Source organism: Budorcas taxicolor, chromosome 7 (genome assembly GCF_023091745.1).
Source record: "Budorcas taxicolor isolate Tak-1 chromosome 7, Takin1.1, whole genome shotgun sequence".
Taxonomy (NCBI): domain Eukaryota; kingdom Metazoa; phylum Chordata; class Mammalia; order Artiodactyla; family Bovidae; genus Budorcas; species Budorcas taxicolor.
The window spans coordinates 67872498-67944586 of record NC_068916.1 but is presented as its reverse complement, the minus strand read 5'-3'; the positions used below and the strand labels follow the sequence as shown (position 1 = coordinate 67944586).

The following is a 72089-nucleotide window of genomic DNA, read 5'->3' as shown; positions in this document are numbered from 1 at the left end:
TGCTCATGTATGTGTGGGAAACCCCCTACATGCGTGGACAGCAGTGTCCATGCATGCCCACACCATCACTCCACGTGTCTGCACACACACTAATGGACAGGAGGAAAGTGCTCAGCACATTTGGTCATACACCTCAGATTGAGGGAGGTCATTCAGGAGAAAGAAAGGGAAGATTATGAGGCAGAAAGAGAAATGAAACCTAGAGGTTCTGCCCTGTCAGCATTAACTGGAGTGTAAGAAATGAATTTGGACAGACAGACACACTCCTGACATCTGCCAATAGCTAAAATGTTCAAAGGGCTTCTAATTCTCTAGCTGGTGATTGAACTTGGGTGGGTTTACCTGAGTAAGAGTTCTCAGTCTTTCCATCCAGGAGTCCCAGGAGGCTTGGCACCCTGTGATGAATTTCCATGGCTGATCTCTAAAGCCGAAGTCCATGTATTCCTGCACCCACTCAGCTTCTCTTCTTGGAGGGTCTCTTCCTTTATTTGTGATACAGGGTTTATCCCGAGACTGGTTTGGATGTTTTAGGGTGGGGATATTTATGTTCACACCAGAAATGAGAATCAAAGACACAGAGATATGCGCTCGGATAACATGGGAAAAAGAAATGGCCTTTGCAGGTGTTGCTAGCACTGTCAGAACAAGGGGAATTTGTTCTGCTAAGAGCTCTTATTATAATTCTTATTTTTCTCTTTATTTTAGGAGTTTTTGTTTGCTTCTTGGTTCATTTTATTTTGCTGGGGGTCAGGCATCAAGGTGAAGTTTACCTTTTCTGCACATCATTTCCAGGCTTTGGAGGATGCAAATGTATACACTCAGTGTGGACCAGAATAGACCTTCACATGCTGATGCTATAGGGTGAGATGCTCTGAACTGAGCTGCAGTCATATCTTGGTTATTATCTTTTGACACTGACACCTATGGCCCTTCCAGATAAGAAAGGAGGAACATGGATAGGACCAGTTTTAATAATCCATGACTCTAGGACTACACAGTATCTAATGTCCTTTGCAGTGTTAACAGTTCATAATTCCTGCACATGAATCTTTCAGATGTGCTGCATGAGAAAACACCTGTATTCCAAAAAACAAGCCCTTGTCCTGTCCTGCTGCTCTTTGTTCCATTCTGTCCTCTATAACTCCATGCATCCTCAGGTCTCCATGTAAGTCAGGCTTTTCCGGTCCACCTATAGCTGCCAAACTGGTCCAAGTGTGTCTACTGTGTGTCGACTGTCCTCTCTGGAGATCCCCCATGAGAGAACTTGTCACCCGGAGGTAATTATTCATTGAACTGCCTCTCTCCCCAGATACCCTGTGGTAGTTAATGGAATGAAAGCAGTTCCTGTCACTTTCTCATTTTTTCCCCTGGTCTATATATTCTCCTGTGGGCTGGAGGTGTGGGGAAAGGTTTGGTGATGGTTGGACACTGACTGAGCGGGCTTCTCCAACCCTCCTTGAAGAAGGCTGTGCCTGGTGGCTAATCTGTTTGCTTTTCTTTTGTGCCTTTTCTGAAGGTAGTGACTGCTCGGGCTTATCAAAGACCAGAGCTAAATGTGCTCTTAAAAGCTGCAAAATCAAACCCTTCACTAGGTAGGTGATGAAATTGAGACCCAGACTGGGGAAAGGCCTTGGTTAAGTTCACCAGCTAGATAAGGAACCCAGCTGGCCCCAGAACCCAGCCTGTAGCCACCATTCTGGGTAATTCCTGAAAAGAGAAATTGATTTAACACCATTGATTCCTGCACTCCAGGATAATTTTGCAGCTGAAAAGAACACTTTCCTATTTCTAAATTCTGATATGCTTGGTTATTTGTACTAATAGCTTATTTGTTTCATGTGGCATTTAATACTCTAACTCATGTGAACCTGAGAACTATTTCTGAGGCGAACATGATCTCTCCGCTTTGCCACATAATGAGGTCAGGATTATTGTGGCTTTCCTCAAGAGACCACAAAAGCAGTAACTGGCAGAATGAGGTTTTCATTGTAAGCATAACGGTTTTTTTTCTGCCACACTTGCTTCCTTTTTTAACGTTAATTTTTAATCAAATGAGTAATACAGAAACACCCTTGGTAAAACAATTAAAATGTTATAAAGCTAAAATCCTCTTTGACTACTACCCTCAAGCCTAGTCTCTTTCCTCTGATCAGCAGATACTGACACAGTGAGTTGAGTGTGTGTCCCGTCAGCCACTTTTCTATACATTTACTTTTATATGTCAGTGCCCGCAAATCCTGCAAACTAGTTTATTTTTTTTTTAATGGTTTTGTATTTTAGGTGATATTTTGAAGTCTCCCTTTCTATGTGATATTTTGAAGTCTCCTGTTTTCAATAAGGTTTGGAGTTTTCACACCAATGGATACAAATCTGTCTAATTCTCTTATCCTTGTACATGCGGTTCCTTGGAAGGACTGTGCCATAGGTAAGCACTCCCCATATACACATATTCATTCCATTCTCACACAAATGACACTGCTATTAACATTTGCAAATAGGTTTCCTTGTGCACGTGTGCCTTTCTAGAAAAGATAACAAATCATAAAATTGCTCTGGCTTAGCTAGGTCATGTGCATGTCAATTAACCAAAACTTCCAAATTGCCCCAGAGTATGGCTATACTAATTCATACCCCATTTCACTCCAGGAGGCCAAGTCATTTCCTAGACCTCTGTCAGGCCAATACTTGCTATATCAATGTTCTAAATTTTTTTCCAGTCTAATAGGTGAAATTTACTGGCTGCTCATTTTTCCTTATCTATGAATGGGACTTAAATAGTTCAGTTCAGTTCAGTCGCTCAGTCGTGTCCGACTCTGCGACCCCATGAATCGCAGCACACCAGGCCTCCCTGTCCATCACCAACTCCCAGAGTTCACTCAGACTCACGTCCATCGAGTCAGTGATGCCATCCAGCCATCTCATCCTCCGTTGTCCCCTTCTCCTCCTACCCCCAATCCCTCCCAGCATCAGAGTCTTTTCTAATGAGTCAACTCTTGGCATGAGGTGGCCAAAGTACTGAAGTTTCAGCTTTAGCATCATTCCCTCCAAAGAAATCCCAGGGCTGATCTCCTTCAGAATGGACTGGTTGGACCTCCTTGCAGTCCAAGGGACTCTCAAGAGTCTTCTCCAACACCACAGTTCAAAAGCATCAATTCTTCGGCACTCAGCCTTCTTCACAGTCCAACTCTCACATCCATACATGACCACTGGAAAAACCACAGCCTTGACTAGATGGACTTTAGTCGGCAAAGTAATGTCTCTGCTTTTGAATATGCTATCTAGGTTGGTCATAATTTTTCTTCCAAGGAGTAAGCGTCTTTTAATTTCATGGCTGCAATCACCGTCTGCAGTGATTTTGGAGCCCCAAATAATTAAGTCTGACACTGTTTCCACTGTTTCCCCATCTATTTCCCATGAAGTGATGGGACCGAATGCCATGATCTTCGTTTTCTGAATGTTGAGCTTTAAGCCAACTTTTTCACTCTCCTCTTTTACTTTCATCAAGAGGCTTTTGAGTTCCTCTTCACTTTCTGCCATAAGGGTGGTGTCATCTGCATATCTGAGGTTATTGATATTTCTCCCAGCAATCTTGATTCCAGCTTGTGCCTCATCCAGCCCAGCGTTTCTCATGATGTACTCTGCATATAAGTTAAATAAGCAGGTACTCCTTTTCCTATTTGGAACCAGTCTGTTGTTCCATGTCCAGTTCTAACTGTTGCTTTCTGACCTGCATATAAGTTTCTCAAGAGGCAGGTCAGGTGGTCTGGTATTCCCACAATTTTCCACAGTGAAATACAAATCAAAACCAAGAGATATCACTTCACACCTACTAGAATGGCTTTTTTTTTTTTTTTTAAGGAAAGTAGCAAGTGTTGGTGGGGATGTAGAACAACTGGAACCCTTGCACATTGGTGGTGGGAATATAAAATGGTGCACCCACTGAGGAAAATTGCATGGTAGTTCCCAAAAAGCTAAACATAGGATATCCTATGACCCGACAATTTCATCTTTGGTGTAAAACTCTAAAATTCTTAAGCAGGGACTCTAACAGATACTGTACACCAGTGTTCATTTCAGCATTATCCACAAAACCCAAAGAGTGGGAAAAAACCCAAGTGTTATTCAACAAATGAATGGATAAATAAAACATGCTGTGTACATAAAAAGGAATGTTATTCATTCAAAGAAAGGAATGGAGTTCTGATACATGCTACAACATGCATGAAACTTAAAACATTACACTACATGAAATAAGCCATATGTAAAAGGACAAATATCATATGATTTTGCTTATATGAAATATCTAGAATAGGCAAATTCAGAGACACAGAAAGTAGAATGGTGGTTGCCAGGGGCTGAGGTAAGGGGGAATGGGGAGTTATTGCCTAACAGTTACCAAGTTTATGTCTGGGATGATGAAAAGAGTTTGGAAATAGATAATGTACATATTGTTGTACACCACTGTGAATGTAATTATACCATTGAATTATACATTAACATGGTTAAAATGGCAAATTTCATGTTATATATCTATTATGGCATTTTTTAAAAAGTTAGAATCCAGGTAGAAACCAGAGCATTTTTCACAGAGGCTTCATCATTTGGTGGAGGTGGAAAGCCCCCACTATAAATAAACTGAGATATACAAGATGGATTTAAAATTCAAATGGAAAATAGCCCAGTTAATATTAATATCAACATTCAATGCATTGTCTACATTGCACATTCCTGATGTTCTAAAATCATGATTCAGTTTCAAAATGGTGCCCTTACCATGGTCCAAGATTCTCCATCATACTGGAAATCCAAAGAGGTGACTGGTACCAAAGACATAAATGAGAGGCAGGAAAGGACAGCAGATGATAACCATCAGCAGATGCACAGAAGCCACAGAGTACCAGCATCACCTTAGAGTAATTTATGATGAAAAACAGAATGAAGCCAAAAGCCAAATCTCAGTGTTCAAGAAAATTGGCTGTGAACCAGGAGTGATAGCTGAGAGGAAGAACCACAGACAAAGTGGGCAACGTCCTGGGGTTGACCATGGTAGACCACAGAAGAGCAAAGTCAGGGCCAAGCGCCGGCCCAAAGATAAACAAAGGTAAAGCAGGGTCAGAGTTCAGAAGAGGCCGGTGATGCAGAGGGGTCAGGAGTTGGGATGGGTAATAGGAGAGCTGTGGAACATGGGCATCTCAGCCACCCTAGATTGTCTGTTGCCGCCTGCTTCAGAATTCCACCTGCTGCTGCAGGTCCATCCTGCAGCTGTGTCCGACTCTGTGCGACCCCATAGACGGCAGCCCACCAGCTCCCCTGTCCCTGGGATTCTTCAGGCAAGAACACTGGAGTGGGTTGCCATTTCCTTCTCCAATGCATGAAAGTGAAAAGTGAAAGTGAAGTCACTGCAGAACTCCACCTAGGGAGGTTATAAAAAACACAAGTAACAGGACCCAATTCCATATTCATACACTCTCATCTCCTGGAGGTTGGAACCAGGTATATGCATTTTTAATATGTTCCCAGATGGTTCTGAGGATCCTTAGAGTATGAGAAATGTAGAAAAGGGGACATTCCCACAGCTTCTCAGATAGACCACCAGTCCCTAGGTTCAACATTAGCCCACAGGATCAATCTTCATTGGGGGCATGCAGGTGCTGCCAGCAAGTTTTGATAAACACAGACTCTGAGCTTGTAGGGCTGACAAGAGAGCTATGACAGCAGCGCCTACTAGCGCCTACTAGTCATGGAGCACCCACCCTGTGCCATGCTTTCCTGGCATTGCTACATTTAATGCTTACTTATGAGGAGAGTCCATGATCAGTCCCAATTTATAGATGATGAAGCTGAGACTAACAGAAGCAAAGCAGTGTATCCTGGGCCTCCTGGCCAGGCTGGAGCAGCTTCAGGTTCTGGGCCAGTTTGACTCCAAGACTCTTTGCATATACCGAGGTGTTACAAAATGTTTCAGACATTGTTTTTAAAAGCTGGGGGAAGAAAAAGGTGGGAGGTCAAAGAGGAGGTTGCAGTATTAGTAGATGGTGAGTCTTTTGTTAATGGAAAAAAATGTTTTTCACAACAAGCCCAAGGCATTAATGGGGAAGCAAGACACTGCTGTCTTTTCTTGATCTTCCAGCCAGAGGTATTATCAGGTTACATAATCTCTCTCTCTTTTTTTTTTTAATCTCAGTGAAGAAGGGTCTGAGATTAAGTTTGGGAAGAGATTGAAAACCAAAGTTCAGAGGAATAGATTAAAATGATGCCGAGGCATCCTGAATCACGAGGGAAAAAAATGACAGGACTTTGTTGATGGTACTGCTAAAGGCAGATAAGACACTGAAGGCATCTCAGAGGGAAAGGAGGCCTGGGTTGGGAAAGAGAACAGAGCAGAAGGAAGAGATAACCCAGTGGAGAGCAGAGATAAGAGACAGGGTGCGGCAAGGCCAGGGAGGAAGACCAGACTGGATTTTCTAGTCTGGAGTCTGTCCAGGACTCTGCCTTTCTCTTTCTTGTTTGTCTCTCAGAATATATCTTAAAAGGGAGGAAGGAGGCCATATTTGTAGTATATTTGTACTATACCTTAAAGGTTCAATTCTGATACCCGGTCTCTGTCCCTGAAAACATAGCCACATTTGCTGGTAAATCTAAACTCTCATCTCTTCAAGACCATGAGACCCAGGACCTGAGACCCTCTGGCATCATGTCCTTTACATGACCCCCTACTCCCATTTCCAGCAAATTTGGAAAACTTAGCATTGGCCACAGAACTGGAAAAGATGAGTTTTCATACCACTCCTAAAGAAGGGCAATGCCAAAGGATGTTCAAACTATCACACATTTGCACTAATTTCACATGCTAGCAAGATAATATTCAAAATCCTCCAAGCTTGGCTGCAACAGTACATGAACGGAGAAATTCCAGATGTTCAAGCTGGATTTAGAAAAGGCAGAGAAACCAGAGATCAAATTGCCAACATCCATTGGATCACAGAAAAGCAAGAGAATTCCAGAAAAACATCTACTTCTCCTTCATTGGTTACATCAAAGCTTTTGACTGTGTAGATCACAATAAACTGGAAAATTCTTAAAGTGATGGGAATACTAGACCACCTTACCTGCCTCCTGAGAAACCTGTATGCAGGTCAAGAAGCAACAGTTAGAACCAGACATGGGGCAACAGACTGGTTCAAAACTGGGAAAGGAGTATGTCAAGGCTGTATATTGATACCCTGCTTATTTAACTTATATGCAGAGTACAGGCTTCAAAATGCCAGGCTAGATGAAGCATAAGGTAGAATCGAGATTGCTGGGAGAAATATTAACAACCTCAGATATGCAGATGGCAGCACCCTTATGGCAGAAAGCAAAGAGGAACTAAAGAGCCTCTTGATGAAGATGAAAGAGGAGAGTGAAAAAGCTAGTATAAATCTCAACCTTCAAAAAATGAAGATCATGGCATCTGGTCCTATCACTTCATGGCAAAGAGATGGGGAAACAATGGAAACAGTGGCAGACTTTACTTTCTTGGGCTCCAAAATCACTGCAGATGGTGAATGCAGCCATGAAATTAAAAGACACTTGCTCCTTGGAAGAAAAGTTATGACCAACCTAGACAGCATATTAAAAAGCAGAGATATTACTTTGCCAACAAAAGTCTGTCTAATCAAAGCTATAGTTTTTCCAGTAGTCATGTATGGATGTGAGAGTTGGACTATAAAGAAAGCTGAGCACTGAAGAATCAATGCTTTTGCTGTGGTGTTGGAGAAGACTCTTGAGAGTCCCTTGGACTGCAAAGAGATCCAACCAGTCCATCCTAAAGGAAATCAATCCTGAATATTCATTGGAAGAACTGATGCTGAATTTGAAGCTCCAACACTTTGGCCACCTGATGCGAAGAACCAACTCTTTGGAAAAGACTCTGATGCTGGGAATGATTGAAGGTAGGAGGAGAAGGGAAGAACATAGCTGTTGGACAAGATGACACCACCCTTATGGCAGAAAGCAAAGAGGAACTAAAGAGCCTCTTGATGAAGATGAAAGAGGAGAGTGAAAAAGCTAGTTTAAATCTCAACATTCAAAAAATGAAAGTCATGGCATCCGGTCCCATCATTTCATGGCAAATAGATGGGGAAACAATGGAAACGGTGACAGACTTTATTTTCTTGGGATCCGAAATCACTGCAGATAGTGACTGCAGCCATGAAATTGTGAGGACCAGATGGTTGGATGACATCACCGACTGAATGGACATGAGTTTGAGCAAGCTCCGGGAGATGGTGACAGACAAGGAAGCCTGGTGTGCTGCAGCCCAATGGTGCCTCAAAGAGCTGGACACTACTGAGCAACTGAATAGCAACAACAACAACAACAACAACAACCACAACCCATTTCCAGATTGGTTTCAGACAGAAGTATGCAGAAAGAAACCCTGATTTCACTGAGGTTATTAGGGGGAGACCTATGACTCCCAGCTGACTATCCTTCCCACCTCACACACTAGCACAATCCCTTGGAGGTCACCCCAGCACTTTGTGTGCCTGGAGGGGCCAGAGCACAGCCCAGAACCTTCGGCTTTGGAGCTGTTCCACAGCTTGAGTCCCAGCTCGGCTGCAGATGAGTTACTGTCTGTATCTGAGCTCCCATTTCATTTCTCAAACAGGGATAGGACTGGAAGCTCCCTCACAGAGAGATTGATATGGTGAAACAAATTAATGCACGTACAGTGCTTAGGGCAGTGCCTGGCACACAGAAGTGCTCAAATCGTGTTTGTCTGATTGCTGGCCCTGTTAGTAGGTCCAAGTGCAAAGCTGGGTGCACATGGCAGGAACCCCAAGAAGATGATATTAACCCCCTGGATTGAGGATGCTTGATTCTAGTTCTATTGCATTCAACATAGAGGGAACCAGGGGTGCCACTGGAACTCTCTGTGCTTTCCTTTATCTCCTTTATAAAATGGAGTTATGCCCTTCCTCCAGAGAAGGCAATGGCACCCCACTCCAATACTCTTGCCTAGAAAATCTCATAGATAGAGGAGCTTGGTAGGCTGCAGTCCATGGGGTCACGAAGAGTCATACACGACTGAACGACTTCAGTTTCACTTTTCACTTTCATGCATTGGAGAAGGAAATGGCAACCCACTCCAGTGTTCTTGCCTGGAGAATCCCAGGGATGGGGGAGCCTGGTGGGCTGCCATCTATGGGGTCGCACAGAGTCAGACATGACTGATGCGACTTAGCAGCAGCAGCAGCAGCAGCATGCCCTTCCTCTGACACAGACTGCTATGTGTTTAAAAATGCTTAGGAAACATGAGACAGCATAGAAATACAGAAGTGGTCATTTCCATTACTCTATCACTGCACTATCGCCAAGCTGACCACTGACTACTGAGCTTATCAAACTTCCTGTAGCTAAGAATTATTAGTTGCTATAATTTGCCTTCACCTTCTAAGGAATGTTTCCTTCTTCCTGCATTGACCTGGATACTGGCATCAAAGGCAGAGCTGCAAGGAAGTGTGCAGGCAGAATTACAAACTTTCATTCCTTTTTCTCTCATCATTCTTTTTGCTTCTCAGGTACATTAGAAGTGATTCAAGTCTCTATATTATGCATTTAGCCTAATAAAGACAGAAACGGCTTTATAGACTATAAGCTGTCTGGAAATGAGGACTAGGTCTGTCTAGTTCATTCTTAGACCCCAGTACACAATAGGGCCCTTGGCACGTAGGAGACATCCAGCATACTTTTGTCAGATGAATGAATGTGGTTGAAATCCAGACTGTTTACCCAACAGCTATTCCCAGTTTCTTCCATACAGACTGATCGTAAGTTTTGGCTGAATGGCAATGTGCACAGCCTGTAATGATTCTTGTAAAATAGTTCCAGACAGCTCAGTCCCCCATGCTAAAGGGTGGGTCTGTGACCCAACGAAATGAATGGGCAGTGAAATATATGGGGAAGTCTTCTGGTTGATTCTAGGAAATATTTCTCTTTTGGATAAAAGGTAAGTATCATATTAGGGAAAAAGTCCCATTTTCCATATTCTTTTTCCTTCCTGCTTGGGGTGCTTTTGTGGATGGGTATACTAGAGCTGTGGCAGCCATCTTGGGACCAAGGAAAGTCAGAGAGACTCTAACACCTCATTGTCAACTAAAGAATGTCACTCCCCATCTGGCTCAAAGAGGATTGAGTAACTGCTCTTCCAGCTTCTGTCCTTTAGCATATCCAAAGGAAGTTCAGGGTGGAGATCAGGAATGAGGCGGTCTGTGTCTGGGGAAAAGGGCAGAACAGGCCTTCAGATGGATACTTTCAGGAGAAAAATTTTTTGAACCAGGATTCTTGCATTTTCACATACTTAGAAAAGCACTAAAACCATTAGCTAAGGTATCTGTTCCATGTGACTAGCAGTGACCTTCTGCAGAGAGGTGTGCTTGGCTGACAAACTCCTTCACCAAATTCACATATACATGGGGACTCCCATTATGTTTAGGTGCCAGAGGGCACAGGGTTGCCCTTTGACCAAGCTCCTTGTTCTGCGCAAAGGTTTCCACCGAACCCTTCCTCCACGTTTGTCTTATCTTAGTGCCATCTCCTCATTGTCCCTCTCATATCTCTGAACAGATTAATGGCACCACCTTGTCCCCCCAGACGTTCCTTCTCTGTTGATCTTTGCAGTTTTCTCATTACCACTTTCCACAGACCAAATATTATATCTTGGTTTTCAATTACTTTGATGGGTCTCATCCACAGCAGTTGGGACATTGAAGTCATTACCTCGTCTTCTCAGATCTTCCTGAGCAATCTTTTTGATCATTTCCTGGAGCAAAATCACGTGGGGGTACTAGACCCATGTAAACTTGTAACTTCGCCAGGAGTTATCCTGATTAATTAGCAACACTGCTTTCTGGTGCAAAGCTGCCCTGCCTGTAGACTGTGCTGTGCTGTGCCTAGTCACTCAGTTGTGTCCAGCTCTTTGCAGTCCCATGGACTGTAGTCTGCCAGGCTCATCTGTCCATGGGGATTCTCCAGGCAAGAAGACTGGAGTGGGTTGCCATGCCTTCCTCCAGGCCCCTATAGACTAGTGCTTTGCAAACATGGCTATATAGCAGAATTACCTGAGGTGTTTTCAAAACTCCTGAAGCCCAGGTCTCCTCCATGTCAATTTAACCAAGAGAGCAGAGGGAAATCCAGCTTCAGGAATTTTTTAAGTTCCCCACAAGATTCCAGTATACGGTCACGTTCGAATATCAGTGCTTTAGACAAGTACTTCTTGATCTTTAATGTGCATGTGAAACAAGTGCACAAATCTGCACTTGTTTAAATGCAGATTCTGAGGGTCTGGGATGCCACTGATATTCTGCATTCCTGGCGAGCTCCAAGGTGATGACAACAGTGGTCTGAGGCCCACATTTTGCAGAGAAAGGGTCTTGAATCTAGATTTAGTAGTCTATTCTAATGCTGGATCTGAAATTAAATTCCCCTTAGGTCCAATTGCAAAGTCACAGGAAAAAATAAAATATATTGCCTGCAATAAAGCCAAGAGCAGGGGCACTGAATTGAAAAAGTCAGAAGAGTGTTGTTGATCTCCAATTTAGCTATGGACTTGGGTTGACAAATTAGCCCACTTTATGGGGGACTGAGGGAGGTTTTCAAATGCCAGGATTTTGAGTTTTAAAACTGGAACAAGTTGGTCACCATAGTTAGAGGCAGCATCCCAAAGAGCAACAGCCAAGTTTTGCACTTCAGCATCTGATTCCTCTTTCTGGGAGCAGGAGGGAGTCCAATAGGGTCAAGTGTTTGCTAGGAAACAGCTTAAGGAAAAGAAATGAGAGTTGCAGGCCCAATAAGAACTTAAGGAATGTGACTTCAAAAGAGTAAAAATGACGCAGATCCAGATGGAATTAGAAAATTTCAAGGACAATATCACATGGCCATAAAGATAAGTCTAGGCTACATGGGTTAGGTTTCTGCTCCAGCATTCCTTTCCTGTGTTTTCTGGGTGACTTATTCCCAGTCTCTGGGCCTCAACTTCAGGAGCTAAGAAATGGGTGTTGAGTCGAAGGATGTGAAGGGTCTTTCCTGCTCCCATACCCCCTCGCTCCTTATGCAACGTGGATAATACTGCCACTGCAGAAGTACATCTTTACAGTGCAATTGGAAAATGAACCTTCTGAATTGGGAGCAACCATCTCCAGGGCTCCCCAGGCACCTCCACAACAGCATTAGCATTTATCATATTCAGGAACACTTCCCTTTTCTGGCCTCTGATGTTCAGAGAGCGAGAACTCATAATGCTTTTTTTCCTTAAGACTGTAACATGTATACAAATCTAAATGAAACTCTATCTCAGATACAACCTTTTGGTTACAAGTGGCTTCCTCTTTCTGCTCTTGCCTCCACAACAGGGGACCCACTTCTCAACATTTTTTCTTTAAATAGACAGAGTCTCCCCAGCCACCCATTGCAGGATTCCTGTTAACCTTTCATTAAGCTTGCTAATAGCTGGCTTCAGCTCTTTATAACTTAGTTCAATACATTCCCATTTCAATGGGTCCCACCTGGCTTCATTAAGGTTCCTGCCAGCTTCTCCACTAGCAGCTTCCTCCACAAATGCAAATAGACTCTGAGTAAATAATATGGGAGCAGGGGAAGACTGAGCTATAAAGGGATTGGCATTGGAAAACCAGGGCTTCCCCTGTGGCTCAGTGGTAAAGAATCTGCCTGCCAATGCAGGGCCTGGGCTCTGTCCCTGGGTCTGGAAGATCTCCTGGAGAAGAATAATGGCATCCCAGTCGAATATTCTTGCCTGGGAAAACCCATGGACAATGGTGCCCGGCAGGCTACAGTCCATGGGGCCACAAGAGTCAGACAGGCTTTAGCAACTAAACCACCACCACAGGGAAGTGATTCTCTCTTCTGGGCCCCCAACACAGTGGATACTAGGGAGTTGTTTATGCTGCTGCTGCTGCTGCTGCTAAGTCGCTTCAGTCGTGTCCAACTCTGTGTGACCCCATAGATGGCAGCCCACTAGGCTCCTCTGTTCCTAGAATTCTCCAGGCAAGAATACTGGAGTGGGTTGCCATTTCCTTCTCCAATGCGTGAAAGTGAAAAGTGAAAGTGAAATCGTTCAGTCGTGCCTGACTCTTAACGACCCCATGGACTGCAGCCTACCAGGCTCCTCCGTGGGAGTTGTTTGTAGATGCTACCAATTCATCCTGATGCACAGAGAGGGAAAGAGGAACCAGTACCCCAACCACCTGCTCTGATCACGGAGTCTCAGGGTAAGAATTCTGGATGTATTCATTCTTTATCCTGTGACTCCCACCCTCCACCCCCTAGATCTTTGAATCTCACACTGGCTGCCTTGTTCCAGTTCATGGCCATCCAGTTCAAGGATGTTATTTACTAAGTGTGGTGTGAGTACCTGTAAGTGGACACACAACATTCCATGTCAGTTTAGGCCACTTCATTCCCATGTCTTCATTCCTCCCTATCAGCTGCCTGGCCTCTGATTTCCCCACTGCAGCCTGGGGCAGAGCCTAAAGGTGTTTCCTCTGAGTTCCCTTGAATGGAAAATAGGAGACAGGAATCTCATATCTGTTTGGAAGACTCCTCTGCCACAGCATGGAGGACAAACTGGGGAGGGAAAGGAGCTAAGTTGGTGAGTGTAGTTAGAAGCTACCCTAAGAATCCAGCAGAAAAGTAATGTTAGCTTGACTGAGGGCTGATGACTCCACTGGGACCTTGGGCACCAGTTGCTGGAAACTCTGCCCCTACCCCTGACTCCACCTCCACGGCCACGCCAATCATCATGGGGCCCTGGTTACAGAAGAGTCTTTTCTTAAAATCTGCACCCTCCTCTTAAGGATTATATGCAGCCAGAGTTCTCAAACTCTAAGACTCATCTTACTCACTTGTTAAAATACAGATCACTGGGCTCCAACCTGGGGTTTCTGAGTCAGTAGGTATGGATGGGTTTCTCAGGTGACTCAGTGGTAAAGAACCTGCCTGCAAATGCAGAAGAGACATAAGAGACACGGGTTCAATCCCTGGGTCGGGAAGATCCCCTAAAGGAGGGTATGGCAACCCACTCCAGTATTCTTGTCTGGAGAATCCCGTGGATAGAGGGGCCTAGCTGGCTACAGTCTTAGGGTCACAAAGAGTTGGACACGACTAAAGTGACTTAGCAAGCAAGCAAGGTGTGAGGTGGGGACAAGAATGTGTGCCTAACAAGTTCCATGTGATGTTCAGGCTGCTGGTCTGAAGTGCCTTGTTTGAGAACCACAGAGCGACAGCAGTGGTTCTCAGCCCTGGTTGCATGTTAGAAACACTTGGAGCGTTAAAAATAACAAATAAAATAAAATAAAATAAAATGCCCTGGCTACACTCAGACCAATTACAAAAGAATCTCCTAAAGGGTGAGACACAGGAATTGACATTTAAAAAAAATTCTCCAGGTAATTACAGTGTTCAGCTAAGGCTGAGAGCTACTAGGCTGGAGGCTACTAGGAGGTTATTACCAGTTGTAAAACACTATGACTATGCATTTAAGTGCTTATAAATCTGACCAAGGTGTTTCAGAAACATACTTGGTAAAGACTGAAGATGGCCTCTTGCAAAGATACTCATTGAGCTGAGATGTTCCGTTTAGGGGGTGTGATATTTGCTGTCATCTCTTCTAGTCAGACCCAAGTCGGTGGTGGTATTGGTGGTGGTTTGGGAAGGTGGGTAGGAAGCATGAGCTAAGTTAGGGTGGGGTGTTTCACTAAACCACAAAATATTGAAACCTGACCGTTTGTACAAGGTCATCTAGTCTCACCCCATTTTCCAGATGGGGACACTGAAGCCCTGTACCTGATTCTAGATCCATAGCCCCCCACCCACCCATCCCCAGTTTCTAAATCTGAATTGAGCCTGCTGATCATTTCCAGTAGTTTGAGTTCACATAGAGCGGAAAGCCAAGCCAAATAAAGAAGCAACCCGTGTGCTGCCAGTTATTTCCTTCATTTAGTCCAACCCTGCCACTCATCTTGGCACCAGGTGAGTGAGGCAGAAGCTTGCTGCCCTGGGCAGGTGGTTCTCCACCTGCTTGGGTAAGAGGGGGTGCTTTTCTTAACTGCTTATTTGTGTGAACTAACAATGGTGGAACCTAGAGGCTGTTGTGGATAGGTCATAAAACTGGTATTTTTTTCCCTCTCTAAAAGTAATGTCAAGAGAGTTAAAATATAAAGCATGGCTACCTGGAAAGACTGTGCACCTGTTTCATGAGTGTGTCTACTGCCCTCAACGTACCAGGAAGTATTTCCAGCAAATTTGTTTCAGCCCCAGCTGACTTTCCACATTTCTTCCCAGCCAGAGGCCTCTCACTGAGGTGCACATTCTTTCCATTCAGTCAATGACTGCTTGTTTTAAGCTCTCTCCATGGTTTCTCATGCTACCGGCTCTGAAAGTGTTCATTTCCCATGGACTGTACTTAGAGAAACTGATCTGGACTGCCTCAGTCATAACCACTGCCGGCTCTCTATGAACATCCACATCATTCTCCTTAGCGTACTCTGATGAACTCTTAGCTATTTCCAAAATTAAATTTCTCAGCAAGAATCAAGATGTGACAAAATATGAATAGAAAAATATTAGAAAATCGGGACCTTTTAGAGGTCAGTCAAAATGATGGTGTGATTCCGTGTTGTTTCATTCATTATTGAGGACAGTCAATAACCCAGGGATGCTCACACCATACCCAGAGTGAGGCACTGAATTCTTAATGCTGGACATAAACAGAGATATAAAAGCAATATAAAGCAAAGTTAACAAGGGTAGGGAAGGGACTATAAATCATGTCCAATAAACAAGGCAGTTTGGAGAAACCTGAGGTTCTCCTCTAGGTCCCGGAAGCACTGCTACCAGGTAGTAGAGAGTTTAGACCTGTTCTGTGTAATCACAGAGTTCAAACAGGACCAACAGGCAGATGCTATCTGGACACAGACCTTGTTTTAAATAGTTCTAAGTCTCAGAAGTGCCCCGAGATTGAATAGACTTCCTTAGGTGTGATAGTGAGTCCACCGTCACTAAAGGCATTCGAGTATACTGTGGAAGATAACTCAGCAGTGATGCTACACAGATTAAAAGTAACTTTAGTCTCTAAAGTAACTTTCACTTGTGAAAATAAAGCATGCCTGGATTACGGACACCAATGTGATAGGTAGGTGTTTGTCTTTTAAACAAAAACTTCTAAGATATATTTTGATGATCCACATGTCATACCCTCATCATCAGCCCTAAGAAAAAGAGGTACATTACAGTGAGAAAAGACCATCTGTATCCTCACTTCCACTGAGGACATTTTTTACCTTCTCCAACATTGTCTAGCCTGTCAAGAGAGAAAAGAGCCTGCTGATGAGAACACCAAGACCAGCAACCGATGGATGCTGCTCAATTACAAAATGATTAACGAAGGGCTGTTTGAGTTAAAATGGCTCAGAGTCCATCCAGTCCAAGCCTCTTATTTCACAGATGGCAAAACTGAGGCCACAGGAGATAAAGGGCATTTGCCAATCTAGTGTAATAAGGGTATTAGCAAAACATAAAACCATGATCTTAATGTGTCTCTTTACCAGGAGGATCTCCAAGTATGACTTTGAAAAGTTACCTTGCTAACCCTCAATTTCCCTATTTATTAATATTTACTTGCTAATAGATACTGTGTTATTGGTCAGTTATTAAAAAAGCAAGGTCTTTATCACAGTTTATACCAAATCCTTTAATTTCTTTTCTAAAAAGCTATGTAGAACAGGTATGCAAAATCCCTTTCCAGAGAGTTTTCAAATTATTTTTTTTAAAATTCAAAACAAAAAATCTGCTCCCATTGCCTAATTTGGTAGAGGAATTAAAACCCAGAAATGATACCGTACATGTTTTTTCATTTTCCATACCGTTAATGCTCCTTCAATGAACTTCAGTTTAACAATGACCTTTTGAAGTGAGTCACCCAGAGTTGAGCAAATAACGGGTCGAATGGCCTATCACCGTCCTTCTTTTGTGTGTCATATTTCTGTCAATAGAACCTGCCACTATATTTGCATTTTGGGCAAATACCACAGTGTTAAAACCAAGACAGGTTAATGTAAGCTGAATCCCCACATCTTTTTTGTTTTTTTAATCTCTAAGGCCACCTCTCCAACTCTGTATTTAATCAGAATGCAAGCCCAAGGCATTAAACCACTGAGTAGTGCTTAATCATTTGTACCAGCTTGTACAGTCATCACAGCAATCAGTCATGCAAGATGAATTACCTCATGTGTTTCTGGAAGCAATTGGTTTTCATGAATTTCCCTGAAAAGTCAAGGCCCTGTTGGAAGCAGAGTAGCTGTGCTTATGTGAATGAAATCCTGGGGGATGCACAGAGCAGCCTTATGAAGAGCAGAAGTGGCCAAAGATGGGAACTTAGGAACTGGATTTGGCAGAGAAAGCCACTCCTTTCCAAGATCAGATGATTGCTTCTTTTGGCCCATAGTTGCTGCCCACCAATCACAAAGTTGTCTCAATATTACAGACAGTGGTGTTAAGCTGCTGTGCGTAGCTGCAGGGTCTTAGTTCCCTGACCAGGGATTGAACCTGTGTCACCTGCAACGGGAGTGCAAGTCTTAACCACTGTACCATCAGGGAATATTCTTGATCGATTTGAATTTAAGCACTGACTTGGGTTTCAGAAAACTTCCTTTCCACATGTACAAAGAATTTCCCAACTGTAACACACATTTGTATTGAGGGTTAATGGCAAATTTCCACTATGCTCCAAATTTCCCTCTACAGCATTCACTAGGGACAAGTGTGGAGACACACAAGTTTCACTATTGTTCAAACAGGCTGAGATGGTTACTAGTAGTCAGAACTGCTCACTTACTACCAGTTTCTGTTAGTGACTACAGAACAATTTTTTCCCCATTTTTGAAGCACCATTTCACATGTTCAGAGATGTGGAGTGATTTGCCTAAGATCATACAGCAGTGCAGAGAGCGCTGGGACTCATCCACAGGTTTCAGGAATATTATTAAACTGTGTCCGTGTATCCTGGGCTTCCCCAGTGGTGTAGTAGTAACAAATCAGCCTGTTAATGCCAGAGTCAAAAGAGCCTGGGATTCAATTCCCAGGTCAAAAAGATCCGCTGGAGTAGGCAATGGCAACCCACTACAGTATTCTTGTTAGGAAAATCCCATGGACAGTGAGGCCTGGCTGGTTACTCTTCATGGGGCCAAGATGGAGTTTTCAGTTTTATACACATATACATATATATATACACATATATACATACATATAAATATACTATATATATATATATATATGTATATATATATATATATATATAGTGTGTATGTATCCCCACATTTTTCTGTGGAAAAAGTCTGGAACTTCTGTTAGATTCTCTAAGACTTCTGCAAAGCCCCAAATAGGGAACCATAATTCAAACACAAACAACAGGAACAACCACAGTTAAAATTCTCATAGGTTTCCTACCCCCAGGTAAAGGCAGTCTGTTAGGGGAATACGAACAAACTCTTGTCCCTCTAAGTAGCTGGGAATTCATATCATTCTGTCGAGCCTGAGGATTAATTTCATTTCTCACTTGGCCACAGGAATGTGTGGAATGGTCCCAAATTGCTCCTTATAGTCCTAGCTTCTCTCTGGGGTCCAAACCCTGAAGACAGCACGAGGAGACCCGTCTCACTAAGTCATTTCCTAGATAAAATCCAGTGACATGAGATTAAATCCTTAGGATTATGCCTTAGCCTCACTTTACTGCCTCAATAACATCCCAAATCCTTTTTGTCTAGTCCTTTCCCCTCCCCGTCTTCTGTAGGTGGGGGTTAAAAGACCTCAGCTGGCAAGTGGAAGACTCACGGTTATGCACCAGCTCCACCATTGTATGCTTTTTTCTTTTTTTTTTTAATTTAGAATCTCAGGTTCTTGTTCTAGCCTTTTCCAAATCTATTTCCTCAAAATCAACAATGGAGATGATAGTACATGTTTCACAGGGCTGTGACTTAGGAAATGCATGAGGACAGCGCCTGGCCCGTAATTCCTGGTGGTGAATCAGAGCCCTCAGGCAGGACTCCCATCCCCTCTCCTAACTGCATCTCTGTTGATCTTCCTACTCACAGACCTTCATTCTCAGGCCAGGCCGGCTGGGGAGCAAGAGGCCACATCTACCAGCTTCCAGCTGAGTTGGTTCCTTCCAAGTTCAGTTCAGTCGCTCAGTCGTGTCCCACTCTTTGCAACCCCATGGACTGCAGCACACCAGGCCTACCTGTTCATCGCCAACACTCTTGGAGCTTACTCAGACTCATGCCCATTGAGTCAGTGATGCCACCCAACCATCTCATGCTCTGTCATTCCCTTCTCCTCCCGCTTTCAGTCTTTCCCAGCATCAGGCTCATTTCCAATGAGTCAGCTCTTCACATCAGGTGGCCAAAGTATTGGAGTTTCAGCTTCAGCCTCAGTCCTTCCAGTGAATATTCAGCACTGATTTCCTTTAGGATGGACTGGTTGGATCTCCTTGCTGTTCAAGGGACTCTACACCACAGTTCAAAAGCATCAATTCTTTGGTGCTCAGCTTTCTTTATAGTCCAACTCTCATATCCATACATGACTACTGGAAAAACCACAGCTTTGGCTAGAGCTTCCTTCCAAGTACAGAGAGATTTTTTTGGTTTTATGGCTTTTTGTTTGTTTGTTTTTACTGTTGATCACACCAGGGGAAGAATCAGTTGCAAACTTACTTTCATTTAGGGAAGTGAAAAAACTTTTTTAAAAAACAGCATGGTAGTCATTCTTGACTCACTATTAGAATAAACTTGAGGTTCTAAAAGGTTTTCACTGACTCCTTTTTGCAAGGCTCTACAGAGCTCTCAGTTACAGGTTTTGTTTCTCTGGGTGGACAGCTTTAATCTTCTGATAGCCCTCAGTTTTTTTGGTAATATTCACATCACTTAATCTAGATGGCCTATACTCTATAATTTGGGCTTCCCAGCTAGTGCTAGTGGTAAGAACCTGCCTGCAGGAGATGGTAAGAGAAGCAGGTTCAATCCCTGGGTCAGGAACATCCCCTGGAGTAGGAAATGCCAACCCCACTCCAGTATTGTTGCGTGGAGAATCCCATGGATGGAGAAGTCCATAGGGTCTCACAGATTTGGACAGGACCGAAGCAAGTTAGCACACAGGCAGATACCACTCTATAATTTAGGCTCAGAAATCAAGTTTTGCTTGAAAAAGAGCTCTGGTCAAGTGTGCTGTGCAAGGGCTCCCTGATTTGTGTTATTTATTTTATAAGACATCTCCAAGTATGGATCTCCTGCTGCAGGGCCCTCCTCTGCTTTGAAGGTGTTTGGTCTGCAGACATCATCTGAAGAAACCCTACCTAGGCTGGCAAATCCTCACTTCCACTCTGTGGCTGCCTAAATGGAGCTCAGAGATGTGGAGTGACTTTCCCAAGATCACACAGCAAAGCAGAGGAGAGCTGAGACTCATACTCATGTTTCAGAGGCTTTGAGTCTACGGACTCCTGGGGGTGGTGTTGTTGGTGGGAAACTGATGCTAAATTGAGGCTCAGAAAAGGCCACCGAGTTGAGAGAGGGCTTGCAGTGAGTTAGGGAGATTGCTGATCAGAGGCCAGTTCTCTTATTCCACATAGTTAACCTTTGTCCCAGGACTACCAGCCTCTCTCTCAGTAGAGCTCCCTGAGGGCAGATTTTCCTATTTGCTCCTCAAATATCAGGCTTCAGTTTTTCTCAGACCCAAGGTGGCTCATATGCTCATCAACAGCAAGAAGTCCAGGCGGTAAATCATTCCAAATCCCACACATTCAAATACGTGTGAGGACTCGGCTGTCCACCGAGGAAAACTGGAAAACAGTGAAACCTGCTCTGGTAATCATCAAATTTTCCTTTCTTGGTGATTGTTACAGTAGTTTTTCCTTGGTCCCAGGGTTGGATGTTGGGGGAGTGGAAATGGGAGACTTTTAGGAGCATTTGTTCTCTTACTGTGTCTCTCTGTTTTACAAAACCAGCCCAAGCTTCATGGTCCAGAGCAAGCTGGTTTTTTCCAGCAAATCGAAGGATTCTCAGAGGGAAAAGTGGTTGGAGATGAGATTTTTATATCTTTATCTTGGCATTTCATTTGGATACATGGAAATAGGTTGCATGATACTTGGTAAAGGCTTTCAAATCTATGATTCATTAAACATGGCTTAACTGGTTGCTTCTCTCTGCAGGGCCCAGACATACCTGTGAGGAAGTCTTGATGTCTGTCCTTAAAGGGGTTGGAGAGACAGGCTTGTGTACAGCAAACAACCATCCTGTGGGATTTACTTTGGGGTAGAGTTATGAAAAGGTGCCCTGGGGACCCAAAAAAGGGAGAGAAGGATTCTAAGTGGGAAAGGAGGGCCAGGATGTTTCTCTCAGAGATCCTTGAATTGATTCTTCAGGGATGAGAACATTTCATTGAGCAGAGAGAACAAATAGGGAGAACAGCCTGAGCAGAAATAAAGGGATGGATAAGAATAAAAAATCTTTGGTGATTGATTAAGAGCCTGGTTTAATCTAATGGTGACTAGGGAGCGAGGAGTGGCCTCGGTTCTTAAAGGACTTCATTGATAGACTGAAGAATTTAGATTTCATTCCAGGGTCTTAAGGAACCATTCATGTGTTTGGATTAGGGAATGGTATTTTCAGCTCTGTTTTAGGAAAAATTGCTCCTGTAAAGTCTATGGAAGCTATGTTGGAGGGGAGAGGATGGTAAACAATCTGCCTGCAATGCGGGAAACCCAGGTTGGAACCCTGGGTCAGAAAGATTCCCTGGAGAAGGGAATGGCTACCCACTCGAGTATTCTTGCTGGCAGAATTCTGTGGACAGAGGAGCCTGGTGGGCTTCAGCCTATGGAGTCCCAAGGAGTTGGACAAGACTAAGTGACTAACACTTTCACTTTCCACAAGCCTCTATGCAGAGAGGCTCCCCAGGAGGTTCCTGCTGTAATTCAGACAGGAGAGGAGTGTCTCGACTAAAACGATAGCAGCAGTAGCAGCAGAGAGGGGACAGAGTCAGAGCCATTTAGGACTTGGAATTGTGAGGACTTGGTGGCTGGAATAAGAAGGAAGGATGACTGAGTCTCTGTACTTGGGAGATTAGCTGATGAGATGGGTTCACTGGTAAAGGAACCCCAGGAGGAAGAGTGAAAATCATTTGGGTGATCTTGAATTTGAAGTGCTCCTGGATGATGTTTAGCAGGCAGTTGGAAATGTGGGGCTGAGTGGACTTGGGGATGCCTAAGTGGGGATTGATGTCTGATGATTGGCACCTCCCTCTGATCAAATAATGATTACTATGATGATACAGTGTAAGTGTTGGATAGGGACTTGCCACTATACCAAAGTTTTCATAGTTATTATATCATAGGGGAGAGTTCTGGGCTATCTATGTAATTGTGGGAGTCACTGATAATAAAAAAAACAATTACTGAATGCTTTTTATAGGAAAGGGCTGGGCTTGATGCTTTTGAGGGCATTATCTTATTGTGAGGCCTCATCCTAATGTTTGAGGAAGATTCTATTATTGCATTCATAATAAAGAAGAAACAGGTTTGCAGAAATTAAGACATCTGCCAGAGTTAGAAAGATGACATTTCAAAGTGAACTCTCTTGATTATACTGAGACCTGAAATAAGTTTTCCATACTGCCATTCCAGTCCTGGACGCACCATATGGGGTAAAAACTCTCTCTCCTTCACGTAGGAGGAGTTTGTGATGGAAGACTCAAAGAATAAAGAAGAAGGTGGTCTTCTCCCCTCCTCTCTCTTCCTTTGATTATAAAAATGTTACCCACTAAGTACTTGGTGCAGCACAACACTCATCTGTCAGCTTATGAGTCTCACAAGCGTCCTATTCTTATAAATCTTTTATTTATCCCTTTTCAGCCTCTGGCTGAATTCTTTCTGTGCTGTTTAGAGAACTGGAGCTCCTCAGAGCTCCTGGATCGCCACCTAGTGGTTTCAACTGGCAACCACAACTGACGGTAGATAAGAAGGTCGATGATGGGTCCTAGTAGGGCCAAGGGACAGCCGAGTCCAAAAGTTCTGGGAAGGGCACTCTACCCATGGCTGCCAGTATTAAGCAGGCCGATCACCCCTGAATGATTTGCGACTCTGATTGGGTACCTAGGTACAGACTATAGAACCGATGATTGGATGTGTAAAGACAGGGAACCAGGGGAACAGTGGCAATCAACATGTGTTTCCACAGAAAGGTAGTACGGATATTCGGAGATTTAAAAGGAATCTTATGGTTGGCACATGTGAAAAGGGGTGTGATATGTTAAGAGGAAGAAATTTTACCTTTTGGGCTGCTTCTGACAGCATTTGGCAATCTAGACTCATCTTCCTAATTCTGAGAGTTTTCTTCTACCTTCTGTGTGTATCCCTGTTAAAACTCAAGTCTGTAAACTTACATTTTTAAATTAATGCAGACACATTTTTAGCATCATCAACCTTAAATATAATACTTTATTGTACCTGGGTTTTCTAAAAGTTAGTAAGTTAACTTTATATTTGTTGTAAAATTTGTCAGCAAGAAAATTAACCCCTTATTGTCAGACTTTTGCCAGTCTGATATCCTTGAAGCATGACTGTTGTCTGCTCCTAAATGAGAAGAATTAAGATAGATTTTTAAAAAGCTGTAAATTAAACAGTCAGCAATGTGGGACATCCAAGATGACCACTTGGCTTTTCCCGGCTCCCTGGCAAACCCCATTCTTCATTTAATGGGTTAAAGCCTTTTTTGGCTACAAGACTGGTGTCCTCACAGTGAAAACAGAATGATTAAAAATGTGTTTTTCACTTGCGGTATACTTTTGACTATTTTTAGTAACCAAGGTATCTACCTCATTGGAAAAATTATGCAGGCCTATGTGATCAATCTGGCAGTCTTATTTTATGAACAGATTAATCTTAATTTGGCTATATTTGATAAAAATGAGAGTAATTTTAGAGAAAAAGATTGTTTTAATCGGTATAAAATTTTAGTTTTGCTACTTGAGGTATGTATCCACTGTCTAAAACTTACTTTTCAAATAGTTCTTTGTTACTATGTTATATTATTATAAAGCTTAAATGAGTTACTAAGAAGGTATTCTAAGCTTGTTTCTGAAGCTGGCCACTGATTTTAAGCTTGTTTCTGAAGCTGGTTTTTGGATTGAGACTAGATGCCCATAATCTGTTACCAGGGGATTATACATACTATCATTTAGAGGACTATGTCCAACCTAGATGAAAGGCCTCTTATCAGTTTTCTTAAGTATATGATGTACAAGGAAACTGATGGGAATCATCTTCCAAGACTTAAGGCCCTGCCTGCCTGTTAAGTCGCTTCAGTCGTGTCCGACTCTGTGCAATCCTGGGGACCGTAGCCCACCAGGCTCCTCTGTCCATGGGGATTCTCCAGGCAAGAATACTGGCATGGGTTGCCATGCCTTCCTTCAGAGGATCTTCCCAACCCAGGGATTGAAACCAGGTCTCCCACCTTGCAGGCAGATTCTTTACCAGCTGAGCCACCAGGGAAGCCCAAGACTCAAGATACTTCCTCTTAATTACTTGAAGTGCCCAGCAGAGGATTTCCTGAGCCCTGATGTCAGTCTTTCCCTCCCTCCAACCTTTATAAGTGCTGATCCTTTATTTTCAATTTTCAGCAAGACCAGTGTCTACTCACTGTCAACACCACTGGGACACCTTCTCTACTATTTCTTCGGCAGTAACACCTGCTTGGGAGACTACTTTGGAAGGAACAACATCTAAACTTGTAAGTACAAATCTTGATTAAATTACACAGGGGATTTTGACATGGGAAGGAAACTTGGATAGCTAACTACTGCTCGAGTGCACCTCGCTGCTGCAACAGGAGCTATCTCACAGGTGGGAGCCCTTGCTCTAGCAGAGGCTATTATCCCAGGGGAAAACACACCCAAGCCTGAGGAATGACCTCCACTATTAGGAGCTCCTAGGTACCCCAAGTCACCCAAGGGACCCAATCCCAGTCTAGCTGGCTGAGAGCATACCAGAGTATGTTACCAATCAACTGCTCCTATGGTTCTTCTTCTGAGAGAACTTTCTCATAAAAATCAAGAAACAAACGTGTTTTCTTTGATGTCTGATCTAAGTCTGGCAGAGGATAAATTGAGAGGTTTTTCTCAGGACTGTGAAATTTTCACAAAGAAGCTTACTTGGAGGGAATCTCACCTGGGGGGATTTACAGATTTTATGCCACCGTTACCCTCCTAAGAAAGAACAGCACACAGTACTGGCAGCCAGAGCCCACGCTGACCAAGTGGCTCAAGAAGTCCAAGTCCAAGAAGGCCATGCAGTACATCAGGGGGAAAACAATGCTTTCCCTGAAGCAGATCCAGATTGGAGTCACCAGATGAACTGTAAGGATAGAAATAAGTAGGATAGGATTAATTATTTATTAGCGGGTATGAAAAAGCTTATAGTGAAACTCATCAATTATGAAAAAAGTGAAAGAAGTCCAATAGGGACCAGAGGGAAATCTTGCAGTTTTTCAAGGAAGATTAGTGGAAGCTTTTAAATAGCATCCAAATGTGGATCCCTCCTCTCCTGAGGGACAGGTCCTTTCGGCTATACATTTCATAACCCAGTCTGCCCCAGACTTCAGAAGCAAAATTCAAAAAGCAACTGCTGGAAGGAGGAGGTCCTCAGACCTTTTGAGCGATTTGCTCCAGTTGTCTTATTTGGTTTTCAATAATAGGGATATGGCCGAAAAAGCTGAATACGTCCAGAGATATACATAAAAGGCCCAAATGATGGCAGTGGTCCTGTCCACTCATAGACCATGAAAGGGAGGCCAGACTTCCTGAGTCATTTGACTGTGCAAGGCCCACGGGTATACAAAATCAGTGTGCCAGGTGTGAACAGAAGGGACACTCAAAGGAAGATTGTGATCAATGAGCTTTTAGAAAACATCCAGGACGTTGAAAGGGAGAATGCCCCAGATGCCAGTGAGTGACAGGGGACCCTTGGGTATTGACAGTTTCATAATCAGAAGACTGAGGTGGCCTGAAGCCAAAGGTGACTTTGCCTAGAGAGGCCATCTACATAACTAATGCCAAACTTCAGGTGGTCATTGATGTGGAAGGCCACTTAGTAGAATTTCTTAGAGATACTGGTGCAACCTTCTCTGTCTTAACCCAGAGGGTTAGAAATCTTAACAAACATAAGAAATATGTAATGGAAGTGTCAGGAGAGAGACAGAGGTACACTTTCCCGAGACCCCTTTGGTACAACATCAATGGCCAGTTGTTCTTATATTCCTTTCCGTTTGTGCCTGATTGTCCTCTCTTTAATGGAAGGTGGTAGGGTGGTTTAATTGCTAAGTTGTGTTTTACTCTCGCAACCCCATGACCCTTGCCAGATTCCTCTGTCCATGGGGTTTCCTAGGCAAGAATACTGGAGTGGGATGCCATTTCCTTCTCCAGGGGATCTTCCCAACCCAGGGATCAAACTCAGGCCTGCATTACAGGCGGATTCCTTAATGAGTGAGCCACCAGGCAAGTCCTATCTCTGTAATGGAAGGGACTTAACTAAATTAGGTGCTACTCTGTTTCCTGAGGGACAAGGAAGCAACCCTATCACCAACTGATATTCTTAGAAAATAAAAAACAGATTAACAGAGACAGAAGACTTGATAAGCCCTGAAGTATAAAATATTAAGATACTGGGCCTACTCAAAAACAAACAGATTAAGGACTGAAATGACCCTTTTCCAGATTTAGAAATTGTTTTGGAAAAATGTTTTGGATCACCAAATCATGGTTATAATCTCTTTTAATGTTTAATTTCTTTTCATTTTTGTCTTTTGTAAATCCATCCTGCAAAGCTTAACATCTAAGACAGCTAAAAGGATGATACTAACTGGTTTATAATTCTTACAGCAGAAAAGAGACAGCCAGCCAGGTGGTTTACTCCTTCCCCAGGCAGGCCTGCATCCTGTCTTAGATGGAAGCAGTTAATGATTCATGATTACCCCTTATCCACTTTTAAGCATAAAACGGTAAACACCTGGAGTAGGAAATGATAGGGACAAAGTAAAGGGACATGATAGTGATTTAATAGTTAATCCCATGAGGTAATTATATGTAAAGAAAAAAGTAAGAGAGACCCTGGTAAGTTAATGATCACCCAAGAAAAAAATGGAAAAATCCTGAAACAGTGTGGGTTTGCTTGTCTCATACAGCAAAGGGCTTGCTTGTCTCATACAGCAGAGCAAGTCACTTAGCATCAAAGCCAGATCTGCTTGCCAAACAACAAATCCAAGCTAACTTGCTTAGCCATAAAACCATTTTACAGAAGCATGAGACACGCCCTCAAACTGTAAAAAAATAGTGGCAAATAGGGGCTAAACCTGCCCAGTGACATGAACAAGGTAATGGCCCCTAGGACATGCTCTCTGCACACACACACACACAAATAATTTATGGAAAGGTGATGTTTCGAAGTGAATGACCCCCACTGTCCTGAGACCTGAAATAATTTCTCCATAGTTCCATGACAGTCCCAGATGCACCGTATAGGGCCCAAAACTCCCCTACCCAACTTGTAAGAGGAATTAGTGATGGAAGACTCAAAGAAAGGCAAAGAAGGTGGTTTTCTCCCCTACTCTATCCTCCTTTGATGATAAAAATGTAACTCACTGAATACCTGGGGTAGCACGACACTCATCTGCTGGATCTGATGCCTCACAAGCATTCTATTCTAATAAATCACTTCTTTATCACTTTGCCTCTGGCTAATCCTTTCTGGGAGCCCCCAGAACATCACCTACCTGTTTTGATTCTGATACTATAAGGTTGGGGGACACACCAACTAGTTTGCTTTCCCTTTCCTTCAGGACGACAGCGTCATGCATCCTTGGGTAGCCATCCTGGGCTTCCTACTCCTTCTGCCAGGTAAGTGAACAGGTGGGCTGTGCTTTGGAAGCCTGAGGATGGGGGAGTGTAGGGGCTGTGTGAGTGATGAGGCAGGGTAGGTGTGCTAGGGTTTTGTCAGAAGGTAATGGGGTCAACAAATGAACAAAGAACTAGGCTGAAGCCTTCAGCCAAAGAAACTGCTTAAATGCTAAGAATTACAAATACTGTGAGTGGGTTACAAGGCATGATGCTGTACAGTGTGGTTTATGCCACTGCTTGTATTTAAACAACAACAACAACAACAGCAAAAATGGAGGGGTGGTTAGGTAGATGGTGGATATGCACGCACTGCTCATGTGTAGGTGGGAAACAGTGACAGCTGTTATCAGAGGGTAGAAGGGGATGAGGAGAAGAAATGGGGATGAGGGGGCAAGGAAAGAGTCCTTTACTCTGCCATTCTGTGCTTTTTGATGTGTTTCAACTGTGTGCAACTATTTCTGTTAAAAAGAAAATATTTTAAATTCTCTGCTTTTCCAGTTATTAAGACTTTGTGTTTCCAATGCAGGGTGCAGGGGTTCCATCCCTGAATGCGTAACTAAGGTCCCACAGACCATGCCGTGTGGCCAAAAATTTTTTTTAATAAATAAAGTATTTTAATTAAAAATATTCTATGAGACGGGGGAAATTTAGGAAGATGCATATCCTAAATTTTAAAACAATCTCTAGAGTTGGGAATCTGAGGAAAAGTTTTTTTTTTTTTTTTTTTTTTTACTTTATTTTACTTTACAATACTGTATTGGTTTTGCCATACATTGATATGAATCCACCACGGGTGTACATGCGTTCCCAAACATGAACCCCTCTCCCACCTCCCTCCCCATAACATCTCTCTGGGTCATCACCGTGTACCAGGCCCAAGCATGCTGTATCCTGCATCGGACATAGACTGGTGATTTGATTCTTACATGATAGTATACATGTTTCAATGCCATTCTCCCAAATCATCCCACCCTCTCCCTCTCCCTCTGAGTCCAAAAGTCCGCTATACACATCTGTGTCTTTTTTGCTGTCTTGCATACAGGGTCATCATTGCCATCTTTCTAAATTCCATATATATGTGTTAGTATACTGTATTGGTGTTTTTCTTTCTGGCTTACTTCACTCTGTATAATCGGCTCCAGTTTCATCCATCTCATCAGAACTGATTCCAGAAAAATAAAGGACCCAATCAAAAAATGGGCCAAAGAACTAAATAGACATTTCTCCAAAGAAGACATACGGATGGCTAACAAACACATGAAAAGATGCTCAACATCACTCATTATCAGAGAAATGCAAATCAAAACCACAATGAGGTACCACTTCACACCAGTCAGAATGTCTGCGATCCAAAAATCTGCAAGCAATAAATGCTGGAGAGGGTGTGGAGAAAAGGGAACCCTCCTACGCTGTTGGTGGGAATGCAAACTAGTACAGCCACTATGGAGAACAGTGTGGAGATTCCTTAAAAAATTGCAAATAGAACTGCCTTATGACCCAGGAATCCCACTGCTGGGCATACACACCAAGGAAACCAGAATAGAAAGAGACAAATGTACCCCAGTGTTCATCGCAGCACTGTTTATAATAGCCAGGACATGGAAACAATGTACCCCAGTGTTCATCGCAGCACTGTTTATAATAGCCAGGACATGGAAACAACCTAGATGTCCATCAGCAGATGAAAGGAAAAGTATTTTTAAAAATTATACTTCTAGAACAAATTTTTATAGTTAGCCTGTATTACCTTTGTAATCCAAAAATGATACTAAGCAAAATTAACTGTTCCCAGAATTCCAAAGAAAAAACTAGACTCTTATTTTATGTATCAATGAGTGTTTTATTCCCAGAGCATTTCCCAGACTTACAGCCCAGCCCTATGATTAGTCATTGAGTCTCAGATTCTTTTACGGACCACTCAGAATGCATTTGACAATGTAGGGATTTTTAAGCCACTGACTCAGAAGAGAGGTGTTTTTGCTTGTTTGTCTGTTTTTTAAGAGGCAACATTTAGTATTTGACTGAATATTCTCCAATTTTTTGGTTTCACCTGGCTAAGTGGACTCTGCTTCATTGTACATTGCTCAAGAAGGATCCTTGCTTGAATTCATCTGGTTGATCCTTAAGCCCATGATAAGCCTCAGTTTCTCCTGAAAGTATTATAAACTCATTTTCCTAAGAACTGATTTCTAAACAGCTTACAAGGCTTTGCCTTCTAACCAATGATGCTGTACGTAAAACTTTAACTCTGCTTTTTTGTTTTTAATTTAATTAAGTGCAGGGTTATGAGGTGATTTAATTTGAAAGAGTTGGGAGGTGGGAGGGAGGTTCAGGATTGGGAACTCATGTACACCCGTGGCTGATTCATGTCAATGTATGGCAAAAGCAATACAGTATTGTAACGCAAAAGAAAGTAAAAATAAAATTTTTTTAAAAATAATAATTTGAAAGAGCTATTTACAAACTTGAAATAAAGACTTAAAATCAAAACTAAAAATGCAAAAGAGTTTTTAAAAGGGATTTCAACTGAGACAGTGACAATCAGGGGAGAATAAAAGCTATATGTATGTATTACCTATTTAAAAAGCAGATACATGTCAAAAATAGAAAGAAATACACACATATTCATGTATTACTGTAATGGCATTTATTTCAAACCTTTTGGAGAGAAATTTGGTCTTATTAAAAGAGACTGAACATATTTCTTCCCTTTATCATAAAACTTTCTCTCAGAAATCTATCCTATTAGGAAGTAATTCTGAATACAGAAAAAATTTATATGATGTTTCATCTAGAAATATATCTAGTAAATGATAACGCTGCTAAAGAATATGTGAACGTAGAAAAATGCTTATACTAAGTTTTAAAAACTCAAGATGTTAGATGATTTCAAACCAAATAAGCTATATAAAGAAAAAAATGAAAGTAAAGTTAAAATATTGAGACCTCATGCTCTGGTTTCTCTTTATTTACAGATGGTGTAACGTCTTACCGACAAGTGATTGGAGTGGTGGGTCAGTCTGTCACGCTACCCTGCTTCTATGAAGGAAAAGTCACATCCATATGCTGGGGCCGAGGGAAATGTTCTTGGATAGACTGCAGAAATACCGTTATCAGTACTGATGGATACAAAGTCACTGAACAGAAGAATGAACGTTATAAGCTCAAGGGAGATACTGGTAAAAGGGATGTTTCTTTGACCATAGAGAGTGCAGTCCTTTCTGACAGTGGCTTGTATTGTTGCCGTATTAAAAAATGGCTTTTCAATGATGAAGAAAACATCATAAAGTTGACTATAAAGTCAGGTGAGCTTGTCTTCCTACTTACTTTGATCACTTGCTGTGAGTTTCTCTAGATAAAGCGGTTTCTGTTTGATATTAACCTCTTTTTCCTTGAATAGGGAAAGAAGAGGCTCCTATAATCTTGTTTTCTAATAACTCTTCATAGGATAACTTGTATTTGTGTAGAATGAAGTGTGAACACTAACCTTGATTTAAGACCATAGGCTAGAGGAACTTCCCAGTCAGCAAAATATCTTCTAAGGCAGTGCTTTAGGAGTGCTAATTGATTAATGAAAAAGCATTCACTGTTCCACATTAAGATATAGTGAACATTTTTATGGAGCTGAATTTATTCCACTTAAAGAACTGCCCTTTCCTCTGAGATTATTCTTAGAGAATTTTGAAATGTCCTTTACATTTTAGGACTTATAGAGAATTTCACACGTATAAAATAGGTAATATAACATCTGGTCAAGTATTTGTATAATTTGGCTTTCAGTTCAGTTCAGTTCAGTTGCTCAGTCATTTCTGACTCTTTGTGACTCCATGAATCACAGCACACCAGGCCTCCGTGTCCATCACCAACTCCCGGACTTCACCCAAATTCATAAGCATCGAGTCGGTGATGCCATCCAGCCATCTCATCCTCTGTCGTCCCCTTCTCCTCCTGCCCCCAATCCCTCCCAGCATCAGGGTCTTTTCCAATGAGTCAACTCTTCTCATGAGATGACCAAAGTATTGGAGTTTCAGCCTCAACATCAGTCCTTCCAATGAACACCCAGAACTGATTTCCTTTAGGATGGACTGGTTGGATCTCCTTGCAGTCCAACGGACTTGCAAGAGTCTTCTCCAGCACCACAGTTCAAAAACATCAATTCTTCAGCGCTCAGCTTTCTTCACCGTCCAACTCTCACATCCCTACATAACCACTGGAAAAACCATAGACTTGACTAGACGGACCTTTCTTGGCAAAGTAATATCTCTGCTTTTTAATTTGGCTTTCAGTTCAGTTCAGTTCAGTTGCTCAGTTGGGTCTGACTCTGCAACTCCATGAATCGCAGCACGCCAGGCCTTCCTGTCCATCACCAACTCCCGGAGTTCACTCAGTCTCATGTCCATCGAGTCAGTGATGCCATTCAGCCATCTCATCCTCAGTTGTCCCCTTTTCCTCCTGCCCCCAATCCCTTCCAGCATCAGAGTTTTTTCCAATGAGTCAACTCTTTGCATGAGGTGGCCAAAGTACTGGAGTTTCAGCTTTAGCATCATTCCTTCCAAAGAAATCCCAGGGCTGATCTCCTTCAGAATGGACTGGTGGGATCTTCTTGCAGTCCAAGGGACTCTCAAGAGTCTTCTCCAACACCACAGTTCAAAAGCATCAATTCTTTGGTGCTCAGCTTTCTTTATAGTCTAACATACACATCCATACATGACTACTGGAAAAATTAAAATGGGCTTATGGCAATATGAAAACATTTACATCTCCATAAATGTTCATTGGTAGCTTTTAAGAATTTTGTGAAATAAAAAAAACAGGGAAGTTTACATTTTTCCATCTTGATATAGACATCCTACTTTTTCTTACTTCTTAATGAAAGGACAAGATTCTTCAGGATTTCTTGGTTTCTGGTCCTCTCCTAATGAATGTTTTCCCACGACACAGAACCCAATACCCAGGCCTACATAAGTTATGTCTCTTTTTTTCTTTAAATGAACTTGATATTGCTGTCTCCCAACTTTGTAGTTTGTTTGTATCCTTGATGAAGTCAAGCGAAATAAGGTCAATTCTGATGTAGAAAATGCTGGCTCTAAGGAAACTGCCTCTAAGAGTCAATTAATGGAAGCCAAGAGAGACTGGCCATAGAGACACGTGGAAAAGAGACAGCTTGTGAAGAGATCATTTTGGAGTTGTGATATTATATGATGGGTCTGCTGCTGCTAAGTTGCTTCAGTTGTGTCTGACTCTGTGCGACCCCAGAGATGGCAGCCTACCAGGCTCTTCTGTCCCTGGGATTCTCTAGGCAAGAACACCAGAGTGGCTTGCCATTTCCTTCTCCAATCCATGAAAGTGAAAAGTGAAAGTGAAGCTGCTCAGTCGTGTCTGACTTTGCGACCCGATGGACTGCAGCCCACCAGGCTCCTCCATCCATGGGATTTTCCAAGCAAGAATACTGGAGTGGGGTTCCATTGCCTTCTCCCATGATGGGTCTAGCTGAATATATTTTTAAATGACATAGAAGGAAACTAGGGAAATTTTGTAGTGCTCAGAAATCTTTAATAGATGAATATTTACAAATTCACTGTCCTGTCCAGAGGGAAAACAGTCCGTAACTGAACCAAAGTGACTCTCTGCCTCCAATCCAATTCTTTGTTTAAGTTTTCTTGCACTTTTGACAGGATGAACTTACTTTTCAACCTTCTGTTCAGGCTCTTCCTCAGCATCTTCTTCTACCCTTAGCTTTCTAGCTTCTTCCTCAGGAAATATTTACCACCAAGGAAGACAATTAGTTAAAAAGGCCAAGTAGACTTCTTCCTTGTTATAGTCCTTTGGTCAGATTTTTTTGGCTTGCTTCCTCTTTTTGTCTAGATTTGATTTCAAAAGGAATGGAGGGGATTAGGAGTGAACATTTCATCAAAACCTCTGACTATACTCTTAAACCAGGCTTGGCAAACTGTACCTGCAGGACCATATCAGATTATAAAACAGGCTCAACAGCAGTTTCATAAAGTTTTATTGAAACACAGCCTCAGCTATTCTATATATGTATATATGTGTGTGTGTATGTGCCTCAGTTTACGTACTGTCTATGGCTGTTTTCACACTGACAATTTTGAGTAATTATCACTGAGATCACAGGACTCCCAATAAAATATTTACTAATGCATTGTACATAAATACTTGTTGAAAAAACGTTTTTCTTCTTAAAGGCAAAATTGGCTAGTTTCCAAATTAAGCTGACTTGAATTCCTCAAATGAGTTTTCACAGCAGTTGTCTCATATTAAAGAGACTTGATGTTCTAATTTATATTTTGTAGAGTTGAAAATTGAGAATACTGCTTGTGGGCAAAATAGATGTCCCTTGAGGAAAAAAGTCCGCATTCTTGAGTCTACCCTATAACTTTTGCTCGTGTGCCAGGCACTGTGTTTTGGCTCACGTCTAATTTCAGTTCTTTCTCTGGGTATCTCTGAGGACTTCAATAAGTGGTTTGGAATCCCACAGGATTTCTGATTCTGGAAAGCGCCAAAGTTATTACCTGTGATTATTATCTCTCATGTACAAAGGAACCTTAAAACATCTAGTCCACCTTCTAACCAAGTGCGTAATGCATCTGTGTTATCTAGCATATGCGATTGGTGTGAATTAATCTGCATTTAGGATGCAGGTCTTTTGGAAGGGTACTCATAAGGCCGACTGACTGAATGGCATTTCTTTGGTAAATAGTCTGTTTCTTAGTTAGTTAGTTCAGTCACTCAATCATGTCCGACTCTTTGCGACCCCATGAATTGCATTATGCCAGGCCTCCCTGTCCATCACCAACTCCCGGAGTTCACTCAAACTCACTTCCATCGAGTCCGTGATGCCATCCAGCCATCTCATCCTCTGTCGTCCCCTTTTCCTCCTGCCCCCAATCCCTCCCAGCATCAGAATCTTTTCCAATGAGTCAACTCTTTGCATGAGGTAGCCAAAGTACTGGAGTTTCAGCTTTAGCATCATTCCTTCTAAAGAACACCCAAGACTGATCTCATTTAGAACGGACTGGTTGGATCTCCTTGTAGTCCAAGGAACTCTCAAGAGTCTTCTCCAACACCGCAGTTCAAAAACATCAATTCTTCAGCACTCAGTCTGTTTCTTGCTACTATTTAGGTCCTAGTCATACACCACTGAAAAGACAAATGCAGCTTCAGGATCTAGACATCTCCCCTTACTCACAGATGTTTATTTAGATATATAAATGTAATATACATGACTAGTTTTTACAAAGTGTTCAGCACAAATCCCAGGTATCATTGTTTTTACGTCCATACCTCCCCAATATTTGTCCTTTCAATGCAGTTGTTTCCTTGTTGTGACCATGTCTTCACTCACTCCTCAGTCAGAGACTCTAGTTGACCAGTGATGTGAACTCCGGGTTCATGGGAGACAAATGTTCATTTCTGCCTGAGGACAGTCTCCTTGGTTGTATTGATTCACAGGCTCTTATTTCCTGCAGTATGTTGAATCCTTGCTTTCATGTTGATTTCTAGCTCCACCTATGACAACAGTGAGCCCCAGTACCATTTCTGAAAGCACAAGGACCAGTATTACCAATATTCCAAGGACCACCTACACCACTGCTCCAAAAAGGAACACCGCAATTCCAGAAAGGAACAGCACTACCACAGTAGTCACGGATACTCACACGACAACGGGGGCCTCTACCTCTGCTCTTCCAATGCCAACACCCACAGAGGACCACAAGCCAGGTAAACAGTTGTGCTTCTGAGCCCAGAAGCCTTTAAAGGATTGGATATAGACCTTCCTGGGCACAGTGTTAAGGCTGAGGTGTAGTCTAGGGTAAGGATTCTTAACAGGCTTCCATATCTGACTTTAGTGTTTGTGAACTCCTATCCCTGTAGCTCAGTTGGTAAAGAATCTGCCTGCAATGCAGGAGACCCTGGTTCGATTCCTTGGTTGGGAAGATCTGATGGAGAAGGGCTAGGCTTCCCACTCCAGTTTTCTTGGGCTTCCCTTATGGCGCAGCTGTGAAGAATCCGCCTGCATTGCAGGAGACCAGGGTTTGATCTCTGGTTTGGGAAGATGCCCTTGATAAGGGAAAAGCTACCCACCCCAGTATTCTGGCCTGGAGAATTCCATGAACTATATAGTCACAAACAGTCAGACACGACTTAGCGACTCTCACTTTCACTATACCTTGTTACATTCACCTTTTGGAAGTACAAGCATATCAGAATGAAGGGGACTTGTGACTCTTTATCTCATTCTTAAAGGAATTCATTAATACAAAAAAAGTCAGACCACTGATCTTGGACATCTAAGGAAAGGCGGACTTGGCTGAGTTGTTATGTTGTTATGAGGGATAAGTAGAAATGCCAGAACAAGGGCAGGTAAATGAGAATCTGTCCTTACAATGAGCTGTGAATAGAGGTCACTTAATCCATTCTGAGGCCTAATCCAACACTTGAGGAGAAAATTTCAGTGGAGATAATATTTATTCTGTTTCTTGAGTCAGGAACCAGCCTAACCACTTCTTAAGTATTAATCCACGTAATTCTTATGATAACCCTATGCACTGTAGGTGTGACTCAATCCTATTTTATATTTGTGAAGACTGAGACACAGTGTCTAAGTTCATCATTGGGAATCACATGAATAGAAAATGGTTGAGTCTAGATTGTCCCATTAATTTGAATTTTGGGCCTCTCTGCATTCTATCCTGATCACAGACCATGTGTTTGGATGAATTTGTCCTGTTCTGACATCTTCACTGGAAGCCCCTTTATACAATTACCCTGTCTTTTCAGGGTGTCAATGACTTACACAGTTTTGCTTCTAGCACCCTTTAATTTATTTATGTAGCAGGAAATGTACTCATACTCTAATATAGTAAGCATCAGATTTAAGGACTGAAGAGATTTAAAATGCACGTTTGTTTTTTCAATTCAGGGTCCAGAGTTTATACTTCATATTTCTGTGAGATACAACTTTAGGTTTAATACAAATGGAGAATAATTTGACGTATGGGTAGGGAAATAGCTTGGCATTCAGAGGACCCGTTTATGATCAAATTTTCTATTTTTTGGATTAAAAACGTAGCTTTTACCTTTGGAGATTCCCAAAGCCTCTTCAACTCTTGGACACTTTGAAGTGACTCTGGAGTCTGAGAAGTAACAAAAATATCACAACCTCTTAGCCAAAAACATCTGATGGAACACATTGATTTCTCTTCACTCACATTGAACCGTGTGTGTATTCAACTAGGAAGGATCTGAAGGACTGGACTTTGATCTGAGTTTGGAAGAGAGGACTTTAGGTTAAAACTATGAATTTAGAGTCATGAAAGTTTATTTAAAAAAAAAAAAGTTTTCTTCCAGGTAGCAAACACATTAGAGTATCTATTGACTTTCTCAATATTGACTTACTTCTTAATAGTTTGTGTCTGCTGAGGTGCCTGGATTAGTGCTTCTAGTTTGGGGAACACGTGTAAGTTATGGCCCTTGTTTAAAGCAGAGGTTCAGAAAGAAAGTCTTGGTGTATTTGTCCATCGGACCTCTGCGTGAATAGAACTCACTGAGTATTACATGTATCCTGATAATTTCCCTCAAAGCTGAGATTACAGTTGAGCTTTACAGGGTAGAAGGGAGGAGAACACAGAAGAAGAGCCGCTGCAGGGGCATTCGTCCTTACATCCATTCCCTCTATATGCTCTGTGACCCTGCACATGCTGGTCACCTGGAATACTCCTGCATTGGTTGGATGTGAAATCACACGAGCCCACCTGCTCCCTTCCCCCCGCCGTGTCCACAAACCTCTTCTCTATGTCTGTGTCTCTATTGCTGGGCTACTAATAGGTTCATCGGAGCCATTTTTCTACATTATCTTCTGATTTAAAAGAAATGTATTTTTTTAAGTAAATAAACAAAAATTAAGTCATAGAGGCAGTGGAGAAAAGAAAGATGCCCACAAAGACCCAAACTAGAGAAAGAAGTTAAGCAAAAAAGGTCTTTCTCAGATTTAAGTTGAATAAAGACTCTGATCATCTGACTTTCTTGTTGCCCTGTTTTAGTTCCTAAAGTGAGCCACATCCTGTTGTAGATTTGAGCATTGGGGGAAGCAAAAACAAACAAAAGAGAAAACCAAAATGCTACTACCAGAAGCAGTGACTAAACAAAGAAATGAGAAATTCCACAAAAAACAAAGACTGCTAAGAACAAGAGTAAAGGTGTTGAAATGTGAGGTCCACGGTGAGCAGGTGAAAAGAAGACCAATGAGAGGCAATAAGGAAAGTCCAGGTTTGGGAGCTCTTGTTCAGGCAGCACCGCTAACTTGCCTGGAAATTCTGCGGTGCCCTCAGAGGAAGGGATATAAGAATCCTATTAAGAGACAAACGGTCAACTCTGCAGATCAGATGAGATGTCTGATAGAAAATAAAGGAGAGATTTCAAGAAAGGAAAAAGGAAACATAGCCCTGAGAAATCCCAGTGAAATTTTTTGGTGTGGAATGAAAGATGAGTTAAATAACACAGGATATCAGTCCTATGAAAGGAGTGACCGGAGCACAACTGCAGAAGAAACCAGGGAACCAGGAACACTGCTTTGTGCCTCTTTACCAAGACTCAGCCTTTGGACAGTACTTTGCCCTAATGTAACCTCAAGAACTTGGATATTCTTAGTTGATTTTCTGTGCTGGTTAATATGTGCATCTCCCTGGAAGGATGTGTAGATGGATAATTAGGAACTTGAATAAGGTCAGGAAATCCAGATTGGGGTTCTTATGAAGGGAGTGTATTAGTGCCAGCTCCAATGCCCTGCTCCACAAACATGAAATAGCACTGGTATGAACCCAAGTTTACCTGGGTTTCCTTCTTAACATGCACGATTGTAGGCTTTAGGGGAATTTTAAGTGTATAAAAAGTGAAATAATCCTGTCTATTGTTAAGCTCTCCACATCATCATTTAGAGCAAATTTATTAGTAATTATAAAATATCTATATGGCAGGGTAATACATCATGGCCATCCTTGAATTTTTCTCTAAGAAAGGGTCCAAGAGTAATTCCTGATTTTTGTTTTGTTATATTTTTGGTAGTGGAAATTTTCCTATGCAAATTATACATTAATCTTCCTTTCTTATCCCTCGTTATGCCCCAAATATTCTTGTTGAAACATTATTAGCTAAAAGGAAATAGTTGTGAAATTAATGTTTCTTTGAGCACTGAGAGTGCAGTTCCTCTTGACAGTGGCCTGCATTCCTGTGGTATTGAGAAGGTAGTTCAATGACATAAAAAATATCCTAGAGTTGTGTAGGAAGACACGTGAGCTTGTATTTCTACCTACTTTGATCACTTGCTGTGAGCTTCCATGGTTTTTTGTTTGATATAACTTCTTCTTTCATTAATAAGATTATAGGTTCCTATAGTCTTATTTGCTAATCACTCTTGGGATAAAATAACTTTATCTACACAAATAACTGTATTTGTGTGGAATGGAGTGTTAACACTAAACTTGATTCAAGACCATAGGCTAGAGGAACTTCCCAGTCAGAAAAGACTGCTGTCTCCTAAAGCAGCCTTCAGTAGTGCTAGTTGGCTCATGAAAAAGCATCCACTGTTCCACACTGAGATATAGTAAACATTTTTATGGAGCTGAATTGATTCCACTTGAAGAACTGTCCTTTTCTCTGAGATTATTTCTCAATAGAAATTTTAAATATCCTTTCCTAACATTTTAGGACTTACAGAGAATTTCACATGTATAAAATAGGCAATATAATGTCTGATCAAGTATTTGTATAATTTGGCTTTAACAGAGGCCAGTTCAGTCTTGTTGTAAATACATTGTATGGGCCTTTATCTTATATAGTTTCACTTCCTCCTTCTGCCTTGTCTTGGATTTTTTGAAACACATTTCATACCATATCACTAAATTACTTCTTTAAAAATTAAAACAGGCTTATTGCAATATGAGAACACTTGCATCTCAATAAATGTTCACTGGTACTTTTTAAGAATATTGTGAAATAAAAAAATCAGGGAAGTTTACGTTTTTCTATCTTGGAGTAGACATGCTAATTTTTCTTACCTCTTGATGAAAGGACAAGATTCTTCAGGATTTCCTGGTTTCTGGTACTCTTTCCTAATGAATGTTCTCCCACAAAAGTCTTCTATTGAAAATAGAACACTATACTCAGGACGTCATAAGTTATGTCTCTTTTTTGCTTTAGATGATTTTGATATTGCAGTCTTCCAACTTTGTGCTCTGTGTCCTTGATGCAGGCAAGTAAAATAAGGTCAGTTCTGATGGAGAAGACACTGACTCTCAGGAAACTGCATCCAGGAGTCAATTAATGGAAGCCAAAGAAGCTGACCATAGAGACATACGGAAAAGACAGCTTGTGAAGAGATCATTTTTGGAGTTGTGATATTATATGATTGGTTTAGCTGAATATATTTTAAAATGACATAGAAGGAAACTAGGGAAATTTTGTAGTGCTCAGAAATCTTTAATAGATGCATATTTACAAATTCACTGCCCTGTCCAGAGGGAAAACAGTCCATAACTGAACCAAAGTGACTCTCTGCCTCCAATCCAATTCTTTGCTTAAGTTTTCTTGCACTTTTGACAGGATGAACTTACTTTTCAACCTTCTGTTCAGGCTCTTCCTCAGCATCTTCTTCTACCCTTAGCTTCCTAGCTTCTTCCTCAGGAAATATTTACCACCAAGGAAGATAGTTAGTTAAAAAAAGCCAAGTAGACTTGGCATTTTTTTTGTTATAGTCCTTTGGTCAGATTTTTTTGCTTGCTTCCTCTTTTTGTCTAGATTTGATTTCAAAAAGAATGGAGAGGATTGGGGTGCACTTTTCATCAAAACCTCTGACTACACTTTTAGACTAGGGTTGGCAAATTGTAGCTCTAGGGCCAGATCAGATTGTAAAACAGGCTCACCAAAAGTTTGATAAAGTTTTATTGAAACACAGAGTCAGCTATTCACTTATATACTGTCAATGGATATTTTCACACTGACAGATCAGAGCAATTATCACTGAGATCACAGGACTCCCAAAGGCTAAAATATTTACTAATCCCTTGTACATAAGTACTTGTTGAAAAACGTTTTTGTTCTTGAGGGCAAAATTGGCTAGTTTCCAAATTAAGCTGACTTGAATTCCTCAAATGAGTTTTCACAGCAGTTGTCTCATATTAAAGAGACTTGATGTTCTAATTTACATTTTGTAGAGTTGAAAATTGAGAATACTGCTTGTGGGCAAAATAGATGTCCCTTGAGGAGAAAAGTCCGCATTCTTGAGTCTACCCTATAACTTTTGCTCGTGTGCCAGGCACTGTGTTTTGGCTCACGTCTAATTTCAGTTCTTTCTCTGGGTATCTCTGAGGACTTCAAAAAGTGGTTTGGAATCCCACAGGATTTCTGATTCTGGAAAGCACCAAAGTTATTACCTGTGGTCATTATCTCTCATGTAGAAAGGAACCTTAAAACAATCTAGTCCACCTTCTAACCAAGTGCATAATGCATCTGTGTTATCTAGCGTATGCGTTTGGTGTGAATTAATCTGCATTTAGGATGCAGGTCTTTTGGAAGGGTACTCATAAGGCCGACTGACTGAATGGCATTTCTTTGGTAAATAGTCTGTTTCTTAGGAGCTACTATTTAGGTCCTAGTCATACACCACTGAAAAGACAAATGCAGCTTCAGGATCTAGACATCTTTGCCTTACTCACAGATGTTTATTTAGATACATAAATATAATATACATGACTAGTTTTTACAAAGTGTTCAGCACAAATCCCAGGTGTCATTGTTTCTATGTCCATACCTCCCCAATACTTGTCCTTTCAATGCAGCTGTTTTCTTGTTGTGACCATGTCTTTACTCACTCCTCAGTCAGAGACTCTAGTTGACCAGTGATGTGAACTCCGGGTTCATGGGAGATTAGTGTTCATTTCTGCCTGAGGACAGTCTCCTTGGTTGTATTGATTCACAGGCTCTTATTTCCTGCAGTATGTTGAATCCTTGCTTTCATGTTGATTTCTAGCTCCACCTACGACAACAGTGAGCCCCAGTACCATTTCTGAAAGCACAAGGACCAGTATTACCAATATTCCAAGGACCACCTACACCACTGCTCCAAAAAGGAACACCACTATTCCAGAAAGGAACAGCACTACCACAGTAGTCACGAATACTCATACGACAACGGGGGCCTCTACCTCAGCTCTTCCAATGCCAACACCCACAGAGGACCACAAGCCAGGTAAACAGTTGTGCTTCTGAGCCCAGAAGCCTTTAAAGGATTGGATATAGACCTTCCTGGGAACAGTGTTAAGGCTGAGGTATCGTCTAGGGTAAGGATTCTTAACAGGCTTCCAAATCTGGCTTCACAGAATTTGTAAACTCTCATTCTTATTACATTCACCTTTTGGAAGTATAAGCATTTTCATAGTGAAGGGGACATATGGCTATTTATCTCAACTTCAAAGGAATTCACTAATGCAAAAAAAGCCAGACCGCTGGCTGATCTTCGACATTTAAGGAGGATGGTGGATTGGGCCATGTTGTACACAAAATTATAAGGAATAAAATAGAGGTGCCAGAACAAGGGCAGGTAAAGGAGAATCTGTCCTTACAATGAGCTGTGAATAGAGATCACTTAATCCATTCTGAGGCCTAATCCAACACTTGAGGAGAAAATTTCAGTGGAGATAATATTTATTCTGTTTCCTGAGTCAGGAACCAGCCTAACCACTTCTTAAGTATTAATCCACGTAATTCTTATGATAACCCTATGCACTATAGGTGTGACTCAATCCTATTTTATATTTGTGAAGACTGAGACACAGTGTCTAAGTTCATCATTGGGAATCACATGAATAGAAAATGGTTGAGTCTAGATTGTCCCATTAATTTGAATTTTGGGCCTCTCTGCATTCTATCCTGATCACAGACCATGTGTTTGGATGAAATTGTCCTGACCTGACATCTTCACTGGAAGCCCCTTTATACAATTACCCTGTCTTTTCAGGGTGTCAATGACTTACACAGTTTTGCTTCTAGCACCCTTTAATTTATTTATGTAGCAGGAAATGTACTCATACTGTAATAAAGTAAGCATCAGATTTAAGGACTGAAGAGATTTAAAATGCACATATTTGTTTTTTTAATTCAGGGTCCAGAGTTTATACTTCATATTTCTGTGAGATACAACTTTAGGTTTAATACAAATGGAGAATAATTTGACGTATGGGTAGGGAAATAGCTTGGCATTCAGAGGACCCGTTTATGATCAAATTTTCTATTTTTTGTATTAAAAAGATAGCTTTTAATTTGGAGATTCCCAAAGCCTCCTCAACTCTTTGACACCTTGAAGTGACTCTGGAATCTGAGAAGTAACAGAAATATCACAACCTCTTAGCCAAAAACGTCTGATGGAACACATTGGTTTCTCTTCACTCACATTGAACCGTGTGTGTATTCAACTAGGAAGGATCTGAAGGACTGGACTTTGATCTGAGTTTGGAAGAGAGGACTTTAGGTTAAAACTATGAATTTAGAGTCATGAAAGTTTGTTAAAAAAAAAAAAAAGTTTTCTTCCAGGTAGCAAACACATTAGAGCATCTGTTGACTTTCTCAATATTGACTTACTTCTTAATAGTTTGTGTCTGCTGAGGTGCCTGGATTAGTGCTCCTGGTTTGGGGAACACGTGTAAGTTATGGCCCTTGTTTAAAGCAGAGGTTCAGAAAGAAAGTCTTGGTGTATTTGTCCATAGGACCTCTGCGTGGATAGAGCTCACTGAGTATTACATGTATCCTGATAATTTCCCTCAAAGCTGAGATTACAGTTGAGCTTTACAGGGTAGAAGGGAGGAGAACACAGAAGAAGAGCCGCTGCAGGGGCATTCGTCCTTACATCCATCCCCTCTCTAAGCTCTGTGACCCTGCACATGCTGGTCACCTGGAATACTCCTGCATTGGTTGGATGTAAAGTCACACGAGCCCACCTGCTCCTTCCCCCCGCCGTGTCCACAAACCTCTTCTCTATGTCTGTGTCTCTATTGCTGGGCTACTAATAGGTTCATCGGAGCCATTTTTCTACATTATCTTCTGATTTAAAAGAAATGTATTTTTTTAAGTAAATAAACAAAAATTAAGTCATAGAGGCAGTGGAGAAAAGAAAGATGCCCACAAAGACCCAAACTAGAGAAAGAAGTTAAGCAGAAAGGTCTTTCTCAGATTTAAGTTGAATAAAGACTCTGATCATCTGACTTTCTTGTTGCCCTGTTTTAGTTCCTAAAGTGAGCCACATCCTGTTGTAGATTTGAGCATTGGGGGAAGCAAAAACAAACAAAAGAGAAAACCAAAATGCTACTACCAGAAGCAGTGACTAAACAAAGAAATGAGAAATTCCACAAAAAACAAAGACTGCTAAGAACAAGAGTAAAGGTGTTGAAATGTGAGGTCCACGGTGAGCAGGTGAAAAGAAGACCAATGAGAGGCAATAAGGAAAGTCCAGGTTTGGGAGCTCTTGTTCAGGCAGCACCGCTAACTTGCCTGGAAATTCTGCGGTGCCCTCAGAGGAAGGGATATAAGAATCCTATTATTAGACAAACGGTCAACTCTGCAGATCAGATGAGATGTCTGATAGAAAATAAAGGAGAGATTTCAAGAAAGGAAAAAGGAAACATAGCCCTGAGAAATCCCAGTGAAATTTTTTGGTGTGGAATGAAAGATGAGTTAAATAACACAGGGTATCAGTCCTACGAAAGTAGTAACCAGAGCACAACTGCAGAAGGAACCAGGGAACCAGGAACACTGCTTTGTGCCTCTTTACCAAGACTCAGCCTTTGGACAGTACTTTGCCCTAATGTAACCTCAAGAACTTGGATATTCTTAGTTGATTTTCTGTGCTGGTTAATATGTGCATCTCCCTGGAAGGATGTGTAGATGGATAATTAGGAACTTGAATAAGATCAGGAAATCCAGACTGGGATTCTTGTGAAGGGACTGGCTTAATGCCCGCTCCAAGGCCCTGCTCCACAAAATTTTAACATCACTGGGAACCCAAAATAACTGAGTGTCCTTCTTAACATGCATGATTGTAGGCTTTAGGGGAATTTTAAGTGTGTTTAAAGTGAAATAATTCTGTCTTTGTTAAGTTCCCTAGATCATCATCTAGAACAGATTTCTCCATGATAATGAAATACCTATTTGGCAGGGCAATCCCTCATGGCCATCCTTGAATTTTTCTCTAAGTGTAAAAGGGTAATTCCTGATTTTAGTTCTGTTATTTTTCTTGGTGGTGGAAATTTTCCTCCATAAAATTGAACCCCATTTTCCTATTGTTGTTATTCCTGTAGCTTCTTCATCTTCTCCCACGCAGACTACAAGGACCCGGTCTACCTGCCCACATAAAACAAATGTAACGCACTCACCATGGCACTCTACCACCTCAGGTAACTTCAGTTTCTTTTTGGAACAGCTGGGAGCTTTCAAATTTTGATAGATATTAGCGCATTTTTAAGAGCACATATTCTGAATTAAGACAAGTCTAAATTGAGTGCTACTGCTGATTACTCCAATTAGCTATGCGACTTGAACAAATATCTTACCATCTTTGAATCTGTGTTTACCCTTTGGAAAATGGATTGAATGTTACTTATTCTTACAAGGATCACCTGAGATAAAAATCTTAGGACGCAGTTAAAATGTAAGTGATAGAGTGGCAATTATGATTATTACTTAGACTGTCTAGACGTATGTATAACTGAGTACATAGGAAGCTTGTCTGATCTGAAAATATCCACATGCATATCCATATTTTTCTAAATTAAATGAACCAGCCTTGATTTTCAACTTATTTCTTGGCTCACTTCCCTGGACAGAGCCTTAAAAGTATTAAATCCAAACTAAGCTGGTTGAGACCAAACTAGTGACCTGTTTGTGTTTCCTCCAGAGACTACACAGAGCCATGAGGCTCCCCTGCTGCCTTGTCAAGCTTTCATTCCATGCGGGCCCTTTGAGATGGGTTGAGCACATGCACACCAGCACCAAAGAGGCGTGCCCCGCTGAGATTCTGCTATTCCACCCCTGAAGTATTCCCTATTCTCCCTAATTTGGGCAGGTCTATATTCTTTGGATGTAAGATTTGTCTGTCTTTCCTGTGATGGGGAAAGGTAATGCTGAGTCCTGTCATCTTTCCCATCTAACTCTGTTACCCATGGTGGTAAGTTTGGGGAGTGCCACACGTGAACCCCTTTGTAATGCAGAATTGGTTTATATGTCCTTGCACCTGTGATGCATCCAAGCAAGGTCAGGCTTCGCAAGACTCCTCATGCATATGACTCACTTGCTCAGGAGTTGCTAATCTGTAGCAGACACCCAGTATGGCCTACCTTTCGCCAATCATTCAAGGAAACTCTTAATTGAAAATGAACACGCAGTGGGACTCAGAATGTTGCTGCTGTTGCTAAGTCACTTCAGTCGTGTCTGACTCTGTGCGACCCCATAGACTGCAGCCCACCAGGCTCCGCTGTCCCTGGGATTCTCCAGGCAAGAACACTGGAGTGGGTTGCCATTTCCTTCTCCAAGGCATGAAAGAGAAAAGGGAAAGTGAAGTCGCTTAGTCGTGTCCGACTCTTAGCGACCCCATGGACTGCATCCTATCAGGCTCCTCCATCCATGGGATTTTCCAGGCAAGAGTACTGGAGTGGGTTGCCATTGCCTTCTCCAGGGACTCAGAATGGGACCAATTCAAATTGGGATTAGCTAATAGTTACATTTGGTTTTGAAAGTGGAATCCTTGGTGTGAACTCAAAATCAAAAAGAAAGCAGATTAAAATACAGGTAAGAGCAGTTGGAGCAATTGCACCTCACACTTTTAGGCTAAGAGGAAGAACAAAGTAGGAAATGGGAAATCATTCTCTAAAATATGTCTCTACAACCTGGTCAAGGTAGACTTGCCAGCATGGAACAGACATTGGAGCAGCTGTGTCCCCACGACTTCTGTGACTGCTGCCGTCTTGGCAGCATCTCTGAGGCCCTCCAGGCAAATCCGCACAGTGCCCAAGTCACACTTCAGTGAATTAAAGCCTCACAAAGTAAACAGTGTTAGTCTGGAAGGAATTTTGGTCACCATATGGCCTGCCACCTACCTTTTCAGACAAATGTGCCAATAAACTGTTGTACATTATCTCACTTAATTCTTCCAGGGCAGGTTTACTTCTTGCTATTGCCAGACTGGGGAGGACCTTGAGCTCTGCTTTGGAGCCAAGCAGCTTCCAATTCAACTGCCCGCCCATGGCAGTTTCAAGCTGCATGCCCATGGGCAAGGTGTTTCATTCCTCACTGCATGCTTGTAAGGAATGAAGGACGTGATATTTAGAAAATCCATTGCATGGTGTCCCCTGCTCATTGCTCCTATCATTATATATCAACATAATAGTATAGATAGTATAGTGGATATTTTTCTAATATGCTGTTAAGTACCTTACATGCATCATCTAATGTGACTACTTTCTGAAACAGGTGCTATCAACAGCTTGCAGTTCAAGGTTACCCAAGTTAGAAAATTATACATTTACATGCATACATATGTGATGTATATGTAAAAATCCTTGGTGTTTTACAATATCACCCATTCTGTAGAGTGTTTAGTATAGAATAGATATTCCGTAAAGAGAGAATTCTGTATTTGACCTATAGCTGCTTAGGAGGGTCAATAAGAGATATTTCAAAACACTATTAAAATCTGAATATTCAAAACTTTAAGACATAATATGTATATGGATACTACTTAAAACTTTAATAGAAAAACACATTATATTATAGGATATTACATTATATTTATGATATATGTTATCTCAGCCCCAAGGCCAATGTAGGATAACTATATACATATATATATAGTATATATATAAATATATACACACTATATACACTATATTTGTCTTGGGGGCTGACATAACATGTTTTTTATAGCACTTTTGGATCAATATCTGGGCACACTGGCACATAATGTAGGAGTTGGATGCCACCTGTGTGGGATATCTTAGTGCATTTCACTCATATTTTAAATGTGAAACCAATGTAACATCCATTTTGCGCCGGGTAGTTCAGTTCTTTGGTATGCAATGGCTTCTGAGCAATTGGCAGTTTCTTAGCTGTTGTGAAAACTCCGACTACCTACCTTAAATGGAAATTTTTAACCTAGCTCTGAGAATGGGCCACTATGACTCCTTGAACTTGTAGGTAAACTTTCTGTGAACCTGCACCTCTTTCCATAGAGACAAAAACAGGTTTCATTTTGGAAGGGACAATGATAAAATGGTTAAGAAGCACAGATTACAGGTTACAGGTTAAATTAATAAAAGTCATTGACTTGGTATAACTCCTGCAGTGCCTACAGTGTCTGGCCATATGATTATTCGACTTTTCTCACTCATTACCAGATGGCAATGTGCATACACTGGTATTTGCAGTGAAAATTTAATATTTCTTTATAATTCTAATTAATTTTCCTTCTTGTTTAGCAGGTGGGAATAACACTGTGATAAACTTACCAAGTGCTGTTTGCTGTAGCATTCAAACTGTAAGCATCTTCCATTTCTATTTTTTTAGCTGGGTTCACTTGTAAGTCTCCCTCGAAGCAAGTTACATTTAGAGATTATTATCGTAAAGCTAGACTAGTCCACAGATTGATTCTTTGTAATCCGTAAAACAAAGTAGGAAATGAATCTGACTCTTAAATAGGGATACTTTGTGCTCAGTCACTGGGTCATGTCTGACTCTTTTCAACCCTATGGACTATAACTTTCCAGGCTCCTCTGTCAATGGGATTGTTCAGGCAAGAATACCAGAGTGGGTTGCCATTTCCTCCTCCAGGGGATTTTTCTGACCCAGGGATTAAACCCCCATCTTTTGAGTCTCCTGCATTGGCAGGCAGGTTCTTTAGCACTGAGCCACCTGGAAAGCCCAGAGATGCTTTAATTAATTTAAAAAGTTTATATAGATGCACTAGTTTGTTAGAAACACCTGAAAAATGGTGTACTCTACACACACACACACACACACACACACACACAACACAAACACATATACACACGGACCACAGACTTCCTCCTGGCCAGAAAATCGGGGAAAAAAGAATGAATTAATTCAAGGATAGTAAGTAACATTACTACTAAGGAAGATTTTGATCCTTGTTAGAGAAATAACATGCCTTGAAGTGATGTGGTGGAATGGGGGCAATCCCAACCCAAAATTTTATGCCAATAAAAGTGTGCTTGCTTAAATATATGCCCCTAATATCTTTTTCCAAGTTAATTGTCCTTCTAGAGAGAAATTTCGAGGCCCCTGCTAAGTCTTTCTATGTATAATCCTCCCCACATGATGACTTATTAAGGTCCTAAGGTCTTGAACAACTTTGTGATTCTGTAGGATGTTCTCATACATTTTCACAGTTAGCTTGAGTGAAAAATCTAAGGAGTTCTAGTCTTGTGAAGTTCATCAAAGCCTCATCTTTGAAGAATTCTTTGAAGAATTTATTAATAGGACGTTTTCTTTTGGCTCCCTTGGGTGAAACAACTTTCCTTTTATTGTGTGCAAATAACTCTTAGAAGCAACAAACAAAAAGAGTTTAAGTATGAAGTAATCCTGATCCTAAGTGGTGAGTAATTGCAGCATGGCCATTGTAAGAGAAAGTCCAGCTCAAGAAAAAGGGGCTATTTAGTATGAGGTCAAATGGCCTATGCTGCACACCTTAGTGACAATGCAAACACCACCACAAGATTTTAATCACTTTCATGGTATGGGCACTGATTGATCTGATGGATATGGACAGAATTTTTTTATGCCTGTTAAATAGCAGAACTGCCACCATGTAAGTGACTGTTGTATTGTTACATAGTCAGATTATGCTGGATTTAAAAAAGAAACAAATATACTAAATGATGAGATTGTTCTTACCTGCCAGACAGGTATGTGTAGCAGAAAGTAAAAGCTATATCTGGGCTTCCCTGGTGGCTCAGTGGTAAAGAATCCACCTGCCAATGTGGAAGACATGGATTTGACGTGGGAAGATCTGCTGGAGAAGGAAAAGGCAACCCACCCCAGTATTCTTGCCTGGGAAATCCCTTGGACAGAAGAGCCTGGCGGGTATAGTCCATGAGGTTGTAAAAGAGTTGGACTCGACTTAGTAACTAAACCACAGCAACAACCAACAAGCAACATAGAAGCAAGTTCACAATAGGCAGTAGCAAATTCGTGGGCTTTTTCCTGTCTTGACTTGAAGGTGTCACAGTGTCTCCCAAGTGTCCTGAAAACCACGTACCATGTATTCTGTCCCAGTACTAAATCAGTTTCCTGAACTCTACCTTAAGGAGAGAACTGAGCAGATATGTGAAGATGTATAAGAAAAGATGTTCATTGCTGCTATTTATAATCATGAAATGTTATAAACAACCGAAATGTTCAATAATGAGGTTAATTACTTAGTCAATTAAGCACACCTTTTTATGCCCATTAACAAGGTTGTCACTGCAGTGTATTTACTGACATGAGAAAATAGTATCAATTGTTAAGTGAAAAAACTAACTTTTACTATAGTGTAAGGACTTCTTTGATGGTCCAGTGGTTAAGACTCCACACTTTTTATATAGACGTCACAGGTTTGATCCCTGGTGGGGGTATTTAAATCCCACACGCTGTGTGATATGGCCAAATATATATATATATATATATATATATATATATATATATATATATATATATATATATAAATGAAATACTGTATATGCTGTAGTATATATTGAATATGGTCACTGTTTCTGTTAGTAGAAATATTGGAGAAATAAAATTCTAGAGGAGTATATTTAATGAAAAATGGTGATAGCGGCTTTTCTGGATGTTGGAATTATGATTGATTTTTGTTTTTCTTTCTTTATGCTGAGCCGAGATTCTAAAATGAACCTGAAAAGTTTATGTAACATATTTTTTAAAAAATGAAGCAAAGCCTGCTTCCTGTCATCCCATATTCCATCCAACCACTTTACTCCCAACAAGTAAGGTGATAACACAGCTTTTTCCTCCCAAGATACTAGCCATTCCCCCTTTAAGCAAGGATACCTCAGAGGCTAAGTCACCCTCCTCTGTATTCCTCACTTTGTTCATCAGGAACTACATAATGTACCTTTCCCAAGAACCTTATTTAATCTGCTAATGACAGAGAAACAGAGGTTCAAAGGGGTTAAATAGCTTGTCTAGGGTCACACAGCAACTAATAAAAGTTAAGCTGGAATTCTGGCTCCAGAGTTTAAACTCTAACACAGGAAGACACATCAGGCTTAATCTTTTTCTCTGGTCTTCCACTTTTTTTCTGTTAAGATACCTTCCCTGCAGAACATCTTTAGGATTAGGGTTAAGTTATATAAAGGGTCGAACATGATGCCTGGTGTATTTTGGGGTTTACCACAGGAGGTGATTCCTTATAAGCCACACCAGGAGGCTTAAATAAAACTGTATTTTTTCCAATTGTGTAGAATTTTAATTGTTAAGCAGCACCATGTATATGAGCAGCTACTTCAAGTCTACTTATAAAGAAATATATAGAATCTTGAATTCTAGGTTAAAAAAAAAAGAGTTCTCTAACAAAAGGCCAAATTCAATAACTGAGCACATTCATGTAATACCACCATATTAACTTATATGCAAGTGAAAACTGTCTTCTTTTCTAATATAATGAGGATTATATATGAAAATACCTTATTAAATTTAAAAAATATGTGCAATTTACATATAGTAAAGCAGACTCACTTGAAGCTTATAGTTTGAATTTTGTCAAATGTATGCACACCTGTAAATACACAATATATAACATTTCTACCATCTCCAAATACATTTTGAATTTTAAATTGTCTTAGAATTTCCCCATGTGGTTATAAATTCAGATCATTTGGTCTCACCCTTCATGATAACTAACCAAATATTAATAAAGATAGATGTGTCTGGGTACATTATTTTCAGAAATGTTTTCTATCCATAATTCTAACAAGATTTTTTTTTTTTAATCTGCTGATGTTTCATTACCCTGTGGTGCTGGCACATGATCCGTGGATGATCGCCAATAAGGGAATCTACATTGGAATCTCTGTTATTGTCTTGATATTACTGCTCATGGTGGTCGTATTCATGATTAGCAAAAGTAAGTCGCCTCAGGACTGTGCCTACGGGGGTATTCTTGAGATAAGCTGCCTGCAGTCCTACACCTCACATGATTTCCATTTCACACAAGTTCCTTGATTATTTCCTTGTTCCTTTTTAATCTTAAAACTATTTTCCCATAAAGAGAAACATTATATTTAAATTCTCCATAGGAGGAATTAAATATGGAAAGTTAGCACTGGTTGGGTAGAGTTGGGATTTGGAAGTCAATAAACCAGTATAATATATAAGATCTGTTCACTCCTCTTTTTCTCATTCTTTCCAGAACCAATTTCTGTCCTTAGAGGAAGTAAAATTGTTGAGGGTTTTACAGCACCCACTTAACAGAAGCAGCTCATCAGACTTTGGGAGAGTACATGATTTCAGAGCTAGGAGGAGAACAAAGGCCTTCGTAAGAGTCATCTGGCGCCTCCTGGTCTCCTTCCACCAGCTGTGTGTGTGTATAAAACCTGTCATCAATGGGAGAAAACAATCTCCCATTTTAATTACACTGAAATGTGATTGTATTAAAGTAAGCTAGGGCATATGGATGAATATACTAATCATAGTAAACACAAGATACTTTACACCAAGGGGCTTATTTGACTCCTAGAGATTCAAGAAAAGTTAACCTGGAGTTATCGGAGAATGGTCCAGATTGATTTGTTTCCCCTTCTTTTATAAAACATTCTTTCTGTTAACTTTTTTAGGCTCTGATGTCCATACAGATTTTGCTCATATTAAAGTAATAACAGAAATAATATGCTTGTTTGATTAAAAAAGAAATCTCATGAACTCTTTGGCTTACAAGCTTAATTTTCTCTTCATTTTCCCACAATTTAGGATCTGTTTGCCTGGGTAACAAAATGAGGCTACTATGGTAAGTTTGAAAGATTTTTTTGTCAATGCTGTTTGATGTTCTTATTCTGATAAAAATTTCTTTGTTCCTTTCCTCTTTTTCTTTTGAGCTCTCCATTTTATAATCTGGGATTCTGAAAAATCCAGTTTATTGAGCACCTCCACAGCTGTCCGACCTTCCAGTAATGATTTTAGCATCTCTATTTCCCTGAAATTGTGCCAGAATTGCTACAGAAAAGCACTTCTCACCTTACCTGTTAAAACAAGAGACTAAATTGCATTTTGTTTGATGGACCATTTGAATGAGTTGTTCAGTTTGTTATTTGACTTCATTCAGTGCTTTGTTTATTGAATTCTTATTATATTCTCTGAAGAGATGAACAAAACAGACAAAAACATATAAATGAATAAGCAGGGAACTTACAGAACTTCCAGAGAAATACCATGGGGAATATAGAGACAGACAATAGACTATGTGAGTGAGCCCAAGGGAGCAGAAGGCAGCTCTGCAAAGATCTGGAGGAGGACAGCTCCAGGCTGAAGATGCACAAAGGCAGTGGCCTCCAATCCCCCATAGTTTGCAGCCTTGCCCTTTGTTCCACACCCAGCCTGCTCTGCTCAATTACATTAACTGTGTGGCCTCATAGGCATTTGAATTTACAGTTGTGCAAATCTATCCCTCTGGCCAATGAAAAGTTAAATCCTCTCTGTATACATTCCTGTAGTCATTTTCCCAAACACCTGTAAAGGTGGGAACCCACTACCTACTTCCAAATCCAAATAGCCTGCTTCATCTGGTCCAGTTTAGGCTTTAAGCAAGGTCTTTCTTCGATAAAATCCATCCCTCTTAGGCTGCCATCCATTACACCTAGTTTTCCTTCTTTGGATGTTTGTACACAGCTTTCCTTATGTATGAGTTAATCACATGATCCAGTCCACAGAACATGCCTTGAATAGTCCCCAGAATATTGCAAGTGTTCCATAAATGCTGGCTTTTTATTGCAGGCATGCCCTTCACAGCAATAAACCTGTGAGACAGGCACTTGTAATATTCTCAGGTTACAAATTGGAAAACAAGTTTAGAGATGCTAAGTGACATCCAAGGTCACATCACACAGCAGGTAAAGGATTCCATCTTAGATCTTTTAAAGTCCAAAACCCAGACTTTTAGGAGTTTTTAACTATCTGCTTCCAAGAATGGAAGAAAAGAAATACTCCCTATGGACCGAAAAGTGTGAAAAATAGCATCCTGTTAGTTCATTTTTGTCCTTTCACTGTTAAAGTTTTTTTTAAGGTTCACTTTTTATCTCATAATTAGAAAAGCAAATATTTATTGCAGAAAATAATGTATAATATAGACAAGCAACACAAAACAAAACAGAAAGTTTCCTCATAATTTTATTTTTGGAGGAGCTATATCATATTGACTTATTTTGAGCTACCAACGCTTAAACTGTTTCCACAAATGTATAAGTAATTCATTTAAAGATCAGACTTTAATGAAAATTCAGTACATTGCATATTATTTCTGGGAAGGTGTAGGTAATAAAAATTGTGACTATCAGTTCAGTCACTCAGTCGTGTCTGACTCTTTGCGACCCCATGAATCGCAGCACGCCAGGCCTCCCTGTCCATCACCAACTCCAGGAGTTCACTCAGACTCAGGTCCATCTAGTCAGTGATGCCATCCAGCCATCTCATCCTCAGTCGTCCCCTTCTCCTCCTGCCCCCAATCCCTCCCAGCATCAGAGTCTTTTCCAATGAGTCAACTCTTCTCATGAAGTGGCCAAAGTACTGGAGTTTCAGCTTTAGCATCATTCCTTCCAAAGAAATCCCAGGGCTGATCTCCTTCAGAATGGACTGGCTGGATCGCCTTGCAGTCCAAGGGACTCTCAAGTCTTCTCCAAGACCACAGTTCCAAAGCATCAATTCTTCAGCGCTCAGCCTTCTTCACAGTCCAACTCTCACATTCATACATGACTACTGGAAAAACCATAGCCTTGACTAGACGGACCTTAGTTGGCAAAGTAATGTCTCTGCTTTTGAATATGCTATCTAGGTTGGTCATAACTTTTCTTCCAGGAAGTAAGCGTCTTTTAATTTCATGGCTACAGTCACCATCTGCAGTGATTTTGGAGCCCCCAAAAATAAAGTCTGACATTGTTTCCACTGTTTCCCCATCTATTTCCCATGAAGTGATGGGACCAGATGCCATGATCTTCGTTTTCTGAATGTTGAGCTTTAAGCCAACTTTTTCACTCTCCTCTTTCACTTTCATCAAGAGGCTTTTGAGTTCCTCTTCACTTTCTACCATAAGGGTGGTGTCATCTGCATATCTGAGGTTATTGATATTTCTCCTGGCAATCTTGATTCCAGCTTGTGTTTCTTCCAGTCCAGCGTTTCTCATGATGCACTCTGCATACAAGTTAAATAAGCAGGGTGACAATATACAGCCTTGACATACTCCATTTCCTATTTGGAACCAGTCTGTTGTTCCATGTCCAGTTCTAACTATTGCTTCCTGACCTGCATACAGATTTCTCAAGAGGCAGGTCAGGTAGTCTGGTATTCCTCTTTCAGAATTTTCCACAGTTTATTGTGATCCACACAGTCAAAGGCTTTGGCATAATCAATAAAGCAGAAATAGATGTTTTTCTAGAACTCTCTTGCTTTTTCCATGATCCAGTGGATGTTGGCCATTTGATCTCTGGTTCCTCTGCCTTTTCTAAAACCAGCTTGAACATCAGGAAGTTCACAGTTCACGTATTGCTGAAGCCTGGCTTGGAGAATTTTGAGCATTACTTTACTAGCCTGTGAGATGAGTGCAATTGTGCAGTAGTTTGAGCATTCTTTGGCATTGCCTTTCTTTGGGATTGGAATGAAAACTGATCTTTTCTAGTCCTGTGGCCACTGCTGAGTCTTCCAAATTTGCTGGCATATTGAGTGCAGCACTTTCACAGCATCATCTTTCAGGATTTGAAATAGCTCAACTGAAATTCCATCAGTTCCCCCAGCTTTGTTCGTAGTGATGCTTTCTAAGGCCCACTTCACTTCACATTCCAGGATTTCTTGCTCTAGATGTGACTATATACATCCTAAAAGATATCAAAACTCCACAAATGACCTTTTCATATACTTGATATATGAGTGTATGTTACAAAGTCAAGTAACCCATCATTTTCCAATTTTCCCCGTAAGATATGGTAAGATTTTTAACTCCATGATCCAGTACAGATTTATGTGGAACAATACTGTTTTATTATATCCAGTAGCTCTAATATTTTGTATACTTAGATATATATTCACCTTAAGTACAAAATATAGACGACTAAATAGATTTAATTTAACCCTCACTAAATAGTTTCAGTCCGCAGTTGGAAAAACACCAGCCAAACCAGTTCTTGACCATCTTTGAGAATGTGCATCCTAGTTTAATACTTTAATTTGAGGCCTGATACTAGTCTTCTTAGATATGAGTCTCTTGACAGATACCAATTTCAGGGTTTTTGTTGTTTTTTTTTTATTTTAATGACTGCTGAGGTTTTCCACCTCATTATTAAGACTTTCCTGCAACTTCATATTCACAACTCTGAAAGCTTCTTTCTTTCCATAGGCTGTGGAATTGGCATCTGGGAAATGCAAATACCTAGTGTTGCTGAACATAAACAACTGTGCAGCTCATACTTGAGAAGTGATGCTTTTCTCTCACTTGTGTTATTCTTTCTGCAGTATGATTCCACTGAAAGATTCTCACATTGGAGCTTTGAAAAACGCAGCCATGAAGCCTGTCCGAGCAGAAGACAACATCTACGTTATGGATGACGTTCTCTAAGTCACGGGTTGAGATCTGGTGGCCTTCTAAGGTGTTATGTCCTTCACTGTAGAAGACAGTGACCAGATATCACCATGTCAGAGTCCTTTCAAGCAGCAGGACAGTTTTTTGGTCAGTTTCCCATGGCATTCCAAGGAATCAGGAATGTTGGGTAGAGTGAGTCTAGCTCATCTGTGCACAGTCAGCCTCTGTCACACAGTCCTAATTTTCTATACTAAAAGTGGCTCAATCTTTCTGGTCATTGGAGAGCCCTCTCCAAAACATGAAATGTACTCTTTAGAATTGTACATTCTCTTTAGACCCTATGAATCCTGTTATCCCATCATTGAGAAGACATATAACACACTTCTACCTTGGTTAACAAACTGTCAAGAAATGAATACAACTTAAAATCAGCAAACCCAACTTGGGACTAAAGGACTTCACATGAAAACATCTCATGATTCTTTTTTCTGTTTAAGTGACTCCAAATGTTAGATTCCTAAGGACCTCAGGGGTTTCAAATCATGGGAGTGTACTGGTTTTTATTTACCCATTGGGAAAATAAAAGTGAGTATGATTTTGCCATTATAGGTAGATCTGGTTTCTCAGGGCTCTGGAAATAGAAGGCATTAAGTGCTTTCCCTGGGGCCAGAATGGTATTTTAGCAGTTAGAAGAAGGTAGGGAAGTGAGTGGTCTCTGAGATGCCAGGGGAAGCAAATCCATTGCCATGTGATTTACGCTGTTTCTTCTGCGTTGGTGCTGCAGTTCTAGGTGTTTATGTAGACAACTGGCGGGCTCTGATGGAATCTTTAGAATGTGGCAGGGCGGAAATAAATATAGGGAAAAAAGAGAGGGGCAGAGTAGCAAAAGAAGCTTTCTGCCTTAGAAAAGCAAGTGTGCAAATATAGTAGTGTTGTTTGAGAGTGTTAACCAGTTTCCACCAAAAGGCTAAATTGTCCTCAGACCACTTTTATTCTTAAAATTCTTTTGAAAGGATAAGGGGTCTTTTCTGTATTGAATCAATTCCCATGTTGTATCTTTTTCACATCTCAATTAAATTTTTGTTTTTTCCAGAAAAGTTAGCCGAAGACTAAAAGTAAGGATGTTTTAGTCACTGTGAAGCATTTCTACATGAACAGTTAAGAAGGCTGGAAAAGAACTTCACTTTGAATAAACCCTGACATAACTCATGCTTGAGTTATTTAGGGGGTGTTCAGAGTTACTGAGACCAAAGTGGTCCATGAGGGCTGGATGGTTGTTTTTGAAGGCAATAGCTTTCACACTTCTGTGGAATTCTCAGAAATTAATATGACTCTGAATAAACATTGTATGGGCAAAGAAGATTGATAAACATTGTATACTAGTTTTCACAAATGGAACAGGACTGATATAGTTTTAAAAAATTATGTTCCAATTATGATGTTTGTTTCTTTAATTCAAGAGAATGTGCATAACCATAGAGATTTGAAATTAATGGCCCAAATTGTAGCTTGTCAGGAAAGGCCTAGCAACACTTGGGTGACATCCCTCTGCAGCCAGGGCCCCATTAGATGCTCAATATCACTCAGCCCTTGCCTTATCTACAGCCTCATGTTTGTACCTGCTTTGTGTCTTGTGGACCTTTGAATTTATGATTCATGCTCTATTCTCTCTTTCCTTCCTGGAGTTTTATGATGGCACTTTACAGGTTTGGAAATCATCTTACTGTTGTTTAATCCAGCATTTCCAAAATTTGTTTGAAACCCCTGAGCACAGTGACTACTGGCATACCCAGTAGCATTCTGTGAAACAAGACCTGGGCATGGGAGAAAGCAGGTGGTACTCAGAATTAGAGACAGAACTTGAATTCTAATCCTAACTCACACCAGTAATATTTGGATGACATTACGGTAAATCCTTCCTTATGCCTAAAATTTTAATATATTTTTAAATGAAGTGTAGTTAATTTACAATATTGTGCTGATTTTTTTTTTACACATATTAGAATTATTTCCACACGCACATTGGTGTTCAGTGGTAATTCCAGCGACATTTCTTTTGGGGAGAAAGATAAAAGTGAAAAACACTATAGAAATGCAAGGTTTTGTGAAGTCTGTAGTGAAAAGAAGGAGATCTACCATCAGTTTTCAGTAAATAATTTCAATAGTGTTGCAAATCTCTTGGTATATGGTCCCTTTTTATTATTTTTTGAATTACATTTCTGTTTTGGAAAAGTCTATACTGGGTAATTTGGCTATTATTTTATATTGTAGAAAAATTTGTTTATAACTAAGGGGAAGAATGATTTATAAGGAGGGAAGGGGAGATATTTAGCTAATTCTAAATTATTTTCTCTATATATACCAATCATATTAAAAATATTGACTTGCTTTTGATCTTTTGAGATGATGAGCTTCATTCTATACAGTTGATCTTGGGGCATTAGGAGACTGGTGTATTATAATTAAAATCATATATTTGAACTTAGAAAATTTTGTGCATCTTTAAAAAGTAGATGAACCAAGCTTTCACTAATGGCTATGAAGATAATTTTATGAGTACATGAAAGTGTGAGAGACTCCTCATCACAACTTTCATTCATATGTACACTCATTAATTAAATACACTTTTGTTTCATTTTGGAAACTGACTTGTTTTCTTATTTTCATCATTTACTTGAGGCCAGGCATCTTCAACGTCTTGTGAAGCTCTGGGCTTCATAGGACAAGGGCAAGTGGGACCATAGTTGAGAGTCAAGGTGCCTGAAACTCCTCTAGGTGCTGGGGATGGAGCAGGGAACAACCCTGAACTCCAGTTCTGAGAAACTCCATTCAGTAGGAAGGAAACCATGGCACCATCAGTTCCGGTACTGATGATGCTAAGGAAAAAACAAGTACACTGACCGAGCGGGACTCTTCAAACATGGCATTTGGGGCCAGCTAACCATTTGTGGGGGATTGCCAAGTGGTGCTAGAGGTGAAAAATCTGCCTGCCAATGCAGGAGATTCAAGAGACATTGGATTCAATCCCTGGGTTGGGAAGATCCCCTGGAGTAGGTAATGGCAACCCATTACAGTATTCTTGCCTGGAAAATTCTGTGGACAGATGAGCCTGGCGAGCCACAGTCCATGGGGCCACAGAGAGTCAGGCACAGCTGAGCGACTCAGCACACACGCACACACACACACACACACACACACACACACACACTCACACACACACACACACACACACAAGCCCCATTGTAGGAGGGCTGTGCTGCGCATATAGGACCATTTATTAGCATTCCCGACCTTACCCACTAGGGGGCACTTGTGTCACCACAGGTGGTGACAACTGCAAATGTCTGCGGACCTTCCCAGTGTCCCCTGTGAGGCAGTGTCACCCTTGGTTAAAAAATGCTGGATAGAGGATGCCTGGAGAGTGTGGGGCTGTGGGGAACTGGTGTAGCTTTAGCTGGGTTGGTCGGGAGCTGCCTCTCAGAAATTAGGGACTTTGAGGGAAACCAAGGAATGTGTAGGTGGCCGCTGAGGGAAGAAGTCCAGCAAGTGCAAAGGTGCTGAGGTAGGAAGAGCTTGTATACTCAGAGGGAGAAAGTAAGGTGTGTTCTAGGGTGGCTGAGGCAGAGTGAATGAGGAAGATAGAAAAAAAATGAAGCTGGAGAATCGTGTGCCGTTTCAGGCGCTGATGCAAAGGGCTGTATGAATGTATCTGTTTGAGGAGAATCCCATTCTTGGAAACCAAAGCCTTTTGCTATCAAGAGTTAAACCTGCAGATTACATTTTAACATTTATTAACCTGCTTGGTGATACTGTTCTAAGTTCAGATATAAAAATCCAGTTTGCTTGGGGTGACAGGAGAAGGTACCTAGGGTAAAGAAGGGGGTGGATCCTGGCAGCGAGGGGCTTTTCAAAGCGCTGTGTGAAGGCACCCAGGCCTAGGAAGGAGGCTCCTGAAAGAAGAGGGCCAAAGTTTGAATCACATGGGCCTGAAAGCAGCTGAACTCATTCTTTCTAGACTTATAGCTTGGAATCCGTGGAATGGAGCCGTTGCTGCCTTCAGCTAGTCCGTGATGGATTTTTAAAATAGTTATGTGTTCTAATGTGTGTTTTTAGAAAACAATGCATCAAAACTATAATTTAGTGGACATTTTTTAGGATGACTAAAAATTTAAAGTTGACCTAAAACTACTTGAGTGAACAATGGCGAAAGGACAATGTGAGTATGGCAAAGGTTATGCAAATGTCTGAAGCCAGAGAGGCAATGAGTTAGATGAGGTGGGCCTACCTCCTGGGCCATGAACCAGCCGGGTCCAAGACCTCTTAGGAACAGGGCCACAGCGCAGGAGATGAGAGAGAGAAACTTCATCTGCTACTCCCCATTACTCCCCATAGATCGCATTACAGTGTGAACCATCCTTCCCACCCTATCCCTGAAAAATTTGTCTTCCAGGAAACAGGACCCTGGTGCCAAAAAGATTGGGGATTGCTAAGTTAGATCAACCGGGAACTGAGTAGAATACAGATTCCCAGGCTCTGCTCCTAGAGATTCTGATTCAGTAAGAAAGGAATTTATTTCGTTTGTTTAAATTACAGAAGGTGACTTTAGAAGTGAAAATTTGATGGCAAAGGGTCTGAAAGAAAAGCTTTCTTTAGCAATGCATCTCCAGGAGATTCATTTCCCCCTTTTCCTCTTCTTTTCCCAAACTAGAAAATTCTTAACATGCATGGGCCCTGTTGAATAGAGCTTCAGTAGTAGAGTGGGTGTGTAGGGCTGATGACAGGGAAGGAGCCAGTTCAGTAACCAACCACAATGACAGCAATAAAAATAATTACCTTCCTTTCGCAAAGAGTCTTCTCAAATTGTCCTTGTGCAGTTGTATGTGGTAAACTTATTCCTCTTGAATTCCCACAAAGAATAACTCTTTTCAAAGCCTCTTTGCTAGAAAAGCCAATAGAACTGGAAAGTCAGTGGAGGAGATTGATTTATACTTAAAATTATTTTTTCATTTCCACTCTTTCATTTTCTAAAAGGAATATTTTCAGAGCCCTTAGGTAGAAGGAAATTTAGTTATCATTTAGTACAGTCTCGTCATTTTATGGATGAGAAAGTAGGTGGAGAATATATTGTGTAGGTTTCACTCTAATCTTCGTTTTCGTTTTTGCTCTAGAGTTTAGATTGTTCCTTCTTGTATTATATAACTCTTTTTAAAAGGGTTGTTGCCTTAGTAACTCTGACTCACAATGACTCTCCTGGGGTTTTTCTAACAGAAACGTATCTTCTTTCTTTAAAAGATGAGGTTCAAACCCATCAGGATTATTTCTATTTGAGAAATGAACTGTTCAACTCCCCTCACTTAATCAACTGCATTTTCCTGTAATTTTCATCTTTTTTATAGAGGAAGAAATAGCCCTATTTTTACATAATCAAATTTTTCACTTGTGTTCCTTTCTCCATTTTGCTTCATAAATTTTAAAACATTAATTTATGTTAATTGAGTACAAAATAGAAAGTACCAAGGATTCCCTGGCAATCAAGTGGTTAGAATTCAGTGCCTTCATCATGCTGGCTGGGATTCAATTCATGGTTGGGAAAAGATGACCCTTCAAGACAATCAGCAAGGCCAAAAAAAAAAAAAAAAAAAGCTAAGATGTGAACAGCAATTGCTAGCAATAATTGTCTAGAAAATATAAGGTAGAAGTTACAATAGCTATAGGAAGGTAGTGCTAGAGGTAAAGAATCCACCTGCCAGTGCAGGAGACTCCAGAAACATGGGTTCAATCCCTGAGTCAGAAAATGGCAACACACTCCAGTATCACTGCCTGGAGAATTCCATGGAGAGAGGAGCCTGGTAGGCTACAGTCTGTGGGGCTGCAAGAGTCAGACACAAATAAGAGTCTGAGCACAGAGGAAGTATAAGGTAGTAATTAACCTAATAAAGGTTAAAATTACTCTCTTAGCAACTTTCAGATATATGATATAATATTGTGAACCTTTGTCACCACGTTGTACATTATATCCTCAGAACTGATTTATCTTACACCTGAAGTTTGGATCATCTGACTGCCTTGACCCATTTCGCACCCCCATCTTAACAGGATCTTTTAAAGTACTCAACAATTGAATCTAGAATTTTCATGAAAGCTTAAAGTATGCTAAGTCGCTTCAGTCGTGTCCAATTCTGTTCGACCGCATAGACGGCAGCCCACCAGGCTCCGCCGTCCCTGGGATTCTCCAGGCAAGAATACTGGAGTGGGTTGCCATTTCCTTCTCCAGTGCATGAAAGTGAAAAGTGAAAATGAAGTCGTTCAGTCATGCCCGACTCTTAGTGACCCCATGGAGTGCAGCCTACCAGGCTCCTTCGTCCATGGGATTTTCCAGGCAAGAGTACTGGAGTGGCTTGCATTGCCTTCTCTAGTTTTAAACTTTTTTAAAGAAGACCAAAGTAAGTTGGAGAGTTTAGAGTTACCCTTCGTTATATTAAGTCCTGACACAAAGCTGTTATAATAAAGAATATATGAGAAAAACAAAGATGAAGCCCCAGTGATTCAGAGTAAAGAGCATAGAACACACACACATTTACTTACCTGTCTAGTAATCTATAAATATATGATAAATTTTTGTCACCAATCATTGAAGAAATAATAGGCTTATATCAGAAATTAGTGATAAACATTGCTTATTATATAAAAAAAATGTTGAATCTCTACATCATACCATATATATGGTAAACTGGACTGGAATTAAAGAACAATATCAAAAGCAAAACTATAAACTTAATAAAAAAAGTATGGGGAAATACTACAGTAAGTTTGGAGTAGGAAAAAATACTCTTAAATAAGACCTTCAAGGCAGAAGGCATGAGGATAAAGGTGTATTTTAACACATCATTACTGAGGATTTCAGTTCATTGGGAAGAGCTGGCAGAGGGATGACAGAGCAGAAGGAATTACTTGTAATGTTCAGAGTTGACATTGCTGGTGTTGCTTAGTTGCTTCTGTCATGTCCAACTCTGTGTGACCCTACTGACTGCAGCTTGCCGGGTTCCTCTATCCCCGTGGTTCTCTAGGGAAGTGTACTAGATTAGGTCGCCATGACCTCCTCCTCCAGGGAATCTTCCCAAGGGATTGAACCTGGGTCTCCTGCACTGCAGGCAGATTCTTTACCTCTGAGTCATCAGAGAAGCCCAGATTTAACATTATACATACCTATATTAGAAAAATGGGCCTAGAGGAGAGAAGTCAATTCACTGAAGGGGAAATGCAAGCAGTTACCAGTAAGTGAGGAGATTATTAACGTCACTAGTAGTCAAAGAATTCCAAAGGGAACGCTGTAGCACATTTCATCTATTTGCATAGATTTGCAAAAATGCTAGAGGGATCATATTGTTAGCAAGGCTGTGGGGAAACAGAACTCTCATGCTCAACTGGTAGGAGTAAAACTGTGTGGTTGTTCTGCAGAGAAATGTGTCAATATGCATTGAAATTAATTGCTTGACTAGCCTATAATTAAACAATCCCTTTTCTGGATATCAGTCCCTATGAAACTATTTCTCAAGTCCATGTCAGGGCATGTATGAAGTTTTCCATTCAAACATTTTTTTGTGTTAGCAGAGAGTTGGAGGCAAACTAAATGTTCATTCTTAAGAGAACAGATGACTATGTAGGGGGTATGCCTACAATTGTATATCATACAGCAGTTAGAAACGCTAAGATAACTGTATATATGGTAATCTAGCTATAGCTCTGGAGCAGGCAATGGCACCCCACTCCAGTACTCTTGCCTGGAAAATCTCATGGATAGAGGAGTGTGGTAGGCTGCAGTCCACGGGGTCGCAAAGAGTTGGACATGATTGAAGTGACTTAGCAGCAGCAGCAGCTATAGCTCAAGAACATCTGGTTGAGTAACAAGGAAGCAGAGTGAGATCTATATATATCAAAATATTTTATGAATTTGAAAAATTGTATACAAAGCAATACTATGTATTTTTCAAGGAAAGTTACATATTCAGTGACATTTCAGTTCAGTTCAGTCGCTCAGTCGTGTCCGACTCTTTGCGACCCCATGAATCACAGCACACCAGGCCTCCCTGTCCATCACCAACTTCTGGATTTCATTCAAACTCACGTCCACCGAGTCAGTGATGCCATCCAGCCATCTCATCCTCTGTCGTCCCCTTCTCCTCCTGCCCCCAATCCCTCCCAGCATCAGAGTCTTTTCCAATGAGTCAACTCTTTGCATGAGGTGGCCGAAGTACTGGAGTTTCAGCTTTAGCATCATTCCTTCCAAAGAAATCCCAGGATAGATCTCCTTTAGGATTGACTGGTTGGATCTCCTTGCAGTCCAAGGGACTCTCAAGAGTCTTCTCCAACACCACAGTTCAAAAGCATCAATTCTTCGGTGCTCAGCTTTCTTCACAGTCCAACTCTCACATCCATACATGACTACTGGAAAAAGTATAGCCTTGACTAGATGGACCTTTGCTGGCAAAGTAATGTCTCTGCTTTTCAATATGCTGTCTAGGTTGGTCATAACTTTCCTTCCAAGGTATAAGCGTCTTTTAATTTCATGGCTGCAATCACCATCTGCAGTGATTTTGGAGCCCTCCAAAATAGTCTGACCGTGTTTCCACTGTTTCCTCATCTGTTTGCCATGAAGTGATGGGACCAGATGCCATGATCTTAGTTTTCTGAATGTTGAGCTTTAAGCCAACTTTTTTACTCTCCTCTTTCACTTTCATCAAGAGGCTTTTTAGTTCCTCTTTGCTTTCTGCCATAAGGGCAGTGTCATCCGCATATCTGAGGTTATTGATATTTCTCCCGGCAATCTTGATTCCAGCTTGTGCTTCTTCCAGCCCAGTGTTTCTCATGATGTACTCTGCATATAAGTTAAATAAGCAGGGTGACAATATACAGCCTTGACATACTCCATTTCCTATTTGGAACCAGTCTGTTGTTCCATGTCCTGTTCTAACTGTTGCTTCCTAACCTGCATACAGATTTCTCAAGAGGCAGGTCAGGTGGTCTGGTACTCCCATCTCTTTTAGAATTTTCCACAGTTTATTGTGATCCACACAGTCAAAGGCTTTGGCATAGTCAATAAAGCAGAAATAGATGTTTTTCTGAAACTCTCTTGCTTTTCGACAATCCAGCAGATGTTGGCCATTTGATCTCTGGTTCCTCTCCCTTTTCTAAAACCAGCTTGAACATCTGGAAGTTCATGGTTCACGTACTGCTAAAGCCAGGCTTGGAGAATTTTGAGCATTACTTTGCTAGCATGTGAGATGAGTGCAACTGTGCGGTAGTTTGAGCATTCTTTGGCATTGCCTTTCTTTGGAATTGGAATGAAAACGGACCTTTTCCAGTCCTGTGGCCACTGCTGAGTTTTCCAAATTTGCTGGCATATTGAGTGCAGCACTTTCACAGCATCATCTTTCAGGATTTGAAATAGCTCAACTGGAATGCCATCACCTCCACTAGCTTTGTTCGTAGTTATGCTTTCTAAGGCCCACTTGACTTCACATTCCAGGATGTCTGGCTCTAGGTGAGTGATCACACCATCATGATTATCTGGGTCATTAACATGATATATTAAAGAAACATTCAGTTAAGTGTGGAGATATAAAGGAAAATCTGAAAAGGCTTAAGGTAATATTGTGCCTTAAACTGCAAAATGAACTTGACTCTGCACCTGTGAAAAAATACACACATTCACACACAGAAAGAACTTTTGTTCATTTAACAAATACTCATTGAGCACTTGCATGAAGACAAAAGAAAAAAATCACCAAAACCTCACCACACCACATAGAAAGAACCATTTTTGACATTTTGTATACGTATGCTGTTTTCTCTACCTCCTTCTCATATTTCTGAATCTTTGACTAACAAAATGTTACTTTTCTGCCAAAACAGATTTTCCCTTTTGAATAATACCATTCCTAGGGCTATAAAACTGGCTTTTTCCCATCCTAAAAATGACCCATTCTCTTCATCATCATCATTTGCCTTGTATTTCTTGTGTCAAGTCACCATCTTCAAATAATTTACTTTCACAGTCACCTCTAAACTTACAATGGTCATAATTTCTTCCAAGCTTCCATTTATTTTCTCAGAGGTCACCATCGGTTACTTAATTTTAATCAACTGTTGTTTTCTTTGTTTAAAAAATCAGCATTTATTGTGTGTATACCTTGATATGTAGCATGATGCCAAGATCTAGGTGCTGAGAATACCAGAAGATTTTAGTACAGTCCTTGTGTTCTGGGAGATCACACTCTGGTTGGAAAGTAGGTGTGGAAATGGAAAATCTTATGTGATGTTCTAATTACAGAGATCAGATATGACCAGATTGCTCCTGGAGCTCACGTGGGAACTTTGGGAGCAGGAGAACATTTTGGAGAAGATTCAGTCTTAGTGTTGAAGGGTGAACTGGCTAAATAACGTTAAGGAATTGTAAACAAGCAGCTCTCAAACACAGCTGCACATTTGGCTTTAAAAGTGCTAATGCCTAGGCTCTACCCCAGACCAATGAAATCACAATGTCTGGGGTAGAAGCTGGGCATGTATTTGAGGTTCCTCTTGTGACATGAAGGTGCAGCCAGATCTGAGTACCACAGATCTAGGCTGATAGAGGAACACGAGCAAGGCTAAAGGGCACAGAGTGGTACGACATGTGGACGGTAAGTGTCAGAGCCTCTAATCCTGGACGGTCTTACTTCAGAGAATGTTTTAACCCCTCCTATTGCTGCTCCCACATGACTGCAGTGATGTTAGGACAGGTGACATCATGCTGCGGCGAAACAGTTTAGTGGTTTAGAATAATACAGTTGTGTTTGTTTTTCTGTTTGCTTCCACAGAGGGTCATAGAGGAGGGGTTCCTGCTTAACCTCATTCTTGTCCTGGGACCCAAGCTTGTGACGCTTTCACAGTTTCTAACCAGTTTCTCTGTCAGGGGAGGGAGAATAGTGAGTTGTACGCCAGTTTTTACAGACTTTTATTATCTATTGGGAATACTGGGGTAGCTGCAAGGGGTGCACACGCGTGGTCTCTTGTCTTGGAGGAGTGCTCTACTAAACAAAGTGTTATTTGTTGCTCAACTAACATCCTTTTTTCTCCTATTAGAACTCTAATACTTATTCAGGAAGCTAGCATATTCCATCCCTTGAGCAGAGACCCTAAGTTCCTACCCCAGTTTCAGGGGATGCCCCTGCTTGGTCTAAACCTGTCATAGATAGCTCATAGGTTGGATTAGAGAATGGACTGGTAAACTTGACAGAGGAAATCTGTTTAGAAGGTCTTCCCTTCCCCAATGAAAGTCACAAAACAATGATGTGAAACTGTTCTGACCCTCCTTTCCCCTTCCAAACGATGAACTTGATGTCCAGAAGTACCTCAGCCCTGTTGTAACAATGTGGTAGCAAATCAATAGGGTGGAACATAAGGAAAAGAGCCTGGAGCCTTGGTATTTTTTAACCTATAGGTTGCCTGTATCCAGATCTCTTGTTGTGAGAGGAAAACCCTCTGTGTGTTTAGGCTTCTGGGAATTGGATTCTCTGTTGCTCACATTTGAATGGATCCGTAAGTGGCTTGACTGACTATTTTGGTGACAAACATAAGTAATTCATATTCGTGTAGAGTTCTCGGTCATTGCTGGTTCACCTCAACCACTTCTGAAGAACTATACCCCATTCATAGCCCTCATTGCTCAAACTACAGATGGAACGATTGTATTCTACCCAGTAGGGTCTTTCTTCTCATGGTCATGAGTGACCCTGAGCTTCTAACCACAGATCTGCCAGTGAACTACAACCTGAGGTCTACCATGGGAATAAGAACTGGAGAGACTGGGGTCCTCGTTCAGGGCTACGGTATTTGTAATTGAGAGAATGGGTCACTGAGCTCAGATTGCTGAGGTGAGGGTCTCAGAGAGGACTTGGGGGCTGGGATGTGTGATGTGGACCAGGAGCAAGCTGAGGCTATGAGAAAACTGATGATGAGGAGTGGTTTTGGAGAGCAGCAGGAAGAGAAGAGCAGGGCAAATGATGCCTTGAAGATTCCTGATGGGGCAGTGATTCCTGACCATGAGGGCCATCAGGAGTCACCTTTTTCCTGGGACAGTATGAGTGACCCACTGTCCTTGTCCTCAAGTAAGCTCTAATACACTAGAGAGCAAAAGCTATTTGTGAGTTAAACTTTTGACTTATCCAATCCCTTTTTCTTTGCATATATAGTATAAAAGGTAATAATACTTCTTTATAGGTTTGTAGTTGGGATTATATGTGAACAACACAGTACTTGGCCCATAGTGGCAGCTGAGAGAATATTACTTCCTTTCCATTTCCCTAACAATTATGGCTGTATGGAGCTAGAAAGAACTGCTTGGAAGAAAGACACAAGCAGAGGCTTGACCACATGTATCAGGTTTTGGATGGATGGTAAATTAGTGATCTTTCCCTTCACTTTCATTTCCAAGATTCATGATTCTCCATGCCTCTAAACTAGCCTCTCCCAGTCAACCAATGTATTTTCTTTATACTAGTCTCTACAAAAGAATGGATTAAATTGTTGATTGTACTCATTGACTCAGATGCTGGACTGGAGAGTTCCACAAAGGAAAGGCTGTTGAGCAGGCAGTGAGAAGATGCACACTGCAACAGGTCACTCTGTCTTCTGTGCTCTTCCAGCACTATTGGAAGAGCAGCTACTTGGATATTAAGTACCACTTGTGAGGTGTTCACTATTTGCCTGGTAATCTGTCAAATGCTTTTCAAGGACCTTATCATTTAGTACTCACAGCAATCCAAGATGTTGTTACTATTATCTGCATTTTATAGAGGGGTTATTGTGCACAGAGAGGTTAAGTAAGTTGCTCATATCTGCACAGCTCATGTGTGGTCAAGATGGAGTCCAGGCAGACTGATTTTTCACCCCATAGGAAATCAAAGAAAGTACAGAAGCGATGCAAGGGTCACAGATGAGAGGAAGCTTGCCGAGGGGATCCTCATGGTTGACGATAAGCGGGACAGGATACTCTTCTCTTCCTATTAAAAAAGCCCATAAAAACAGGCCCCTTCTCAGGTTAAAGTCATTTCCTGATCTCAAGAGTCATAGACTGTATAAGTTGGAAGATATTTAGAGATCTTACAACTAGTCAGTTATTGAAAATTCTCCTAAATGTGAGATTCTTTTTTTTTAATAAGATATACTCTCAGGTTCAATTATAATATTCAAAATATAGAAATCAACAATACTTCAATAAAAGGAAAAAATGAGGAGTTCCTCTATGCTCTCCTGACACTGTCCATGCCACTTCATAGGGCTTTTCCGGCCCTTGGTGTCCTGACCCTAGCCTGTGTTCCAGTCTCCTCACTTGGCACTTCCACTTCGTCTGATTTCAAGTCCAACCACAGTGACAAACACACACCCATCAGCTGTAATACTTGGACTGCTACATGATCTCATTATCGGTCTACCTATAGCTCTGTTTTATATTTTTAGCTCGTTTTTTTTTGTAGAAAACATTTAAGTTCTACTTTTATTTTTAAATAGTATAATACAGGTATTGAATGGTTTAAATAATATTATAAACACCTGAAAACCTGAAATTCTTTAGTTAGTCTGAGGTGCCTTGCAGCTATCACCACTGATAAGCTCCTCCTTCTACCTGAAATTCTTGCTACCCCACCCCAGTCCTCTCCAATGTCCCTTTGGTCTAGACTTAGGAAGTGTTCTTAACTCTCCTTCCACCTTTGAGACTGGGCTAGGATTCTTTCCTACCACTCCCAGCGTTCTGTCCTTCCCCTGTCACATCTTATCACAATGTGCTCTGTTGTCTGTTAACTTGCTTGTCTCCCCTTAGGAAGCACTAGCCTGCGAGCTTATTGAAGACAAGAATTGCTAGGGTAACTCTGCAGCCTGGCACAAAGCAGGAACTCAACACTTAACTCAGAGGTGGAGAATTCTTTACTGTTGAGAGGATAGTAAACCTTTTTGGCTGTGCAGGCCGTGTTTTATCTGTTGAATTTACTCAACTGTGTGCACAGGCTTAGATGCATCACGAACTGTGGGATCTTCCCGGCCTAGGGATCAAACCTATGTCTCCTGCATTGGCAGGTAGATTCTTTACCACTCAGTCACCAAGGGAAACCCTGGACTGTCTTCATTTTTGATGACCTTGAAAGTTTTCAGAAACATTTGTCAGATGCTTTGTAGAACACCCCTCAATTTGGTTTTATCTGATGGTGTGTTCTAGGGGTGACTGCAGAAATAAAGCTCCATTTACCTCATATTTCTCAAATGTCTTACCTCTGTTGACATTGATCTTGACCGTCCGCCTCCAGCAGTGTTTGCCAGGTTTCTCCACTGTAAAGTTAGTATGTTTTTCTCCCTCTTCTTGCAGCACTTTTTGGGAAGAAAATCACTGTACCCAGCCCACATTTGAGGAGGAGGGGAGTTTTGCTTCACCTCTTTGAGGAGGGAGTGTTTACATCAATTATTTGGTACTCTTCTGTGTAGTAGATTTGTCTCTTCTCCCCCACATATGCATTGATTCAGTTATTTATCAATATGGACTCACATTGTCTACTTTGGGTTATAATGCAGTACTACTTTATTTTGTTGTTTAGATTGTTCCAGTTCTGGTCACTGGGAACTCTTCCTGTTGTCTCCTCTGTCCCTTTAATAATCCTATTGTTAAATTATGGATTTTTTAAAAACATTTCCTACTTCCTAGTACTGCAAGATGCTCTGGAGACTTTTAATATTTTTTCCTTATGTCTGAAATTCTTACATTTCATGATAACACACTATTCTTGTGCAGTTCTTTTTATTCATGCAGGCTTCCCTCATAGCTCAGTTGGTAAAGAATCCACCTGCAATGCAGGAGACCCTGGTTTAATTTCTGGGTTGGGAAGACCCGCTGGAGAAGGGATAGGCTACCCACTCCAGTATTCTGGCCTGGAGAATTCAATGGACTATATAGTCCATGGGGTCACAAAGAGTCAGACATGACTGAGTGACTTTCACGTTCACTTTTTATTCATGAAATTTAGCATTTGGTTGGCCATCCCAGTCTGTAGACTCATGTCTTTTGGGTATTAGAATTAAGAAAAATATTTCTTTAACAATTTCCTCTTCTGCATTTTCTATTTTAATATTTGGAACACCCCTAGCCATTTGGCTTTATAGATGGGTTATATTTTCTAGAAAATTTCCTTTATTTTTCAAATGTCCCAAAAAATTT

At 41.1% G+C, this 72089-nt stretch overlaps 1 protein-coding gene across 1 annotated transcript; it reads left to right on the top strand.

The window, feature by feature from the left end:
* Window positions 1–27944: 27944 nt before the first annotated feature.
* Window positions 27945–56884, top strand: LOC128051717 (hepatitis A virus cellular receptor 1-like). Its single transcript, XM_052644355.1, has 9 exons — window positions 27945–27990; window positions 30966–31295; window positions 35515–35733; window positions 42038–42256; window positions 45357–45452; window positions 48528–48586; window positions 52123–52195; window positions 53038–53074; window positions 56782–56884. Exons 1-9 carry the CDS (start codon window positions 27945–27947, stop codon window positions 56882–56884), a joined length of 1182 nt encoding a protein of 393 aa, XP_052500315.1.
* The last annotated feature ends 15205 nt before the right edge of the window (window positions 56885–72089 follow it).

What these genes read in the sequence shown, in the direction of transcription:
- LOC128051717 (XM_052644355.1), top strand. Translation starts at nt 27,945, where the DNA reads ATGCATCCTTGGGTAGCCATCCTGGGCTTCCTACTCCTTCTGCCAG. An exon ending in CACAGAGGACCACAAGCCAG is followed by an intron (nt 42,257 to 45,356) that starts GTAAACAGTTGT and finishes TTATTCCTGTAG; the next exon opens with CTTCTTCATCTTCTCCCACG. An exon ending in ATGGCACTCTACCACCTCAG is followed by an intron (nt 45,453 to 48,527) that starts GTAACTTCAGTT and finishes CTTCTTGTTTAG; the next exon opens with CAGGTGGGAATAACACTGTG.